General features: G+C 42.5%; 3 protein-coding genes across 7 annotated transcripts; 2 read left to right on the forward strand and 1 right to left on the reverse strand.

Moving 5' to 3' along the window:
• Nucleotides 1-21,120: 21,120 nt before the first annotated feature.
• wdr77 (WD repeat domain 77) lies at nt 21,121-41,143 on the forward strand. The gene is made up of 11 exons (XM_066658865.1): nt 21,121-21,231; nt 21,318-21,562; nt 25,235-25,420; nt 25,545-25,686; nt 25,814-25,863; nt 26,146-26,216; nt 36,028-36,082; nt 36,335-36,406; nt 38,284-38,392; nt 38,542-38,610; nt 40,614-41,143. Exons 2-11 carry the CDS (start codon nt 21,481-21,483, stop codon nt 40,744-40,746), a joined length of 969 nt encoding a protein of 322 aa, XP_066514962.1. The 5' UTR covers nt 21,121-21,231; nt 21,318-21,480; the 3' UTR covers nt 40,747-41,143.
• Nucleotides 41,144-41,530: 387 nt separating this feature from the next.
• On the reverse strand, nt 41,531-50,992 carry LOC136682381 (proline-rich protein 36). 4 transcript variants are annotated; one of them, XM_066658861.1, is made up of 7 exons: nt 50,788-50,992; nt 50,530-50,597; nt 50,380-50,433; nt 47,107-47,198; nt 45,295-45,382; nt 42,477-44,790; nt 41,531-42,351 (listed from the first exon to the last, which is right to left on the reverse strand). In XM_066658861.1, the coding sequence occupies exons 6-7, from the start codon at nt 44,759-44,761 to the stop codon at nt 42,258-42,260; spliced, it is 2,379 nt and encodes a 792-aa protein (XP_066514958.1). In that variant the 5' UTR covers nt 44,762-44,790; nt 45,295-45,382; nt 47,107-47,198; nt 50,380-50,433; nt 50,530-50,597; nt 50,788-50,992; the 3' UTR covers nt 41,531-42,257. The 4 variants fall into 4 exon arrangements, with proteins under 4 accessions (XP_066514958.1, XP_066514956.1, XP_066514955.1 ...); XM_066658859.1 differs by lacking the exons at nt 50,380-50,433; nt 50,530-50,597; nt 50,788-50,992 and adding an exon at nt 49,333-49,510 and having other exon boundaries at nt 41,531-42,348; XM_066658858.1 differs by lacking the exons at nt 50,380-50,433; nt 50,530-50,597; nt 50,788-50,992 and adding an exon at nt 49,333-49,510.
• Nucleotides 50,733-60,258, forward strand: irf6 (interferon regulatory factor 6). Of its 2 annotated transcripts, none has more exons than XM_066658864.1 (8): nt 50,733-51,096; nt 53,239-53,412; nt 54,612-54,807; nt 54,895-54,990; nt 55,851-56,072; nt 56,334-56,726; nt 56,974-57,092; nt 59,493-60,258. In XM_066658864.1, the coding sequence occupies exons 2-8, from the start codon at nt 53,239-53,241 to the stop codon at nt 59,718-59,720; spliced, it is 1,428 nt and encodes a 475-aa protein (XP_066514961.1). In that variant the 5' UTR covers nt 50,733-51,096; the 3' UTR covers nt 59,721-60,258. The 2 variants fall into 2 exon arrangements, with proteins under 2 accessions (XP_066514961.1, XP_066514960.1); XM_066658863.1 differs by lacking the exon at nt 50,733-51,096 and adding an exon at nt 51,582-51,788 and having other exon boundaries at nt 59,493-60,257.
• Nucleotides 60,259-71,233: the final 10,975 nt, after the last annotated feature.

Genomic DNA, 71,233 nt, shown 5'->3' on the forward strand with positions numbered 1-71,233 from the left:
ATTAGCCAGGATGCTACTCAAGCGTTAGTTTCTACACCCTCTCGAATTCGTTGGCTGTTTAGGAAAGTGACTGGTTGATGATGAGTTTCAACAATCACCTTCTGACCACCTAGGTAGTTGGAGAAGTGTTTGACTGCCCACACTGTTGCTAGTAGTGCTTTTTCGCAGTCACTGTATTTGTTTTCGGCAGCCAGCATAGTTTTACTAGGCTTTAACCCCCTGGAGTCTGAGGGGTTTTCAGACACCCTGGTGTAGTCTGACATGCCTTGATTGTTTTACAAATTGTACGCATCTGAAATGATTTTTTCTCAAAGTGTTACACATGCATTTTTCAGAACTATCTCTGCAACAACAGTGTTGAATCAGTAAGAGTGTCATACATCTATATTTTGATTAAATTTACTCTAAACTTAGACTTTCCAAAAACCTATTTTCAGAAGTGCTGATATACTGTGAAAAAACACATTCTAAACATTTCTCGCCGGGACCTTTGAGGTCAAAACTTTGTGAACACGGGTCTTGGCAACACACTGCTGATTCTACTTTTCATAAATTGTATGTAATTTTATACTTAGGACATAACAAATGTGAGGTGACACTCTGTTTTTCTCAGTCACTGGCTCCTACGTTGCATATGTATGAAGATAGGTGCGAAAACCGAGGTGCGAGGTCCCCACCCCACTGCCTAATGAATGGCCCATTAGCTGTCACTGCCACAGCTGTCAAAAGAGAAGAGACCAGAGGCAGAGTTTATCACAGTTTATTTCAAATAAAGAGAACTAAACAAGCAATAAAAACAAAAAAATAAATAACTGGCATGAATTAAAATAAATGGAAAATGTGTTCACATGTAAACATAGTGATAATATACTAAAGATAGTCATACTGTATATCCTTGTGTGTGTATATATGTTTGAGTCAGTTCAACAAAAGATGCCAGTCTCTAAAACAGTTTCTGTCTGGCTGCATGCAAAGGTAGACATCACACTGTTCACATTTCCATGGGGTTTTTGCATACCACACAGCTGTTCAACAAGCTCTTCCATGAATGCCTTGTGGGTCAGGCTGTCCTGTTGCATAAGTTGTTGTGGAGAATGTAGACATTGGTAGCAGCAATGTCCAAGAAGTGAAGAAACAGTTTTCTGTACCACTTCAAAGTTTTGTGCTGAGTTGTGTACTGCAAAATGCTAAACTTGCAGAGCAGATGTGGAAGGACCATGTGTTTACACGTTGGTGGTTGCAGACTTGGTTGACGCCGTCGTCTTTGCTTGGAGGTGGAGTATTTTCCACATTTCTGAAAGAAAAATAATAAGAAATGTGAGCTTCTGAGCAGTTACAAAGATTAGCTATACATGCCAACAGTCACTACAACTAATAATTACTTGTATTTCAAATACATTACTTACATATGACCTATGTATAGCAGTACATAGCATAACAAGCTACATAGGATGACACTATCACATTCACACAGGCCATTTACACATGACATTACCACACTAGGCTAAACATATACAGCCATAAGCCACACTTATGTTACTGGAGCCTCGCATGCTAATGTTAGCACTCTCAGCATGCACACTCAGATTAGCAACAGGCTACACTTGAATGTCCCGTTTACACAACAGCAGTTTTTTTTTACATTCATTTATGCTTTCATATACAAAGTAATACTTATTTAATTTATTCTTTGTTTTAATTTATCCGGAATTCGCGGAGTGTACACAGTAAGCGCGAAGCGTGGGTTTGTTTCATTTGAAAGGAAATATTTCACTTACCTATCACAAAAACCCTCCTTCGGATCAATCCGCATCTCAAAATAAATCTTTCTTCGTCACTGTCCTCCCCGCTTTCGTCAGATTAGCTGAAATCCTCTTCATTTTCCAGAACAAAGCTCTCCTCCGCAGCTCCCGTGAGTGCGATATGACGAAGCTCCACGTAAACAATTCCGCGACATGTGCTCTGTGTTTGGGCGTTTTCATGCAAATTATCAGCCAATGATCCTCCACTAGCAGCTGCCGAATTACCATAGTGTCAACATATGAATGGCAGAAGGCGTCTATGGGCGGAACAAAAAAGCTTGTGCCTCAAAAATGTGCCGGTTGTTATTTACGCTTCTCTCACAAGAATATAAATATATATATATCGTTTCATCCTGTATATAGTTGGAAAGTAGACCCTTCAAGGTTTCCGAGGTATGTTGTATTTTTTTTTTAGGATAAAATCTCGCAGAGTTATATACGTGTTTATGTGGAATTTCAATTTTATCCCGCCGGCGGCATAGCCGACCTCAAATGGTTAATAGGCTATGACACGTTTGTCTCTGTCGTGTAATTGATACAGACCGGAGCTGAGACAGTGGTCCGAGAACCCTACTTCTAGGTAGAATTCTTTGCTACTGTCAGGATAGGCAAGGCATGGAGCCGTGCACAGTTTCGATTTCAGTGCCTGCACGGCGTGTTCCTGGGCTTCGCCCCATGTGAACGGAGTATCCTTTTTCAGGAGGTCATAAAGTGGACGAGCTAGGTCCGCATAGTTTTCTATGAATTGTCGTGAGTAGTTGCATACTCCTAAGAAACTGTGGAGTTCCTTAAGATTGGTGGGTGTTGCGAGGTTTGTTACCCCTTGCACTCGACTCACTTGTGGTTCAACACCATCAGTGCTTACGAGCAGACCGACGTAATTCACTTTTGTTCTGCACCACTGACATTTGGAGAGTGATATTTTCGCACCTGCTGTTGTAAGCTGGTCAAGAACATGATCAATCTCGTCAATGTGTGCCTGTAGGGAGTGGTTACGCATGAGTATGTCGTCCACATATATGAGGGTGCCTCGCTCGCGGGCATCAAGGCATGCTTTGTTTAAGAAAATGTTGAACTCCGCGGGTGAGTTGGCATGTCCAAAAGGGCACCGAGTGAATGTGTACTGTCGGTTTGCGAAAGTGAAAGCGAGCTTGTGTTGGTCTTCTGCTTGCACCGGGATGGTCCAGAAGCCAGAGGCTACATCGATGGTGGAAAAGTATTTAGCGTTTCGGACCGAGGGAAGTTCTTGCTCCAATTGTGTCATCGGCCACCGAGACAAGGGAACCTGTTGATTTAGTTTCCGATAGTCGATGGATAAGCGCCATTTACCATTTGGTTTTATGACGGGCCATAATGGTGCCGAATATGTGCTGTTGCAGGGTCGAATTATGCCCTTTTCCAGCAAGTCATCAATGATTTCTTGTACCGGTTCATAGGATGCCAACGGAATTTTGTATTGGTCGGACGAACGTGGGTGGGGCTCCTGGACGAGTGGGAATGCATACTGAATGAATATCAGTGAGGCCACAGTCCGTTGAATCTTTGGCAAAAGATTTCTGATATTTAAGAAGCACTTCACAGAGTTTCTCACGTTCTTCTTTGCTTTGGAGGGCATCGGCCTCCTTTAGAACTTGTTCGACTTGGATACGGAATTCGGAGTCAGATAGTTCTTTTGAAGTACGTGACTTTGAAGTGTTTGCTCCTGCTTCGGGAGGAGGAGGTGGTTCCTGGGAGGATTCCGGGGATGAATCTAAGGAAAGAACCATGACCGTCATTTGATTGTCTTCAGCGAGATCTATCCTGCAAATGACGTCTTTACTCATGTCCAGAGCTGAGAAGAGAGCAACAGCTCGTGTCGGATGAGTGTAGAACACCTTTGATTCTGGATGATCAAGAAGCAGGGATTCAGGCATTGGTCCTATGATCGGGATTCGCAATTTGAAGTCATGGAATTTCATACTGACTAACCAACCCAGAGGAGATGAGTGAGGGATCGTCAAGGGTTGAGTTGTTTCGTTCCGTACGAACAGATAGGTGGATCTTGCTCGTGTTTCCACTAAAGGTGTGGCTTAGAGGTTGAGGCCTAGTTCGAAGAACTGAGGTGACGGTTGGAAAAGTGCATGCGCGTGGCTTAAGTGTTGGCCAGGTCGCATGACTAAGCGAATGGGTACATTTGCGGTGTTCGCAGGTACCACAAGTGAACCTTGGTTAGTGACCTGACATACCTCGGGAATAGTTTGTCCTGAGCCTAGGTTGCTGAGATCTGAGGACCAGGTTTCTGTTGAAACATCAGTCAAGGACCACAGCACACTATTGAGGGTGTTCACGTGGACGTCGAGGCGCACCAAGAAGTCACTTCCAATGTAAGCGTCGTGCGGCAAGTTAGGGATGACCAAGAAATAGTGGGTGAGTACCCTTTTGTTCCACTGGATAGTTAAAGCGCAAATTCCATCAGTGGGTGACATTACTTTTGATGTCGGTTTAAGAGGAAAGCGACAAGGACTGTTCACCAAAGGAATATTTGGTTGAGTGAGGCGCAGAGTGTTAAAGAGGGTTTGGCTTATGGCAGACTTGTCAGTCCACAGAGCCAGAACTGCATTGTCCACATGATAGTCCTGCACTGTGAGACCATTCACGATGGGAAGGCCAGGAGCGTCTGTTGCGGCCGGTTTAGTGAAAGTGCATAGGAATGTGTTTCGTTGTTCTAACATGGCACTAGGGGGCCAGGAAGAGATTGCTGTCTCTGGCGTGGCCGCCATGGGCTCAGTTTCCTCTTCCTCAAAGTGAGGGATCTGACTTGGTGGATCTCCTATTGACTCAGGCCGGATTTCGAGACGGCAACACTGAGCTTCCCGGTGGTGTGGGGTGCAGATGGGCAAAGGCTCACACACTTGTGCCCAGATCTTTGACCTTTTGAAGTCAATCAGTGGTTCGAAGCGATTAAGGAGATCTTTGCCGATGAGGAAGGGAATTGTTTCGAGAGGAGACACATGAACTGGATGCACTAGAGTCATTGGTCCGATGGCTAGGTGTATTAGTGCCATAGGTTGGATAGTGAGGCCTGCATGTGAATACGGCTGAATTTTAAGAGAACAGTTTTGGAGCTGTATCTTGCGATTTTCACGCCGCGCAATGGCTCGAACCTGGTGGAACAAGGCGGAAGACATGAGCGTGACATCTGATGCAGTGTCCAACAGGGCCTCATGTACTAGCCTTCTTTCCACAATGGTGGACAAATAGAATTTGCGTGCAACCCCTTTCTCAGTTAAGTGTCCCATGAATTGTCGGACGGGTGTGTCGCCTTCAATGACTGAAGGGTCATTTGGTGTTAAACCTTCTTTACCGTCTAACTGAACAACTAAAACAGCACTGGAGGGTGTTTGCAAGTCACCCCCTGTATCACTGGGACTTCAGTGTTTGTTTGGGTCACGAGGAGATTGCACGGTGCGCTAGAAGACGGAGCTTCGCTTGTCACTTCTCCTACATAACTCTCTAACATTTCTGGGGTGTTAGAGGATGGCTTTGGGTGAGACCGCACAGAGGTGATAGAAAGAACGTCAGATTTTTTCTTTTTCTCTTTGCAAATCATTGCAAGCATTCGGCGGATGTCTTCTAACTCCTTAGAGCTGAATTCCTTGCCTTTAAGCTTGTCTTTAGCGTGATTTTCTTTATTTTGATACCAGTATTTCCCTTTCTTTTCTCTATTAGAATCAGAAAGCTGGTTCTGAGCTGTTCGCTCATATCCCTTATGGGGATGTGATGGTTATCCACGGCCCGCACCGCGGTTTTCCGCAGGGTAATAGTCATGACCATACCCAGCCCTGTCCCGAGGGTTCCAGAAATCTTTGTAGTGATTTCTGTCTGGCCTGCGAGGAGGGTAGCGCTTGTATTGGTGTGAGGGCAGATGAGGTTTCGGGCCCTCACTAGTCCACGGAGTGGAGGAAGGGTCCAGGGCAGATCTTGGTGGATCGGTCTGGGTGGCACCTTCCAACTCTAAATGTGGGGAGCTGGAGTCGACATTGAAGACTTGGGGTGTTTTGGACCGTCTGTTGGGAAGTTGTTGGGATTTTAGGAAACCCCTGAGTGCTAAGTCACGCAGCTGTCTGCTAGACAGGGTGCGAGGGCAAGCTGAGACTCCCAACTGATGACTGGTGTGGGGATGGAGGTTTTGGATAAATAGTGATTTGAAATTTAACTCTTCCTCCATTCCGGAGTCATTTCTAGGTCCGAAGTACGCCTGTCTGAGTCGGTTATAATATTGCTGAGGGGATTCCTGGTGTTGCTGTTTTATGTTCAAAGCGGTGGCCAGTCCGGTCTGTGACAGGTGATTGGAGAATTCTTCCTCCAATGCTTGGCACAGCACATCATATCGCGCTTTTACATAGTCTGGCTGACGTTCAATGAAGTTACTGACGTCTCGGTTGGAGGTCAGTTTAATCACGTATAGTCTGTCATCTATGGTGATCCCGGGGAACCTTTGGAGGTAGAAGTCAATATCTTTTAGGTAAGAAAAGATATCGTTAGAACCGTGAGGTTTGGGATCAAAGCGGGTTATATTACGCGTGATTTTATCTAGGTCCTTGTATGAGGGACTGTGAGAGGGTAAAGGTTGAGGGGACTAGACACTGGGTTGCAGTGCTCTGGGTCTAGCAGGGCGTGGTAAGGGGCGGCTGACAGGAGACACAGGGAAAGGTGAAATACCCGTTAATACCAGAGGAGGTGCTGCAGCAACTCTAAAGGTTACGGTCCCTGAGTCTGGTTCCTGATCCTCACTATCTTCCTGCTGGCCTTGTCTTTCTGTAGCGGCACTAGGTGGCACATCAGGTGTGACCTGGGGCAGTGTGTTCCCTTCAGCTATTTCGCTTTGAAGTTGACTTAACTCTGCCTCCACCTTTGCTCGCTGTCGCTGTGATACCTCAAGCTCACGTTCGCTGGCTCTGAGCTGTACTACAGCGAGGAGGGCTATTTGACCTAATGCCTCAGTTCGGGGCTTGCCCTTGAGGATGTCGGTTAAGTGGTTCTCTACCCACTTAGCCACCATGTGGTCACAATGGGCCTGTGAGGCTTTCTGCACAGTCTCTGCGAGTCCAGGCATCACATCATTGGTGATGCTGGTCAGAACAGAGAATGTCTCATCCGACAAACCTTCTACATATACTTCCGAGGGAAAAGTCCCTTCTGCCATGTTAGCTGTGTTTTAACTGCGAGGTGTAACTTACTTCTATTTAGTTAGGATTAATTCCGTTAATCCCTTTCTAACTAAACTGAACTAGGTTCACCTGTGCCGCGTGCTCTAAGAGTAACTGCTAGTATGTATGGTGTTAGAGTTCACTTGCGAATCTCTAAGGGCGGTCTGTTAGTAGTAGAGGGTGGAGTGAAAGTTGCTATACGCAAGTAAGGAAAAGAGGAGAGAAAAATATTCAAAAAAAATTTTTTTTTCAATAATTAAATTATTAAAAATTTTGAATTGAAGAATTGTCGAAAAATTTGGATTAAAGAATTTAGATTAAGTGAGATTTATTACTAGATATAATTTCCAATTAAGGAATTATGAAAGTAAAAGAATTTTCCGAATTAAAGAATTATTAAGAACAGCGAAGTTAAAAGACTCTCTCTTTTAACTGCGTTTGTGATCTGGTATCGAGTTAGAGTGTCAATCTCTAATTACTGCACACTGTCTGCTGTAGCTGTATCAGCTTACTATGCTTCCAAGCCTTTACTTGTAATTATTCAGATGTGCAGAGTTTAGAGACAGCCACTAGAGCTGTAATACCAGGTCTTATCAGTGTGAACTGGTCGACAATTTCAATTGCGATAGCAAGTTTCTCCACTAGAGGGTACTGAAGGTAAGTCTGAATGGCAACAGCAAGCTTCAGTATTTAAGTTGAATTTAAATTGTAATACCAGACTGGGGCACCAGAGGGCGACAAGCAAGCTATAATGCAATAGCAGCAATGGGCACCAGTCGGCGCTGGTGGGAATCCCAATAAACACGACACAAGCATACATAATATAACACAAATGGGAATTTCCACTGTAGCGGGAAGTTTTAACACTAGAGGGCGTTATCAGATTAAAATCTAAAATGGGATAAAGATTTTAAACGCTCAGATACTTTATCAAAAATAAAAATTAAGATTTAAAAGGGGAACAGAGATTTTACACTAAGGTACTTTGAAAGAATTTCATCTGTAATGACAACTTTTAAACACCAGAGGGCTGCTAAACACTTATGTTGTCTCGGCAGACAACCTCCCAACCACTAGAGGGTGTACGGGAATCAAACGTCAAGGGTAGCACCACACTTGACCACAAGGAGGAGCACAGGACGACACGCTTCAATAGACGCTAGTTATGAAGTATTTTTCCCTGCAATTACGCACTTATACCACAAGAGGGAATTAGTCTTCCTCTGTTTTAGGGGCGTTTTGAATTTCCCTCCTTAGTTTCAGCTCCGCCCCTTCAAAGGGGTCGTTCCTTTCATGAAACTGCGTTCAGTTTAACAGGAAGAGCTGATGAGAGCAGACCTTTCATAACACAAGCCGTATCTTCGGCTGATTCTTTTAATAACCTCCCAATCGCCTAGCGCACGATCTCGTTATTAACGCTGGTAGCGACCCAGTTTAAAACGAACGGAGGTGTTCGGTTCGGTGGTCTCACTTCGCCGGAAATTCGCGGCGGGAGGTCGAATCCGACGGCAAAGTCTTAAAGCGGAGATTCGCGCAGTAGACGTGCCCAGGCCTCAATTTAATGCATGCAAAATGGCGCAGAGCCGCACACTTTAAAAGCAACCAAGCTTATTTTCTCAACGGTATATACCACAGAACAGTTTTTCAAAAGTAACAAACACAACACGAAATTGCCCACATCAAGCTTTGAATCTCAATCGTTATTCAGCAACACAAACAGCGGAAAGTATTTCATAAACCCAAGCTGAGATTGTTTCAGTGTTTTACAGTTTGTACATTAAAAAGCCTTTTTCCTGGCCTCGCGTGGGCGCCAAAATTAATAAATGTAATATGTAGCGTATGTTGGTCATACACCGTGAAATATGAATATATTTCTATATTTATATTTATAGTTTGTGTTTATAGCGTTGACCTTATCCAAACTCTTATGATCTCTGATATTGACTTAATGATATTAATTAAAGTTAATAATTAGCTTAAGCAATTAAAACATTAATAATTAGTTTGAGAATGGGTAGTAATCAAGCTAAGTGAGTACTTCAGGATTTTCAGGAAAATTATTGAACAAACTTTATACACTGTGATTTCAAATAATGAAGGTTTTATTAACAAAGAGAAGGATATTTACTTAATATAGCGTGATCTTGAAATCTCACGGCATCAAAGCAGGGGAAGCCGATTCGACTTTAGCGATACGCTAGGCACTCTGGCTTATGACTAAAGTGTTGCTAACTGAGGTTTAATTAATACAAAATTTATCAAGAAGCTTGATTCAATTTTCAGCTCTGGAGATGCGTAAGTTTAGCTTACTTTTCGTCGATTATCTCCACTCGTTGGGTACAAAGGCTCTCTGAGGTCCTGGGAGTGTTGGCGTGTTGTTTGCTTTCGCTCCCGCGGAAGTTTCCAGGCTGGGTCAGCGTGGAGTTCTTTCTTTGTTGGTCGAGTCGCCTCGGGCGTACTTGGAGCGTAATGGCGCTGGCGTCAGGATCCTCTGGCTCAGTGTCCTGAGTAGGAGGGTCCAACCATATGGACGTTTTGGACGAAGGTTTCGCTGGTTACTGCAGATCCAGAACTGAAAATCGATTCAATAAACTTACTTATTCTACGACTTTCTTATATCTCGGCGGTGTTTTCTTACTCTGGCCACGAATAAGTTCACCTGCTTTGATCAGTCGTGAGATTAAACTTAGATTGGGCGATAAAACATAAACACGATTAAAAGAAAATATTCAAATCACTCGACGTATTAGTAAGGCTTCATACTCTAGCTAATTCAAGACGTCTCTTTTGAGCTTTGATGAAATCCTTAAGTTCCTTCTTTGTTTCTTTTGTCAGCGTGAAGGAGAAAGCGTCTCGCTTTGGAGAGGTTTTGGAGCTTGAAGCAATGTTCTCTGCTGATCTCTTTGTTGTTTCGAAGTTAACCCTCTTCACTTCTTTTCAACTCGCTTCTCTTTGTTTTTTCTCTCCGTCTCTTCTCAACTTCTTTAACAGTTTGAACTGTTTTTGTTTCTGTGTGCCGAGCTGAACTGTTTTTTTTTCAAAGCCAGCGCGGTCACGCCCTCATGGGAGGCGTCCTTTTCCGATTGGATGCGAGCTCGGGCTCACGTGACTCTCACGAGAGAGAGAGATAGGAGGGGGGAATCATCGGTTCACAGAAACGGAATATAAATTTCGCGTATTGAAATTCCTTATACATTTTAGTGACATATAACAATGAGCGTACTGGATTATTAATATCAAACATTTACATAAGATTTCATCTTGGGTACGTTGTGTTTACGTCCCAGTTACAATAATGCGTTAGAAGTATTAATTCTGGTGTTTAATTCACTTTTCTAATCAGAAACAGAACTTCTTTTCATGGTTGACAACAGCAATATACATCATTTCATTAGAAGGTGGGCATTCATCTGAGGGCACAGAAAGTGACATTAATACATTTGTTTATACAAATTTAATCAGAATTTGATTTCATTTCCGCTATTGTTTAGGCGACCCCGAGCGAGGCGTAGTTTCGCCAGTGTCCATTTGGGGTCGCTGTTGGTCCATGCCGTTGGTTGTCGTGTAGATGAGTCAACGGGGGTTCAACCGAGGTCACTTTCGTTAACCATTTGTCGATCCTGTAAGCGATAACGATGAGACTCTGAGGCGCCCCTGTCGTAAAAGAAGGCAGTAAAAACTCTCTTCTTTGTTCTGTGTTCCTGTTTCTCACAAGCATCATAAACTGGTTATCTCTTTAGTTCCTGAAGAGAGAAAGGGTGTTGGGGCCATGTGTCACTTGAAAGTGTCCTCGATGTTAGATTAGGTGTGTGCGTGTGTGTGGGGGCTGCAGGGTCTTTGCACCCCTGCGGTTCGTGGAATGTTGACTTCAGGACCAGATGAAGGTCCTGGTCACAGTGAGAAAGATTTAATTCAAAACTTTTCATTTCTTTATTTCTTCATTTTGATTTTTCATCCGTTATTCGGTCCATACTCCACTACACTATTGACACCATCTTCTCAAGAAGAAGTTTGGGCACGGGGGAGCCCTCCTGTCCTGATGGAACGACGCTGGCTGGATATGCCATAGATGGATGGGAGAAGTGGCGCGTGGTATGTCTGGCGCCTCTCTCCATTGAGGACATCGAAGATGTATACCTATTTGGATTTATGATCGTGGGATTTCTGCTGATTGGATTAGGTGGTGCCCTGGTTTATCGGAAAATTAGAAGAGTTGAGTCAGTTGTAAACAGCCCAAAGAAACTGACCAACATTATTGATGGGATAGGCAGAGCCGTTGGCGCACAGACTGGGACTGTGAGTAGAAGCTTGGATTCCATCAAGGAGCAACTAACGGCTTTGAACGCCAAGATTGAACGTCTGGAAGACCAGTGAAAAATTGGAACTTTGAATCAGAGGGACTATAGCAAAAAATTCAGCTCACATCTCTGATTCTAACAAGCTGAACTTTATCTGTTTTGGCTGCCCCTGCTATCAGTGGCCTTGGCTGCTGATAGTCTCAACTCCTCCAGAAGGAATGGTCATCATGGAGATCTGCTGCACCTCCCCTGTCTGAGCTGGGGCTCAAGGACACGTGACCGCTACTACATCTGGACATTTTCACGAACTGAACCTGGTCCCCCCCCCTTTCCCCGTTGAACACGCCTCCTACTGCTTTTTGTCTACATCACTGAAACTATTTTTGTGTACTGCTTTGTGTGCTAAAGGTGTTTTTTTCTTTTTCTTTTTAAAGGTCTTTTTCAAGATCACACACTGTGCTTCTTAGGCACAGTCTGGGACCTTCATTTTTTTACCACCACTTCCCCAATGTTAATCTAGCTGTTTCTTCTAACTATACGATGGCGCGGGTAACCTGCTGCGGTCGCGTCTGTTGCACTCACCTAACCCCTGTTTATGTGAGTGTACAGACGGAAGCTAATTTCGCTGCAATGTTGTACTTGTATAACTTTGTATGTGACAATAAAGATCTATCTATCTATCTACATCTACATGCATGCTTCTTCTCCCTTAGCTGGTCTGTTCTCCGCTGGCTTGGTGTGTGACCCCTGAAAATACCTTTCCCCTTAGGTATATGCTTCACCTGATTGGCTCCCTGATGCCAGAGTCAGTCGTTGCTAGGGTGTTGCTAAGGCTTTCCAATGACCTGGTGACATCTCTGCTGGAAGACCCTGTTTATAGTGTTCAGATAGTTAACACACACCCCCTTCACACACACACACACACCGTTTATCCTTTGTCCTGTTGCGCAGATCATAAAGTTAATACTGTTTCTAAAAAAATAATAATAAAAGTATCAAGCTAGCTGAAAAATATAATGATTACTGAATCATTTTTCCCCACAATCAGCAGATACTTGAACATGAAATATCGCTATCGGTAGGGAAATAGTGTATCAGTGAATCTCTAATAAATATTCATGAAATATGTGAGTTATACTTTAAAATATTATATGTTTTAAACTGTTCAACAATATAATGTACAAACCAGATTCCAAAAAAGTTGGGACACTAAACAAATTGTGAATAAAAACTGAATGCAATGATGTGGAGATGGCAAATATCAATATTTTATTCATAATAGAACATAGATAACAAATCAAAAGTTTATTCTGAGTAAATGTAACATTTTAAAGGAAAAATATGTTGATTCAAAATTTCACAGTGTCAACAAATACCAAAAAAGTTGGAACAAGTAGCAATAAGTGGCCGGAAAAAGGAAATTGAGCATATAACGAACAGCTGGAAGACCAATTAACACTAATTAGGTCAATTGACAACATGACTGGGTATAAAAAGAGCTTCTCAGAGTGTCAGTGTCTCTCCGAAGCCAAGATGGTAAGAGGATCACCGATTCTACCATTGTTGCGCAGAAAGATAGTGCAGCAATACCAGAATGGTGTTACCCAGCGTAAAATAGCAAAGACTTTTAAGTTATCATCATCAACCGTGCATAAAATCATCAAAAGATTCAGAGAATCTGGAACAATTGCTGTGCGTAAGGGTCAAGGCCGTAAAACTCTACTGGATTCTTGTGATCTCTTGGGCCCTTAAACGTCACTGCACCTCAAACAGGAATGCCACTGTCAAGGAAATAACAGAATGGGCTCAGGAATACTTCCAGAAAGCATTGTCAGTGAACACAATCCACCGTGCCATCTGCCGCTGCCAGCTGAAACTCTACAGTGCAAAGAGGAAGCCATTTCTAAGCAAGCTCCACAAGCTCAGACATTTGCACTGGACCAGGGGTCTTTAAAAAAGGAGTGTGGCAAAATGGAAGACTGTTCTGTGGTCAGATGAGTCATGATTTGAAGTTCTTTATGGAACACTGGGACGCCATGTCTTCCGGACCTGAGAGGACAAGGATAACCCAAGTTGTTATCAACGCTCTGTTCAGAAGCCTTCATCACTGATGGTATGGGGTTGCATGATTGCTTGTGGCATGGGCAGCTTGCATGTCTGGAAAAGCACCATTAATCCAGAGAACTGTGTTCAGGTTCTAGAACAACATATGCTCCTATCTAGACGTCATCTCTTTCAGGGAAGACCCTGTATTTTTCAAAAAGATAATGCCGGACCACATTCTGCAGCAATCACAACATCATGACTACGTAGAAGGATCCGAGTACTGAAATGGCCAGCCTGCAGTCCAGATCTTTCACCTATAGAGAGCATTTGGTGCATCATGAAGAGGAAGGTGCAACAAAGAAGGCCCAAGACGATTGAACTGTTAGAGGCCTGTATTAGACATGAATGGGAGAGCATTCCTATTTCTAAACTTGAGAAACTGGTCTCCTCTGTCCCCAGACGTCTGTTGAGTGTTGTAAGAAGAAGGAGGGATGCCACACAGTGGTAAAAAATTGCCTTGTCCCAACTTTTTTGGGATTTGTTGACGCCATGAAATTTTAAAACCACATGTTTTTCCCTTAAAATGTTACATTTTCTTAGTTGAAACTTTTGATCTGTGATTTGTATTCTATTCTGAATAAAATATTAGATGTTGGCACCTCCACATCATTGCATTCAGTTTTTATACACAATTTGTTTAGTGTCCCAACTTCTTTGGAATCCGGTTTGTATTATGTTTATATAAAATCTCCCAAAATACATTGTTCAGAACATTAAACACTGGATTTTTTCATTGTTACATTAAGGCTATGTTTTTTCATTCATTTTTTAAATGTATCTTGTGCCAGTAGAAAAGTTGGAGGTCTAGCTGCTCTGTTCCATGGTTCTTTTCAGTGCAAGCAGTTATCATTTGGTGACTTCACAACATTTGAGTAACTCTGTGCAGTTCTGAAAGGTACACCACAGATATTACTAGTAACTGTCTACAGGCCTCCGAAGTACAGTGCTAATTTTATTATGGTCGTATGGTGACTTGTAAACAGAAAGCATCATGGAGAAATGCTTCTGTTGTTCAAATCCAAAAGAGGGAATGCCTCTTTTGAAGGCAGAACACAGATGGCATAAAACAAGTCTTTATATTCACAATGATAGGCTACGTGAATACAACATGATAATATGCAAAACACGACAATCCTATTTCTCTAGCATCATCAACAATAACATTAACAATGGCAAAATCCTCTTCACCGTGGTCGACAGACTTACAAACTCACCCACACCAATGGCCCCTAAATTAGTAACAACTGAAAGATGTAATGAGTAACACTAAAATCCAGAATCAGACAAGCGATTAGTACATCTATATCCAACAATGAGCCTGGACTATTTACATCACCTCATAAAAACTCCTTAGTTAAAATGTCAGATTTCAGTACTGTTAATAATTAAATTTTACTTGACACAATTAGTCATCTCAAACCATCAACTTGCAGTCTTGTCACGCCCTTGTCCCGTCTGGTCTGTTTTCTCAGCACATGGCTTTGTTTTGTTGTTGTTTTAGTCCCGTCTTTGTACCGCCTCCTTGTTCGTCACCCTCGTTATTTGTCTCAGGTGTTGGACACAGTCTTCCCTCGCTTCGTGTTTGCCCTCGAGTTCGTTTATGTTTGTTTTGTTAATTTCTTGTTAAATAAAGTCTGTGTTATTAGCATGTGCGTCCGCCCCCGTCAGTCCGCCCAGCTCACCGTAACAGAATGAACAACCAAACTAGGATGCAGCTAACACAGACTATCCTTTTGCGAGGTGTGCGATTCGCCGGACTCCATTCCGCACAGGCCCCAAAGATCCTGTGGAGGAGGTTTTAAGAGCGGCTTAGGAATGGAGTCACCGGCTCCAGCTTATGCCCGGCGTGGTTCCGTATCCCCTACCAGATGAGTCGACTCTGAAACAGAGTGATTACTCCAGCGGGAATTGGAGGAACCGGCGTAGGAAGCGTGCTGGAGTCACTCCCTCGATGGTGAATTACCCCCTCAGGTCCGGGGAAATTTTTGGGGGGCGGTTAAGGGTAGGGGCTGTTAGCCTCCAACCTCAGGACTACGGAGGTGAGGCTAACAGTGGCGCACCTCTAGGGGATCTCATGAGTGCGCCCATCAGACCCCCTAAACCCTTAACTGCTCCAGTGCTGGACATCGCTGCAGGGCCCCCTGCCGCCGTGGACGTCACTGCAGGGCCCCCTGCCTCTGTGGACGTCGCTGCAGGGCCCCCTGCCTCCGTGGACGCCGCTGCAGGGCCTCCTGCCTCCGTGGACGTCGCTGCAGCTTCCCCTGCCTCAGTGGACGGGGTCGCTGCAGGGCCTCCTGTTTCCAGGGACGTCGTCGCAAGGCCCCCAGCTCCCAAGCACGTCTCTGACCTCCAGGAAAAGCTTACAAGCCTCATGGCGTGTCTGGAGGTCTCCTTGAAGGCGGCATCCGCTGCTCCTGTCCTCATGAAAGCGGCGCCTCCAGCCGCTCCTGTCCTCGTGAAAGCGGCACCTCCAGCCGCTCCTGTCCTCGTGGAAGCGGCGCCTCCAGCCGCCCGTCCTCGTGAAGGCGGCTCCCCCAGCCGCTCCAGTCCCTGTGAAGGCGGCTCCCCCAGGCACTCCAGTCCCAGAGAAGGCGGATTCCTCAGCCGCACATGCCCGGCCGCTCTTGGTTGTGTCCATGGGATGGCCCCAAGGACTTCGGGGCCGATCCCCAGAACTGTGCCCAGGCTGGTTCCTCAGACTTCCCCTCAGACATTTGCCAGTCCTGGGCACCCCCATGTTATTTTGGTTCCCCTGTCTGTCCCTGTCCTAGTTCCTGTCTCTCTCCTTGTCCCTGTACCCATGTCTGCCTTTGTCTCTGTCCCAGTCCCTGTCACTGTGTTCATTTCTGTCCCCGTAAGCGTTCTGGTCCCTGTTCCACAGCCAAGTCCTGTCCAGTCACATACCCCTGTCCAATCTTCTGTCTCTGGTTCTGTCCTGTCCCCCGTTGTGTCCCCTGTTTCGTCACCAGTCTTTGCTCCTGTCCGGTCCCAGCACCCAGCCCCAGTCCAGTTACCTGTCTTGTCTCAAGTCCTGTCTCCTGTCCAGTCTCATGTCTCTGCTCCTGTGCTGCCTCAGTCTCTGTTTCAACCCTCTGTCCTGCCTCTAGCTCAGTCCCAGTACTCGGCTTTAGTCCCGTCATCTGTCCTGTCTCACGTCTAGTCCCCTGTCCTGTCACCTGCCCACGTCCAGTCCTTGTTCCCATCCAGTGCCTTGTCCAATGTTAAGCACCCCGTCCAGTCTCATTTGTCCACCCCGTCCAGTTTCATGTAACCACTCCCGTTCAGTCTAGTCCTTTCCAGTCCCAGGTCCCGTCCCCTGTTAGTTCAGTCTTCTGTCCTCGCTCAAGTTCTGTCTCCAATCCATTCTCTTCGTTTCAGTGCTTTGCCACCCGTCTATAGTTCTTTCGTGTCTCCGTTTCTAGATTCTTCACCGGTTTCTCCCCTTTGTCAGTCTTCTGTGCTGGCCAGAGTCTAGTCTCTTGTCTCCAGCCCTATTTCCTGTGTCTGTTACTGTCTTGGTTTCCGTGCTCCCTCCTGTCACGCCCTCGTCCCGTCTGGTCTGTTTTCTCAGCACATGGCTTTGTTTTGTTGTTGTTTTAGTCTCGCCTTTGTTCCGCCTCCTTGTTCGTCACCCTCGTTATTTGTCTCAGGTGCGTCTCGTCTGTGTTTTGTATTTAAGTCCCCTTCCCTCACTTCCTGTTGTCGTTCATTTGTTCTTTGTATTATTCTTTGTACTGTTTTGATCCATGTTGTTCTCATGTTGTTTCAAGTGCTCTATTTGTTAATATCCCTAGTCATGTTGTTTCTGGTTCTCATTCCTAATCTTGTTCTTCCCTCGCTTCGTGTTTGCCCTCGAGTTCGTTTATGTTTGTTTTGTTAATTTCTCGTTAAATAAAGTCTGTGTTATTAGCGTGTGCGTCCACCCCCGTCAGTCCGCCCAGCTCACCGTAACACACTACCAACCAAATTTTTAAAGAATGTGTTTCACAATATAGCATCAGACTTACTCCACATTGTAAACACCTCAATCATGTCGGGGGTCATGCCAGCTCACTAAAAACTGCAGTTGTAAAGCCTCTTTTAAAATCAAAAAAATGTTCTAATTTCTAATTTACCATTCATTAGCAAAATTATTGAGAAAATAGTTTTCAGGCAAATCAATACTTTCTTGTCCATGAACAAACAAAAAAGAACTCACCTCCAACGTCCCAGTAAATCTGGATAGTTTGGGACAGTTTACTGTGGCCAGTCAGGCCATATGCGTGTAAAGGCACAGACGTTGCTAAATTCTGCATTCCTTTTCTTCCACCATTAGCTTGGTTCTACCCAGTTCCATGGGTTCTTGATAAGAGGTAGCTGGGGTTGGTTGGTGGGTTGGTTAACTGAATACCCATAATTTCTCAGGCTTAATTTTTTTCCTAACACATTGTCCAAGGCAATGGACGTCTGGATGAATTTATCGAGGGTAAAAGCTTCTCCCCAACACGCCATTTCAGCTTGGAGATCTCCTTTAAGTCCTCTTTTATAAACTGTGAGAAATGCTGGTTCGCTCCATCCACTTGCAGCTGCGGAATTCAAATGCATATTCGGCTGCTGTACGATTACCCTATCTAATCTCACATAACAAAAACCAACATCCTTTCCAGCTTGAGGATGATCAAACACAGACTTAAAAAGTGAGTAGAACTGTGTTTCAGATTTAAAAATGTCACTATTCTGAGACCATAAAGCTGTGGCCCACTGTTTAGTTTGCCGGTAAGTAGTGATATGACAAAATTTATTTTATCAGTATCCAAGAAGAATTGATCAGGATTGTGCTCTCTATATAAGCTACATTGAATCAGAAAGGCCTTAAAAACCTCTGGTGTTTCGTCATATCTCTCAGGCATAGCTATAGAAACCATTGGTCTAGAAACTATAGAAATGGGATTACCAAACATGGAGGATGTCGGTGGAACAGTGTCTTCTTGTTCAGCCTTCCGAGAAGTTAGCAAAACTTCTTGGATCATTTGAAGCAGTTCCTACATTCTTTGTTCCTGCTTCACCATACGTTCTTCCAAACCTGCTGACTCCATGTTTCAGGCGAAGTCTTCTGTCACAAATGATCACTTTCCAAAAAAGGCAGTCAAGTGCAGGTTTAATAATCCAAATACATAGTCAAAATTCAACCAGGTTGATACCAAATAAACAGTTCAAAGGTCCATACAGAATATCCCAAAAACACGATTCCAAAGCTCATAAACCAAAAAACTAAAGCAGAATGTCAAAAACCAGGAAAAGGACATGAGATACAGATGAGGCTTAGAATTATAGGACAGAACCAAAAACAAAACTTCACAGAGAACCTATTGCGCCATGTGCTTTATATATATACATATATATATACACACACACACACAAACACACACTCACAATATGGCCACCAACAGGAACCTCAGTAACCCTAGTATTCTGGAGAGAGTGCTCTCTGCTGGCGCGGAGGGGAACAATCTGCTGCAGACCTGACACTATTCTTGGTCCACTTTTATTTAATTTATATATGCTTCCTCTTGGCCAGATTCGACAGGATTATGGGCTGTCCTATCACAGCTATGCAGATGATGCACAGATTTATATGACCCTGTCCCCAAATGACTCTGGTCCAGTTGACTCATTAAGCAAGTGCCTTGAACACATCACTAACTGGATGGGACACAACTTTCTGCAGCTGAATAAAGATAAAATTGAGATTATACTATTTGGAAAAAGCAATGAGAGACAAAGATAGCTGTGTATCTGGACTAGAGAGCCCTTAAATCTAAAGAACTGGCTCGCAACCTTGGTGTATTAATGGACCCAGATCTCAGATATAGTAGTCATATTAAAGCAGTTACTAGATCAGAATTTTACCATCTTAAGGACATCAGTAAGATTAGGGGTTTTCTGACTAAACCAGACCCGGAGAAACTTATCCATGCTTTTATTTCTAGCAGGATTGATTACTGTAATGGTCTCTTAACTAGTCTTCCAAAAAAGACCATTAAACAGCATCAGCTGATTCAAAATGCAGCTGCCAGAGTTTTCACTCGGAGCAAAAGAAGAGATCACATCACCCCCATCCTGAAATATTTACACTGGATACCAGTCTATTACAGAATATACTTTAAGGTGTTATTACTTGTCTATAAATGTCTTAATGGTGTAGGACCAGCGTATTTATCAGATCTGCTACAGAGATATGAGCCAAGCAGAGATCTCGGATCTTTAGGAACTAGTCAGTTAGTCCTGCCTCAGGTCAAAACTAAACATGGGGAATCAGCGTTTAGCTACTATGCCGCTCATAAATGGAACCAGCTGACTGAGAATATTAGAAGAGCCCCGAATTTAGACACTTTTGAATCAACACTTTAAATATCCCTGTTTGAGCTAGCTTAAAGCTCAGTTTAAAATACTCTTCACTTTTATTCTGCAACAGCACTTTATCCATCCATCCATTATCTGTAACCGCTTATCCAATTTTAGGGTCGCGGGGGGTCCAGAGCCTACCTGGAATCATTGGGCGCAAGGCGGGAATACACCCTGGAGGGGACGCCAGTCCTTCACAGGGCAACACAGACACACACACATTCACTCACACATCCACACCTACGGACACTTTCGAGTCGCCAATCCACCTGCAACGTGTGTTTTTGGACTGTGGGAGGAAACCGGAGCACCCGGAGGAAACCCACGCGGACACGGGGAGAACACACCAAACTCCTCACAGACAGTCACCCGGAGCGGGAGTCGAACCAACAACCTTCAGGTCCCTGGAGCTGTGTGACTTGTTTTAATCACTTTTAATCATTTAATCATTTTACTTTTTATGTAATTGCTTTATTGGACTTTTATGATTTTTATTCTGGCTTTTAATGTAACTATTTTTTTCTGTAAAACACTTTGAATTGCTTTTATATGCTCTATAAATAAACTTGCCTTGCCAATAACTCCATACACCTGTAGGTGTCAGTAAAGCATGAAAAAAAAATACACAAACGGTAACGTGTTAACACGCAAAATATGTAGCTACATGTAATCACGTTCAAAACGCAGTAACACGGTGTGTAGTAACACGATAAATATGTGTAACTCTACAGCGCTGCTGGAGTCTGCGACTAACTTCCGAGAACTACTGAAAGGCACTGCTGTTAAAAAGTAGTCCATTGGAATCAACGGAGTTGACGGCACATGCGCAGAACACCATTCTTGTGTACGCTTTACTGATAGCTCCGATATTTTACTAATTTCTTCTTCGAGTATAATTGTAAAGAGGCACTTCCCTCTTAGTTTGAACGCCATGTGTATCCCATCGTTATTCGTCATGTTTTGTATTCGTCATGTACACACACTGCAGGTTCTCCAGTTGTTTAAAATTGTAAAGAACAGTGATGAAAGGCTAATTCATGTTTGTGTGCTTAATGTTAATCATTCTTTTATATAAAGCTCATCTGTGCTTTGGAAAACAGTTTCTTTGCTGATATAAGCTACATGCATTAATGTCTGCGCGTGCGCCGTCAAAATCTGGCAGGCCGCATAAATCGGTAGTGAGAGGGCCCCCTTGATCTATCCAGTATTCACAGCAGTGTTAGAGCGCCACTCAACGGTAAAATATCTAATGAAACATTTTTCACGAATTTACTTAAAATGTAATATTTTTTACTAATTATATAAATAATAAAATGCAAAAATGCTTTCATTAAATTTGATATATATTTTTCGTCCCTTTTTAAACGACTTCGTGACTTTTATTATGAAACTTAACGCTGAATTGGCCTGTGTTGTGTGCTGATACGCTTCTGTCCCCGTGGTAAACTCCAGGTGAGTTATTTTAAAATTATTTTATTAGTAAAATGGATAGGTATTAGAACAATTATTTTTATTTATTTATTTATTTACATCTGTAGGGGTTTTTCTTTAGCTCGAACCGGAAGCGGAGTTAAAGGAAGCACGTGGTTCATTTATTCTCTCGTGCGCCGGAGCTTCGACATAGACATCAAAAAGCTGATCAGTAAAAACCAAAAAATTTGCAATAGAAATAAACTACAAACAGCCGAGAGAAACCGCAGGATGCTGACGGAGAGCCGTTGGTGTCCCGCGAGCGCGCCCGCGTGTATGGACAAACATCTGGACACTGTCCACTACAGGGCAGGTAACACCTCTCTCTCTCTCTCTCTCTCTCTCTCTCTCTCTCTCTCTCTCTCTTTCTCTCACATATATATATATATATATATATATATATATATATATATATATATATATATAATATTTATGTTTATTTATTTATATGTATTCCTTCTTTTAAACGTGTGAAGTGAAGAAATGTGTTGACGATAATGATTTTAGAGGTGGCTAATAATTTTTATTCAGTCTCTCTCTCTCAGTTTAGTTCAAGGAAGCTTTATTGGCATGACCATGTAAGTTACAGTGTTGCCAGAGTCAAAAAAAAAATAAATAAAAAAATTAATTTAATCATACATATTAATATTATAGTGTGATCATATGTGTAGTCTATATTTACATTGTTTATCTGTGTATTCTGTGTGTCTGTGTTCTGTGGTTCGATCTGTAGAGGAGCTGATGTGTGAGCTCAGAGACCAGCCAGCAAAGCGGTCTCTTCTCAGGGTTCAGTATCAATCCGTATCAATCAGTATCAAAAAACACTTGCATCCTGAATTTTAGTGTTTTTTTATTATTATTTTAATTGCCAATGGGAAACAAACTAAATTCAGCTCTACATGCATTGTTTGTGGTCATGCAGGCTTTCATTTGGATGCATGTCTCAAGTAGTGTAGTCGATTCTGCTGAGTGGACCCCAGATTTCATATCCATATCATATTACTGGTTGAATTATACTATCAAACAACAGACAGGCTTTTCCTGCCACGTTGAAGCTGCCTGATGCAGTGATTGTCAGTCCAAGGTAAGTGTAATCCAGTGAGTCGTCTAGGGCAGTGCAGCCCTAGAATTCTGGGTTTCTTCTGTAATATTACAACATTAGTCTTGGTTAGATTGACCGCCAGGGCCCAGGTCTGGCATTGAGTCTGGAGTAGATAAAATATCTGCTGTAGCCTATGTGGAGTGGGAGAAAACAGGACAAGGTTGCCTGCATACAGTAGGAATGTGAGGCCAGGAGCTGCAGACTGCACATACTTTTCTTTTGTTAGTTTGATGAAAATGTTTGTTTATTAATGTGTGTAGGGTGAAAATATGATCACTAGTTTGATGTTTTAGAGGAAAGCCAATTTGATTTCTACTCAAGACACTGTGTTTGTTAAGTAAGGCCAGTATCCGGGCATTAATAATACAGCAGAAAACCTTCCCCAGGTTACTGCTTACAGTGATGCCTTGGTAGTTGTTAGGGTCTAATTTTTCACCACTCTTATAAATAGGAGTCCCATATTCCAGAATTCAGGAAAACAGCCTGCATTTAGAACTAGATTAAATAACGTCTTGCAGTTCTGAAGACATATTTTTTAGCATCTCTGTCCAGATATTATCAGGACAACTTGAATTACCTCTTTTCAGTTCCTCATAAGGAATTGCTTAATCAGTTTGATTTTTGGTTATTTTTAACTGAGGTTGTGAGGCCAATTTATCCATTATAACATTTTAATTTAAGTTTTTAGGTTTATTTCCTGGTATAAATTTATGAAATTATTTTCTGTGTATTTATCTTGAATACAGGTTTCTTGTGATTTTGCTATGCGCAACTTATCTCACAATTTCCAAACTTTATTTTGAGCTATTGATATTTCAATTTCATTCATTGTATTGGTCACATTATTATACTTTCTATTTTTTAGGGTACTCATATGATTTCAGTGTATTGGAATATTCCAAATGGCAGTGTGTGTCATATGGGTTTATATATAGGTGACATAGATTTTGGCTTATCACTTTACATTAATTATCACATAGTTTCTCAGTTTGACTGATTTGGGTTTTTTTTTTTCAATTTAGATTTAATTTAATGTCAGACAAATTAAAAATGTTGGTAATGTCATTCATTGCTAGATTTAGACCTTTGTTTGGGTAGTATAGTGTGTTCATAAATGTAATGATTTTCTCCATTATTTTTGCTGATTGTAGAATTTCTGAGGATGTATCATCTCTGTATGGGGCCCATCTGTACAGCTGAAGGAGATTATACAGCGTATTGGGCTTTGTTATTGCCATTTTCTGAGGACTGGATTTGAAGAATAATTGAACAGGGCAGTGCTCTGAAGGCAGCGTTTGCTGCATGACAGTAAATGCACTAATTATGTTGTTGTCCATGGCTGTGACTGCATAATCGACTACACTAGAACCCATAACTGCACAGGATGTGTACCTCCCTATAAAGTCCCCTATCATCCTGCCATTACGAATGTACTGACATGAGTCTGGCTTGTTTATCCTCAACTCTCTTGGTGTGAGGAATTTAAACATGTTTGTTGCCATGTGTGTCAATGATGTCAGGTTGCATAGTTCTGGCTTTAAATTCTCCAAAATGAAGCAATTCCCCTGGGCCTGAAAGACATCTGATATCTGTCTGGTGATTTTCAAAGAAGAGCTTGTCATAATAGTGGGATTCTATTGGAGGAGTGCACATAAAAGCAGATATTTATGATTAATTTGCAGGTTTTGGTTTAGTTGATCTAAATGTAAGTTTTACCTTTTTAAATATCTACATGCCCTCTTCTGAGAAAATGGGTTCTTGCACCAATTCAGGGTTTAAATACTAATCACAATCTGGTCCTGATGTGGCAGAGGACTGAGTGTTTCTTCCTGAAATCTAATCCGTAGTATGACTTCAGCAACACATTGCATTCTACAATTACACTGTGCTTGTGTCTGCCCCATTGTACATGCAGCAAATGATGTTCTCCGAATATTCTCAATCTTTTTCCTCAATGCCGTGGACCTAAAACTCCATTGTATCTGACCAATTTGGTTTTCTTGTTTTCTTCCATTTTGTCTGAAAAGTTTGTAAGCTGGTACAAGAGAAGCGATAACAGGTATAGCAGTAAGTGCATGTAAACAACAGTTTTCAAGGAAACAATATAATTTTTCTCCCATTTAAAAATAAAAAAAACCTGTTAGTGCAGTAAAATACCGTGCAACACCATTAAGTAAATCCCTCAGCTAAGTGTCATTTTGTGCAACCAGCCCCTGGAATCTGGAATACATATGTGGAGTACAGGTGTTCTGGGGACCTCCTTCATCCGTCTGGGGATCAAAAGTCTCAGGGTATGTGTTTTCTAGAAAACACTTAATTTTTCTTTGTATTGAATCCTTGGACAGTTACCTATTTGGTGCAGCAGTTCTCTTCTCAGGTCGTTTTAATTTTATTTTTTGCTGGAGCATTTTGATTAATTAGTGGGGTACAAGGATCTTTTTGCAGTCTTCTGTTTTGCTTTGTTTGGTTGTAGTTTCTATGGTAACTACTGTTTCTATAGACCAATTGTCTTTTCTGAATGAATATGAATCCTCCTCTTTGTCTGATTTTAGTAGGGCTTACCTTTTTGTAATGTTTTAACCCTTGTTTGTTTTTCAATGGCCTTAGTCCTGTGCTGGCAGCAGACTTGTCTGGGTGGAGCTGTTCACATTCAGATCATTCATTCTTGCCTTTTTCTTCCTATCAGTGGATGATATTTATTGATCATCATCTTAAAATGATAAGTTTCCCATATACTTTCACCCTTGTCTTGAAAAGGATGAATCACCAAAATTGTAAAAATTACATTTTACATCAAATATTACATCATTTTATTGTGGCTGACTCCACACTAGCTTTAGAACTGTCTCTCTCTCTCTCTCTTTCTTTGTCTCTGTCTCTCAGATGGGTGTGTGGTTCTGGGTGCGTCGGGTCTGACAGGACGGTGCTGGCTTGGTTCTCTCTGGGTTTTTTCTGATGTGAAACTGGCTCCGAATGAAAGTTTCTGTAAAGCTGGAGTTCAGACTGAGGCCGGAGTCACTGAGGCACAGTGGGTCACAACAAGAACCATCCTCCTGGGCTCGGACTTGGGTACACACTCTCTCTCTCTCTCTCTCTCTCTCACTCACTCACATACACACACACACACACACACACACACACACACACACACACACATAGACACAGTCCAACATAAGTGTTTGTGTATGTGTAGGTGCTGTTGAATTATGGGAGTTGGCAGAGGATGAGCGCCTCCTAGTGAACAGATTCAGTCGTCACGAGCATGATCACAGTGTGACAGCAGTGAGTCCCGCGGTCAGTGGTGTGGTGGCAGTCAGCAGCAGCGTGGACTGCAGGTCAGTTTTACATAACGTCCCCGTGCAGCCGAGACGTTCCCCACGTCTCCTCACAGTGTCCTGCTGTTTGAGTGTGGTCTGATCTACACTGCTGTCTGAGCTAAAGAGAGGCTCTCTGTATTCACAGGATTAAAGTGTGGGATATGAACCAAGAGACGGTCATCAGCACATACAGCGGTGAGCCGCACAAACACATTTAAACACAGTCCGAACTCTAGCCTGACCTCAGTGGGACACTGAAAAGGGCTGGGTGTGATTAACTGGAGGATTGTTGTACAGGAGCTACAGTGTGACATGATTCTGTTCCAGTTCCTGGTTTTGAAACGTTCTGCACTTTACCACCAACATAAACAAAGAACAGGGGGTTCTTCAGCAGGAATACCCTATTATGTTATTATATTGTGTTACATTACATTATATTATATTCTTATTTAATTTTATGTTATTGTCTGTCTGTAGTTCATTCGAAGCCAGTGAACAGTGTGCGGTTCAGCCCGACGGACGAGTCTCTGTTCCTCTCTTGCGCGCAGGTGTGTGTCTTCTGCCTACAATCATCTCACACTGAGAACGGTTCACACACCTCAGGGACCTGGCTAATCACTCGCTCACTCACTCACACATATACTCATTTACACATTCACTCACATATTCACTCTCTCACTTATGGTTGTTATGACACAGTCTAGGGTTGAGCCATAACAGAATGAGGTGTCTGTTAGGATTAATGTATACGAAATTAATAACTGTAAAAGAGATGACAATGTGGATGAAAAAGGACACAAACGGAAACACAGATTGGATAATGAATAGAATATATATTGTAGATGTGATATGTACAAAGACACAAACACCAGTGAACTTCAGGATGGCCTTATGCTGACAAAAATAACAAATGCCCCACACACACACACAACTCTAACTTACCTAAGTGAAAACAAAAGACAATGTCTTACCTCACTCCCTTGGTATATACAAAAACACACAAAACCCACTCCCAAAACAAATGGCAGCCAACCCTACTCTGGTGCAAAATATATACACAGTGTTACAAAAACCTTTACTAGAACAGATCTAACGGCAGTAATCAAAAAGGGGCAAAACAAACTCGTAGTCGAAGTAGGAATGTCACAAAGTCAATACTAAGAAACACACAGAATTCAATATACACAATGAAATCACAGAAGCACAGAGCACAAACATGGCTGACTAGCAGCTTACACATAGATGTATTTATGATTTCTGCCGAGATGACGTAGAGGAAACGATGACAGAAAGAACAAATGGACTGGTAAGAAAATGTAGTAGAAAATGTTATCCATTCTAAGCTCATGTGACACATCAAACTTATTGAGAATTTCTCAAGATAAACAATGGTTTTAACGTAACTTTATTCTTGCTGGGTCATATCATCCGGAAACTTGATGATGTGCTTGGTGCTGTAGCTAGATGTACAGTCACGGGTAATCAGGGTGAAGAGCAGCGGGCTGAGCACACATCCTTGTGGGGCCCCTGTGCTCAGCATGATGGTCCTGGAGGTGGTGTTGGCAGCCCGGACGTACTGTGGCCTCCCTGTAAGAAGGTCCAGCACACAGTTACAGAGTGAGGTGTTGAGTCCCAGATGAGTTTTTGTATTTGTTGATGGGGAATAATTGTGTTGAATGCTGAGCTGTAATCTAAGAACAGCATCTGCACGTAGGCGTTCTTTGAGTCCAGTTGAGTGAGGGCTGGGTAGAAACAGCAGGGATAGCATCATCTGTGGATCTTTTTGATCTATAGGCAAACTGAAACAGGTCATGGGAACAAGGGAGGATGAACTTGATGTGTGGCATAACCAGCCACTCAAAGCACTTCATGACAATAGTCAGAGCGACGGGCTGATAGTCATTATAGCCGGATGAGAGGGGCTTCTTTGGCACAGGTATAATGCTTGTGATTTAGAGACGCACAGGATCAAAGTTGTCGGTGAAGACGTCCTTGAGATCCTTGGCACAGTCCTTCAAAACACGCCCAGGTATATTTTCAGGACCAGCGGCCTTGCATGGATTTATCCTGAAGACATACATGTGGCCTGCTTATCCATTGCCCTAAATGAGTCCACTCTCCCTGGCTTCAGCTATTACAGTTGCCCACGAACATCTGGTCGTGGTGGTGGTGTAGCCACAATTTGTGACCCTACCATTGACACAACACAAAAATCTAGTTATGATACTAAATCCTTTGAAGTACTTACTCTTAAAGTCACTGCATCAAAAAGGAAGCACTCTTTTATGCTCATCACAATCTATCGTCTTCCTGGCCCCTATACAGAATTTCTTTGTGAATTTGCTGATTTTCTCTCAAGTGTAGTTATCATTTCAGAAAAGGCCTTAATTGTTGGTGATTTCAATATTCACTTTGAGAAGGATCATGATCCACTTCAAATTGCATTTGAATCAATTTTGGATGCGCTAGTGTTCACTCAGAATGTTTCTGGGCCCACTCATCAATGCAAACACACATTGGACCTAGTGTTAACATGGGGCATTGAGATAAAAAATCTATCCAATCTCTCGCTACATGAGACCATCTCGGATCACCATCTAATCATATATGAAATTGCGTTAAACTTTGATATTTGTCCACACAACAAAACAAAATAAGAAAACAACAAAGACAACCCTAGATTCCTTTTTAGCACTGTATCAAATCTAATTGGCAACAAAAAGGAAATCAACCCCATTGTCCCCTCTGATTCCTGTAGCAATTTTTTATGAGGTTTTTTAATGATAAAATTGATTGCATTCGCCTCAAAATCCAAAATCAGTCCAAAATCACATCAGCTTTTGTTGATGAACCCCCCGCCAGCTCTGAGGTGCACTTAGACTACTTGAATTCTGTCGATGAAAATGACTTGCTTAGTTTAATTAGCTCATCTAAATCAACTTCATGCTTACTGGATCCTGTACCAACACAATTATTTAAACAAATTTTACCTAAAGTCATTAGACCATTGCTCACAATAATAAACTCATCCCTCAACATTGGATATGTACCAAAACCTCTGAAACTAGTGGCAACTGTATATATCAGCCAAACCTAATGATGTTGCTTGTCTACGTAAAATAACAGAATGTCTAACTGAAATTAAAGACTGGATGATGCAAAATTTTCTCATGTTAAATTCTGATAAAACTGAAGTCTTGTTACTAGGTACAGATACTCAGATACATTCACTCAGAATTGCTATTAACCTTGATAATTCAACAGTAAAACACAATACCATCATTAAAAACTTAGGGGTAGCCTTTGATTCGACTCTCACATTTGATACCCACATATCCAATACAGTCAAAACCGCCTTCTTCTACCTACACAATATTGCCAAAATTCGGCATATTTTATCCTTAAAAGATGCAGAGAAACTAGTGCATGCTTTTATAACTTCACGTCTAGACTACTGCAATGCGCTCCTGGCAGGGAGCTCGTGCAAAACGTTACACAAGCTTCAGTTAGTTCAAAATGCAGCAGCCAGGGTACTCACTAGAGCTAGAAAATTCGAACATATCACCCCAGTTCTCTCGTCCCTACACTGGCTACCTGTAAAATTTCGCATTGACTATAAAATACTCCTCTTAGCTTATAAATCTCTAAATGGTTTAGGCCTGCAGTATCTTACTGAACTTCTCATACCTTATCGCCCGTCACGTACACTTCGTTCACAGGATGCCCACCTACTTTGTTCCTCGCTTTAAGAAAAACACTGCAGGAGGAAGAGCCCTTTCTCTCAAAGCTCCTCAACTCTGGAATAGCCTTCCGGTTACTGTTCGGGGCTCAAACACACTCTCAATCTTTAAATCTAGATTAAAAACCTACCTTTTCAAACAAGCTTTTGGTTAATCATTCACTTTCAGGTTACTCCTTCTCTATTGGTGTTCGGGCTGGTTTTCATATTATCACTGTTCTGTATTAACCCTGTCATATCACCATAGCTACAGCATTTTTAGTTAGCTTTCTAGTAACCGCCAACACGCTGTCCGTCGCTGGGTTCTCTTGCCTGACCCGTGGAAGTTTTTTCGCAGGACAAATTTGCCCGTTCTTTACCATGAACCTACTAACCTCTGTATTTTTTTGTTCCCTTTGTCTGGTTTTCTTTCTCCTGTCTCTCTCATGCTTTGAGATGTCCTGCTGCTCTCCAGGTGTTGCACTGATCCAGCCCCTGTGTATCCTGTATAAGATCCTGGCCTTGTCTCGTCTACAATATCATGCTTGGCCATGCTGTTTTATCTCAGATTAACTCTGCACCTAATTTTAACTCACACAGAATCCCTGATCACCTTCTCCATCATCAGAATCATACATCACTAATATACTACATTTATATTACTATAACCCCTTCATCTGTCATCATTTCACTTTTACTTCTGTTCTGTTCTCTGTTGTGTCTCCGGTGTCGACCCGAGGAGGATGGATTCCCCGTATGAGTCTTGGTTCCTTCCAAAGTTTCTTCCTCGTGTGCTGAGGGAGTTTTTCCTTGCCACTGTTGCCCCTGGCTTGCTCATAGGAGGCTTGGACCCGGATCTCTGTAAAGCTGCTTTGTGACGACTTTTTGTTGTGAAAAGCGCTATATAAATAAAATTTGATTGATTGATTGATTGATGTGGTCAGGGAGACCCAGGTGGGGGAGGGGGAAGCTTTGTAAGCTCCTTTTGTGGGTTGTATGTTATCCCCTCTTGGAGGGAAGTCCACATGTTGGTGTAGTTTGGGAAGAAAAACCTTTAGATTTGTGTGATTGAAGTCCCCTGCTGTGATGAGGAATCCATCTGGGTGTGCTGTCTGTTGTTTACTGATGTTGTTTACAGTGAGAGGGATGTAAACAGCAACTAGCAGAATCGATGTAAATTCCCTCTGTAGATAAAACGGGCGGCATTTAATGATGATACATTCCGCCAGCACTGAACAGTGTTTCTGCACAACAGTAGCATTCGGGCACCAAGCGTCGCTAATGTAGACACACACACACCCGCTGCATGTGTTTTCCACCTTCTATAAAGGCCCGGTCGGCACGATAGCATGTTAGCCCCTCTAGCCGGATAGCAGAGTCCAGGATATTATCATTCAGCCAGGATTTCGTAAAAATGTACACACAGCAGTCACGTCATGTAGCATAGATCTCATGAGTTCTATGTGATCTAACTTATTATCCAGTGAGAGCACATTGGCCAGTATGAGGGATGGTATCGCGGGTATATGCGGGCTAGCGACTAGCCTAGCACGGATACCTCTGCGTTTACCTCGCTTCTGTCTCCGCTCACACCGCTTCCTGCGCCTCCTCTCAGGGTGGGAAGCATCAGGCGAATCCGGTGATGTAGTAGTCCGGCGAAGAAGACCCAGGCCTCGCAGTTCCTCAACAACTTCCTTATGTAAGATCGCATGGTTGTACTTATTTGCAATATTCTTGAGGTGATGTTGGCTATATCTTGTTAGCGATGTCGTCGGTACACTATTTGTGGTTCTAGATAGAAGCTGTAGTCCATCTGTTGCTCTGCATACTCCCTGTCTCCTGTCTGCTTCTCGGGTTAGAGTACGCTAATCGGTCTAATTTACGCCCTCTTACCCCTGTTCCCCCTAGTTCCTCGTTTGCCCTCCTTAATGTCCGCTCACTCACTAACAAATCTTATCTGTTGCAAGAATTAATATTGGGCAATTCACTTGATCTCCTTTTCCTAACAGAAACATGGCAACAACCAGGTGGTTACTATTCTCTCAACCAAGCAACCCCACCCATCTTTAATTATGTGCAAAACCACATCCCTCAGGTCGTGGGGGCGGTCTGGCAGTGATCTTTAAAACAATCTCAGAATTACTGAACTTGTTTTCTCATCACAATCATCTTTTGAGTATCTTGCAGTCAAAACACCTGGCTCTATTACTGTACTCCTCATCTATCGCCCCCCCAAATCTAATTCATCCTTTTTCTCTGAACTATCTGAGCTACTCACTCTCGCTAACTCTTCTTCTTCTCGACTGTTGCTACTTGGTGACTTCAATATACATGTTAACACTCCTGACAACAAGTTTGTGATTTTTTTAGCTCTCCTTGACTGCTTTTCCTTCTCATGACAAAGGTCACACACTTGACCTAGTCTGTTCTTCTTCTGTCCTGGTTCACAACCTTCATCCTCTCCTGTTTCCACTCTCTGACCATAAGCTCCTTCTATTCTCTGTCCCTATGAATGTAGCTCACCAATCTGTTAAAAGACTTATCTCTTTCTGTAATATTAAATCTGTTGATCCCTGTTCCTTCGCACAGTCCATCAATATGAGCTTTCCTGTTCTCACTGCTCCATCCTCTCCTGAGGTACACACCACAATGCTTAACTCTGCTCTTTCCGCGTCCCTCAATGCTTCTGCTCCTGCGAAAACCAAATTGGTCTCTTTCACCACTTCTGCTCCCTGGTTCACCACTGAGCTGCGCGCTATGAAACAAGCCGGATGTCAGCTTGAAAGGCTGTACAAAAAAAAAACAAATTAAAGGTGCATGCTGATGCTGATCTGCAACACATGCGCAAATACAGAGATTCCTTACACACCACCAAGTCTAGGTATCTCTCAGGTCTTATTAATAGGCCTAATGCTAACCCCCGTAATCTCTTTACAACAATCTCTAAACTTTTCAAAGCCCCTGGCAGCAACATGACACCCTCCTCTGAACTCTGTAACTCCTTCTTACAATTCTTTGAAGATAAAATTTCCAATATTAATAACTCTCTTACGATTATCTCATCTAAATCCACCTTTCCTTCCTCACTGTCTCCACAGCCCACAGTCTGTTCTATATCCACGCCCTGTTTTTCTAATATCAGCCCGGTTACTCCTTCTCTTATCAGTGATATCATTACCCATTCTAAAAGTACCACCTGCTCTCTTGATCCCCTCCCTACCTCACTAACGAAAGCCTGCATGACTGCTTTGGTCCCTCATCTAACCTCTATTATTAACCATTCACTGTTTTCTGGCCATGTCCCCTCAGTTTACAAATTAGCTGCTGTTACACCTATCCTTAAAAAACCTGGTCTTGACCCAGCAAATCTAAATAATTTCAAATCTTCCATTTTTTTTCTAAAATCCTTGAGCGTGTCGTAGCCACCCAGCTGACAACATATCTAGAATCCAATAACCTCCTCGACTCATTTCAGTCTGGTTTTCACCTTCACCATAGTACCGAAACTGCCTTGGTCAAAGTTATCAATGATCTGCTGGTGGCTGCAGATACGGGAGCTCTAAGTATTCTGGTCCTCCTTGACTTAAGTTTTGCCTTTGACACAGTAAATCATGCCATCCTCCTCTCAAGACTGCGTGAGCTGGGTGTCACTGGTCCTGCCCTTGACTGGTTTAGATCTTACCTAACAGATCGAAAACAATTTGTCACACTTTCTGGACATAGTTAAACCATTTCATCCATCTCACAAGGGGTCCCACAAGGCTCTGCCCTTGGCCCATTACTGTTTATTGTCTATGTACTTCCCCTCGGCCATATTATCCGTCATTTCAATCTTGATTTTCACTGTTACGCTAATGACACACAGATTTACCTCCGGACCAATTCTTTCAACAACACACCACTCTCCAAATTGGAACTATGTCTCTCAAAAATCAGGCACTGGATGAAACAAAATTCACTGATGCTTAATAGTAATAAAACTGACCTAATCCTCATTGGCTCCAAATCTACCCTAAATAAAACTGGCTCCCTCACACTCTCAATTGATGATGTCACCCTGTCCCCCTCTACTGTGGTCCGAAATCTTGGTGTCACCCTTGTCTCTTCACTCACGTTTCATTCCCATGTTAGTTCCGTCATAAAAACCTCATTCTTCCACCTTCGCAACATTGCTAAAATCCGTCCTTCTCTTTCCCAGTCTGCCTCTGAACGCCTCATCCATGCATTCATCTCCAGCCGTCTTGACCATTGTAACTCTCTTCTTTCTGCCATTAGCTCCTCACTACTACATAAACTCCAAATGGTCCAGAACTCTGCTGCCCGTCTCCTCACCCACACCCGGTCCCACCACCACATCACCCCAGTTCTCCACAACCTCCACTGGCTTCCTGTTAAATATCGTATTCAGTTCAAAATCCTCCTTCTCACCTAAAAAGCTCTCAATAACCAAGCTCCCTCTTACTTATCGGACCTTCTTCAACCATACACACCTAATTACATTCTCAGATCTTCCTCAGCTGGTTTACTCACCATTCCCCCTTCTAAGCGGCGTAGTCTTGGAGATTGAGCCTTCTCCAGACATGCCCCTCGCCTCTGGAACTCCCTTCCTCCAGAAATTCAACAGTCAACATCTCTATCACTATTTAAATCCAAACTTAAAACACACCTGTTTGCAGCTGCATTTAATCCCTCTGTTTCTGATTAGCCCTTGTTTGTTTTTACCCTTGAAATGTGATTTTATCATAATCTCTTATTCTTGTATGGCGGGGTTTCTGTGATACACACACCTTTTACTTTCTAATGGAAAGTCAGCTCCTCTGTCCATAACCCACAGACTGTTTCTGCCTTTCTGACAAGGCTACCTCAGCTTTTCTGTTTAACTTTAGATAAAAACAGGTGAAATCCAAACTAAGCAACAGCACCAGAGAGCATGTGGTTTGATCAATATTTTAACGAGACGAATCTCTATTAAATAAAAGCACTTTATGCTGACCGTTATAGAACATTAAACATTTCTACATTAACGTCTTGTTCCTTCATCAAGTATATACTGGGTAATTAAATATAAAGGTGATTGCACTTATTGACACGTCAACATTAAAAATTAATCTTTTCAGCTGCTGCCATGATCATGAGTTCTTTTGTGTAAAGGGATTGAGTGTCGTCAGTTTGGTTTTGAATTGATGGGATTTTATTGAGTGCTCCTTCTAAACAGCTGTGAGGTCTCATTGTGGTACCACCTTTTATTGGTGCACCCAAACAATTGAAGACCTCCAGGTCTTGGTGAAGCCAGTGTGACTACCTACTTCCCAGGGATGTCAGTGGGTGTTCAATCCTCACCCCTCATCTTATATGGGTGGAATATGGAAACGCAGAGTGCTCTGCTTATCTTCACCACTGCTTCGTTTCTTACACAGAAGTATTTCACAATAGGTGACCTTTTCAACCACCAGTGCAAGAGGTTTCAAGTTTAGCTGACACCTAGGATCGATGGCAGAAAGAATACCTCAGCACACTACAAAGCCGTCAAAATTGGCACAGAAACCAGCACAGGTTTGATGAGGTGGGTGACCTCATTCTTACAAGAGACCGTCAAGCAAAACAAACAAACAAACAAACGGCTTATGGGAGTAATTGCAAAGGTATGAGCCATGAAAGATCTTCATCAGACCTATCTCTGAATGCATCCTTCTTTTATCTCAAGAGAATTGGACATCCTTTGATGCTAGAAGGGGAGTGTACAGGATCTGTAATAAACCTTTGGCATCACCCGACAGGCGCTCTCATTGCTTCTAGCAGGAAACAGGATGTAGTGGAGAAAAACACATTGGCTGACTGCATGAAGTTAGTCCTCTGCAGCATTCCATCACTAACCATCCTTTTCCTAAATCTTTGAGTGGCAAAGCCAGAGAGTATAGGAATATATAAAAACACTGAATATGGTTTGGTGTGTATATTTTGTATCTTGTGCAGCAATAAAATGTTTCAGGTATATGTCCATATAAACAATTCTGATAGACTGTGGACATATGCATATAGATTTTGCTTTAGTGCAGAACATGCAGAGAGATGTCAATTTAAAGTCATGTAAAAATGTTGCTGTTGCAGTCTATACAACACATTCTGGCTGTTTGCTTTGGAGGAAAGATACAAGAAAGTTTAGCTGACTGTGAAGGCCTAATACACAACAGAGGGTTAACATTAGGATGGAACAGTACAAACCTTAAGGGCACTGTTTCACTGCAGTGCCACGCTCAGCTCTCATTGGTTAAGGCCACATTGTTTCAGTCCTAATTTGCATAAAGCTATGCTCAAATTTACTGTGTCTCTCTCTTTGCCCACTTCTTTCCATTCCTCCATGTGTGAGTGCATGTCAGCACTGAGAATAAACCAGTCCTGGTCACTCCAGAGTGAATGCAGAGTGAGGCAGCTGCCTTTCTGACGCACAACTATGGGGGCTTGAAAGGGTCAAAACTAGATAATCACACCAAGTTGACTCTGACTCCAACGGATTATTCTTGTTATTGCTGTTCCTGTTATTAATATCAGTACTAGACATGTTAATCAAATTATTATTATTACTCTTAATATTCTTTTGAATACCATGATGTTTCTTCTCTGTGTGTTTGTGTGCGCTACAGGATGGGCGTCTGTTGCTGTGGGATCGCAGGAAGTCCAAGCCCGCCTCTCGCTTCGGTAAGCTCCACCCTCTCGTGCAGCTTTCGTTCTGGACTCTATGGGTTTAGTTGTAGTCTATTGTAGTAGTGAATGAGAGTGAACAGCAGTGGGTGCTGCAGCTCAGTTCTGCTGTAGTGCTGACAGAGCAGGAATATCCAGAATGTTTGGGATGGTATTGTGTGTGTGTGTGTGTTTCACAGACTAAACCAGTTTAACACGGTTTCAGTTTCAGCGCCATGATTCTTCTCCTTAAACCTCTCTGTATTTCAGACCTGGTCTCCCCCAGCTGCTCCCCCACCACCATCACCTGGGACCCCCACCGGCCCACCACCATTGCCTACGGTATCTTACACAACACTTCACTATCCCAACACAACACACAACTCCCTACACAACACTACATTACATTCACACAACACAAAACCTCCTACACAACACAACATTTGTTACACAACACACAACCCCCTACACAACACTACATTACACTCACACAACCACCTACACAACACTACAACCTACATGACACAATCTCCTACCCAACACTACACGACACACAACTTCCTACACTACACCCTACATAACACTTCCTCTCCAGAGTTCTTTAATGTACCTGCGCAGTTCTGCAGCAAATATGAAACTATAGCTTGTATTTATTTAGAACCATGAGTCTCTGTGTGCCTCTCAATGTGCGTCTGTATGGAGCTAATCAATGATATAATATTTGAATATGAATGTTAAATATTTTAATTATATTTGTCTGAATGTCTTGTATTTTCATTATTTTTGTATTTCATTTGATAAACTTGAAATTTTGAGGTGGTGAAATATTCAGATTACAAAAATTCAAGTTAAAAAAAAAATTCAGATTGCAAAAATACAAATCTAGGCCAGGCTTCTCAGGAAAATTCCACAGAGAGATTGAATGCATCATTAACCAATCACAGCGCCCTCTTCTCAAGGTCACCAATCACAGAGCAATCTCACACCATCCCAAATCCTGCCGTGAGCACTTTAATGTCGAAGGGCTCTGAGAGTAGAACTTGCATACATTTCGCCTCGTCGCTTTGCGTACAACACTGTACTTGGCCAAGCTCTGCTCAACTTTAGTGTTTTACTGGACGTTCAGACAGAAATGTGATTTTATCATAATCTCTTATTCTTGTATGGAGGTGTTTCTGTGATACACACACCTTTTACTTTCTAATGGAAAGTCAGCTCCTCTGTGCATAACCCACAGACTGTTTCTGCCTTTCTGACAAGGTTACCTCAGCTTTTCTGTTTAACTTTAGATAAAAACAGGTGAAATCCAAACTAAGCAACAGCACCAGAGAGCATGTGGTTTGATCAATATTTTAACGAGACAAATCTCTATTAAATAAAAGCACTTTATGCTGACCGTTATAGAACATTAAACATTTCTACATTAACGTCTTGTTCCTTCATCAAGTATATACTGGGTAATTAAATGTAAAGGTGATTGCGCTTAATAACACGTCAACATTAAAAATTAATCTTTTCAGCTGCTGCCATGATCATGAGTTCTTTTGTGTAAAGGGATTGAGTGTCGTCAGTTTGGTTTTGAACTGATGGGATTTTATCATCTGATAAGTGCATGATGTTTATATTATATCACTACAGCAAATTAAACAGAGCGTTTCCTCGAACTTTAGCATGTTTTTAAGCAAGAAACTATAATGAAATGACACGCAAAAATTGTCAGATCATGAATACATCTTATTAAAATGGTGATAGGTTTAACGTTACTAAACGCAAATACCTCTATGTATTTATTAACCAGAATAATATGGTACAGGGCATAGCGCGGAACCTGTCATCTATGTAGAAATACATACATTTCTTTAAATGTCTGATTATAAAACAGTGTGTAATGGAGACTCATCTAAAATTGGTGAGACCAAAATAATAATAATAATAATAATAATAATAGTAATAATAAAATAAATATGAAATTTGCCCTGTTTTGGTGTAAAGTTAAACAGACGCTGTATTAATTGGTCAGAGGTTCAGTCAGTATTTATCCAGTCAAACACTGTGATCAATCTCTGTGAAAGTTTTCTTTTTCCTGAGAAGCCCACTGGTTGACCTCAGACCTAGATTCATATTTTGAATTTATGGGTTCGTATTTTCTAAATCTTCAACATTCACATTCAAATACTTATGTCATTGATTTAGCTTCATGTGTATGTGTGTGTGTGTAGGTGATGAGTTGGGGAGGGTGAGCGTGATGGATTTTCAGTCAGGAGGAAATGTGCAGGTGATGAACACACACCGACGCAGAGTAACTGGCCTTACATTCTCTAAACACAGGTATATATATATATATATACACACACACACACACACACACAAAACCCCAGAGAAATAATGAGATGAAATGTCACTTTACTTGTAGCAAATCTGGTGTGTGTGTGTGTTTGTGTATGTGTGTGTGCGCGCGCGTGTGTATGTATGCGTAGTTCTCCTCTGTTGGCCTCAGTGAGTGACGACTGCTCCGTTGCTGTGGTGAATGCACAGTTCAGAGAAATGTGAGTATAGCCATGCCTTGTCTCCTGATAGGCTGAGTGTACTAAAGTCAGAATGTCAGTGACCTGTGTTCTCTGTTAGCTCAGATCTAAACTCAAAGAACAGATCTAGAACCTCCTCCTCTGCAGTAGAACTATAACGGGCACATGTAATGAGCACTGACACTTTCCGTGAAGCTTTAAATTTACTGTGTGTGTTAGGGGTGGGTGATATAATATTGTTCACAATAATATCTGTATGTTTTTAAATTCGATAACATTTTGCCATTGCCGAAGATTTTTGACACAGGCGCATGAAGGTGACTTGAGTTCAAGCTAATATCGCAAATATCCATATATTTGATAGTTATTTTTACATGATTTTGAAAATTACCACATTCATTATATTGAGTATGTTGCGGATATGCAGGTTTCCATTCCCTCGACACATCTATGATGATGACAAAACTAACAGACTTTTAGAATTAAATAATACTTTATACATAAATCACATTTTAAAAATGTATTATACATTATATTATACACAACTGTTTGTGAAGACCATTAGTTAACTTTGTTATATAAAAAAATAAGCAGCAGCTTGGATGCAGGCTGTTTATTTCTTAATGCGAGATATTCAGTGTCAAGCAGAGTCACACTGGGCTGACTTTACTTAAAGAGTGCACTGTGTAACAGTACTATCTAAGAAATCTAAGTATCCAATTGGGGCAGATTCTCGATATTAAAAGACTCAAGTTTTTTTGTATCTATCTAGCTATCTAGCTGTCGAGCTGTATACACAGGGGTTGGACAATGAAACTGAAACAACTGTCATTTTAGTGTGGGAGGTTTCATGGCTAAATTGGACCAGCCTGGTGGCCAATCTTAAGGCACATTGCACCAGTAAGAGCAGAGTGTGAAGGTTCAATTAGCAGGGTAAGAGCACAGTTTTGCTCAAAATATTGCAATGCACACAACATTATTGGTGACATACCAGAGTTCAAAAGAGGACAAATTGTTGGTGCACATCTTGCTGGCACATCTGTGACCAAGACAGCAAGTCTTTGTGATGTATCAAGAACCACGGTATCCAGGGTTATGTCAGCATACCACCAAGAAGGACGAGACACATCCAACAGGATTAACTGTGGACGCAAGAGGAAGCTGTCTGAAAGGGATGTTCAGGTTCTAACCTGGATTGTATCCAAAAAACATAAAACCATGGCTGCCTAAATCACGGCAGAATTAAATGTGCACCTCAACTCTCCTGTTTCCACCAGAACTGTCCGCCGGGAGCTCCACAGGGTCAATATACACGGCCGGGCTGCTATAGCCAAACTTTTGGTCACTCATGCCAATGCCAAACGTCGGTTTCAACGGTGCAAGGAGCGCAAATCTTGGGCTGTGGACAATGTGAAACACGTATTGTTCTCTGATGATTCCACCTTTACTGTTTCCCCCACATCCGGGAGAGTTACGGTGTGGAGAAGCCCCAAAGATGTTTACCACCCAGACTGTTGCATGCCTAGAGTGAAGCATGGGGGGTGGATCAGGGATGGTTTGGGCTGCCATATCATAGCATTCCCTTGGCCCAATACTTGTGCCAAGGACTACCGAACCATTCTGGAGGACCATGTGAGTCCAATGGTTCAAACATTGTATCCTGATACAATGTATTGTATCCAGCATCACATAGTGACCTGGCCACTATCCTGCAAGAAGAATGGCTAAAAATCCCTCTGACCACTGTGCAGGACATGTATATGTCATTCCCAGGACAAACTGACACTATATTGGCCGCAAAAGGAGGCCCTACACCATACTAATAAAATATTGTGGTGTAAAACCAGGTGTTCCAGGTGTTTCATTGTCCAACCCCTGTATATATATATAACATTTTGACATTAAATTTTGCTATGGTTTTCATAATATCATATTGTTTAAATCGGCATTTCTTTTAGGAATATTGAGATATTGAGATTGAAGCTCATACCCTGACCTGTATGTATGTGTGTGTGTGTGTTTAGGTACCGTGATACTCGGCACCAGGATTTTGTGCGAGGTGTGTGTTGGGTTCCGGGAGGATCTAATGTTCTCACAACGGCAGGGTGGGACCATCAGGTTCTTCAGCACAGCATTGACAGCAAACCCACGGCATGAAGTATAAGCACAGCTGCCCCCGCTGCTCGGCTCACGCCACGTTTGGTTTCAGTGACATGAACGTTCTCTGGATTTGGCCATATTTTGCAGATTGAAAACTCCTTAATCCCTGTGTATAATCCAGTCGTTTGCCTGGTTCGGCGCTCTAACCCTTTCATACACATTACTCGAAGTTGAATGCTGTTCTCCACATCGCTGACATGTCACTGATTTTCATTTCAGTCAAACAGTCACATTCACCCAGCGTCACTGTAGTTTTAAGACAAGTCTGTTCTTCACTGGAAACCTAACGCAGCTCCGGAGCTCCAGCATGTTCCTGGCTCTCATGTTTGGGTTCAGCATCTTGTGTTGTATGTTCTGTTATTGTTTTCATGAACAGTTAAATAAAGGTGTATGATTAACTGAAGTTTGTGTGGATTTCTGACTTTGACTCATTTCTACACATGGATTAAACCCAGGTTTAAGCTAAATTACATTCTGATTTCCACAGACCCAACTTAATTTAATTTTGTTTCACAGTGAACATTTTCAGAGTCTCAGTGCAATATGTGATATGTTTATTCTTATTTTGATAATGGCTGTAATTGGAGCGGTGTGCTGTTCTAATGGTGGGAGACATTGAGTCGCGGTGTGGGAAGTTCAGCTGAGGAAATCCTGGAGTAAATTTGAAATGATTGAGCTGCAGTTGAATCTGAGCTTCATTTCAGAGAAATCTAGCACTCTTTACCTCCTCCTGCCTCAGTAAAAACTCCACAAACAGGCCTCACTCTGGCTCGGTGTCCATAACTCAATTTAATTTTCAAATTAACATTCACAAGTGCATAAAGTAAATGAATATGTACAGATATCAAAGTGTCAGATAACCTTTCCCTGTAAAACACTTTGAATAACCTAATGTTTACAGTTAAAACACAAGGCTAGTTTGTTTTACCTTAAACTATGTCTTTGTTTTAATCAGAAACCAAACCCATTTCAGAGTGAGATTCTAGTCTGAGATTTTTAATCCGGACTGCTGAGGGGTTGTCTCGATCTCATCTTTGTAATTATCAGCGAACCAGCCTGTGTTTACACTGGTTTTAGTGGAACCAAAGATACATCACAGAATACATCATCATCAGAGGGCGTTGCACAGCAGCAGTAAACAGAGATGACAAGATGGCAGAGCATATAGACTCCCTGTGAGCATTTTTTTCCCTCCAAAAAGCAAACATGGATTAACTTTTGGCCATAAGATGTAGAAAAATACACAGTCCAGTTTTACTCAGGCTCTATTTGAGACCTGGCTGGCAGTGTGTATTTACACAAAGATAAGGAAGCAGCAAAGTGTGCAAAACCCACAGCACAAATCTGAGAAATTTGAAACAGCCACAGGAGCGGAAAAAAAAAACCTGCTGCTGTTCACCATGAAACAGCAGGGATGTCTATTATTCCTAGGTAAAACTTTTTCCCGTACATTCCCAGGTTATCTAATATATGTACAGTTGCTATGCAAGTAGCAGCTCTGGCCGAGATCAATCCAGCTTTATTACAGGAGTGATGGGCTGCTTGGTCCCAGGTCTGACGGTGAAGGTCATGCCGTACTGCTGCTTCAAGTGAGTGTTGCTGCTAAGGAACAAAAAGAGAAAACATTGAAGTTTGAACATTTCGAAAGCTGCACGTCCTGAGTCTAACCCAGTAGGTCCCAAAGTGAGGTAACACTGGCCCAAGAAAAACTTGAAGAATTTGTTTACCTTGGTGCCTTGGCCAGATCCTGAGCTTTCTTAGCCACTTTGGTCTCTAGTTCTTTCATATCCAGTCCTTGTGTTTGCATGGGCAGGGTGGGACTCTTAGGTTTGGGAGCAGTCTTTGACAGAGGACTGGTAGCTCCATCATCGTCGGACAGAGGAAAGTTCCAGTCATCTCCACTTGGGTCAACCTCTCGTGTCCGAGTGAATTTTGGGTCCATTTCTAGCATCTTCTTCTGCAAAATGCTGAGCAAAGTGGCATGGCTCGCAGAAACAGAAGGAGGTGGTTGACTTGGGACTTGGGTTTCATTTTTGTGTTGGGTTGGTGGAGCTGGAAGTTGGATTTTGGGTTGAGTTGATGGAGATGGAACTTGGGTTTTGGGTTGGATTGGTGGTTCTGGGAGTTGGGTTTTGGGTTTAGTGTTTGGAGGTTGGGAAGGTGGAAGAATAGGAATTTGGGCTGAAGTCTGGGCTTTTGTTTGAGTTGGTGGAGGAGCTGGAGGTTGGGTTGATGGAGGAGCCGGGGGTTTATTTGATGGAGGAGCCGGGGGTTTATTTGATGGAGGAGCCGGAGGTTGGGTTGATGGGGGAGCCGGAGGTTTAGTTGAGGGAGGAGCTGGAATTTGGTAGTTAATTTGGGTTGATGGTGGAGCTGGTGATTTAGATGAAGGAGCAACTGGTACTTGGGTTGATGGAGGAGCTGGAGGTTTAGTTGGTGGAGGAGCTGGAATTAGAATGTCCGCCTGTGGTTTGTGTTGGACCCTTATGAGCTGAGGGTTTGTGCTGGGACCAGCTGGTGGTAGAGGAGCAATGGGTGGTTTGGATTTTGGAAGAGTGGCAGGGCTGCTGGCAGCAGGAATGGAGGAATTGACAAATTGAACCACACTTTTTGCAGGGGGATCAGGTGGAGGAGTGCTGGGAGGAGCTTCATCTTCTGAATCAGAGTTGGCGAACTCAGGTGGAGGTGGGATGAAGGGAAGGTCTGTGTGCTGTGCAGGTGAAGAGGCAGATGTGTTTTCATTCGGATGATTCATAAAACTGGAGGGTTTGGGCTGTGATCTGGAAATGTTTGGGCTTTGGGGTTTGGGTTGGGACTGTGCTGGGACAGACAGTTGGGACTCCGGATTTTCGGAGGAGGCAAGTAAGGGGGTGACGGTGAAGGAGTTTGGTCTGGTTTCACTTGGATGGATGCTAACATTCATCGATTCCACAGAGCTACTGCTCTTGTTGCTGCTCTGCCTGGATAGTAGCATACGCTGTTTCTCTCGTTCTTTAGCAGCCTTAAGAAGGGCAAGTGGAGAGGCAAGACTCTCTTTTCCAGCGGCTCCTTCCTGCCCTCGCAATGTCTTGAGCTTGTGGTTCAGTAACGGGCTGTAGGAGCGAGGTCTGCTTGGAGAGTTTGGCTGATCCTTTACGTACTTCTGCTCTTGCACTGACAGTGTTGGTGAAGCCCTCTCTGTTTTGGGGGACCCTGTTACAGGGATCAACGTCTTGTGAGGAATGTCCTGCGATGCCACTGTTATTGCAGAATCCTCACAGACTGTCTTACTAGGGTTGGTGGGTTCTTTGGGAAGTCTTTCCTGCTGATCCTCCACCTCTTTCTCCAGCTGCACACCTAAACTGTTGCGACGCAGTGGTTTGACTGGAAGCAGCATGTCTTCAGCTGGAATGACCTCTTTTATTGGGGGTTTCCCATTGATGTGAACACCAACTGGGTTCCCAGAGGAGTCCTCCAGGAGCAGGATGTGCTGAGCCCATGAGTCCTGCTCGGTCCTGCTGCTGAGGACTGACCCTTTGGGTACACTGTAGAGCTTGGCTGTGGTTTGTGGCTTGAAGCTGGAAGCTGGGGTTGCTGCAGACACGGGAGCTGGGGTTAAATCGAGACTGTGCATGGAAGACAGTCTAACCGGCTTTGGTGGAGGCATCTTCTGGATCTTAGGTAGTGGAGACTCTGGCTTCTCTGGAGGAGGTGTGAATTTGGGTTCGGAGAGGGATGCAGAGGTGTCATTGGGAGGTTTTGGGGGAGCCATTGGCGGAGACTTGAGGGAAGTTAAGTCCAGTTTCTCTGATACTGCGTAGTCAGGTGTCGATGGCGGTTTGGGTGGAGGCATGGAGGGTGGTTGCAGCTCTGCCAGATCTACAGAAGGATCCAGATCTCCAAGGAATTCTGGTGGAGGTGGGATATAGTGAGGGGATGGAGGGATGAACTGTGGAGGTGGTGGAGGGGGCGCTACAGAAGGAGGGGCAGGAATCATTATCTCTCCTTCCTCTGGGTCTGTAATGCTGATCATCTCTCCATTACAGAGTCCCTCTGTGCTTCCTGTTCAAGGATAAAAAGGACAATTTTAACTTCTTTTAAGAGCATATTGTTAGCTTCACAGGGGCCTGGATCGAGAGTGGAAACATATGGGAGAGGACCGTACAAGTCGACCAGAGAGGATTCGATCTTGTGAGTGGTCAGTTGTGTCAAATATGACATTGTTTTGTTTGGAGGCACACAGACTGTTAAATCCATGCTGACATGGAGACCTGATTATTCATCAAATCCCGGGGGAGGCATGTTCAGGATGAACAGGGATAAGTTGGGATAATACACAGTTAATAATGAGTTTTTTCTTAAAGCCATTCCCTTAGCAAACAGTCACTTGACCTCTTCACTGACCACCTTCAGAGACTGATCTCTGAGCAAAGAAACTCTTAACCATGAGGACAAATGATCTTTGGGACACCGCGATGTTTGGGGACGTTTGTGGAATTTAGAGAATGCTGGGATATTCTGTGAAGTTTGTGATGTTGTGTATTGTTTGAGAAGTTTAGTTCTCACCTGGGTTTTCAATCAGGGTTCCATTCTGAGTCAGAAGAACAGGAACCGTGGGGGTGGGAACCGCAAACCCCAGTGATCCATCTCCAGACTGAAGGGAACAAAATAACATTACTGATGTTTAATATACCTTCCATGCAAGGGTCTCACCCCATGCACCAGTTACAACATCCTTTTGTGTGTTTATGTGTATTAGAGGTTTGGAACGCAGTAATGGGACACACCCCTGCAGTGCATAGGGCTGTTCTCAAACCGGTTCTTTAGGCTCTTCTCAGTTTTATTTATTTTCTGAGATGTCAAAGGCAAAGAAGGCGACTCCCTGTAAAAACAGACTTCGCTCGGCTGTGATTCACTCTCTCAGTCTGTGTGCGAGAGAGAGCGAGATATCCACATACTGGCCCAACATCTAAACCTAAACAAAGCAGCTGTATGCAAAACATTAATCACAGTCTTGTCACTGTCACATACACAAACACATACACTTCTGGTTGTTAAGGTATAATTGAGGAGTTGAGAAGTTGATGAACTAAACTTCAATATCTTCCAATGTTCTCTACATGTCATACCCTAAAGCCTGACCCTAAACCACAACCCTAACCTTAAACCCAATTTTAAACCCCAACCGTTAAACCAAGCCCCGACCATAAAATCCATCCCTAAATGCCAAATCTAAACCCAACAGGGAAGTGTGTGTGTTTGCAAAAGGTTTACCTGCACTGTGTGTGTGTGTGTGTGTGTGTATATATATATATATATATATATATATATATATATATATATATATATATATATATATATATCAGGCAGGTGTGTGTTTCTCAAGCTATGATTGTTCAGAGTGAAATGTGAAGAATGTTACTGCACCCTGTGCCACACCACAGGACCGTCGCTCCTCAACATGTCCTGTACACCAGAGAAAACTGAACACCTTTGAACCTTGAACACCTTAGAAGCCTGTGCACCTGAGGACCCACCGCCATGGTCAGGACAGATCAGTCAGTGGCACCTCCACAAAGGTGCATTCACATCTGAAGGTTTCAGAGGAAAATCTCACTGCAGGAACAGTTGCTTATGGCTCACTGAAACCCCCACCTCTCATGCTAAGAGACATGTTCCATCCTAGACGCCACCTTTTCTCCCCCATGGCCCCTGGGAACTGGACTTGGTCAAATGCGGACACGGGTGGACTTCCGTCACTTTGCCAGTTTCACCTGCTCTCAGAACCTCTGGACAAATGTTCATATCCCATGTTTATTCCCTGAACATTTTTACAGTCCACAGATGCAGTGTGTGTATTTGTGTGACTAGGTGAGTGTGTGGTGCTCTGCCCTGTGTTTGTTCCTGCCTTGCACCCAGTGATTTCACCAGAAACATCTGAAATGGGAAAGAAGTAGAATTGAATCAAACAGTACTTAGGAACTATTAGAACTGCTGGGACCAGGATCTGCTTGGATTGGGATCAGGTGGGATTGGAGTATACAGGGACAGGGATCTGCTGGGATTGGGATCTACAGGGACTAGAACCTGCTGGGATTTGTATCAGGTTGGACTGGGGATGTGCTGCTGGGACTGGGATCTACAGAGTCTGGGAACTGCTGAGATTGGGATCAAGTGGGACTGGAATTTACAGAGACCGGGATCTGCTGGTAATGGGATGTTTTGGGAATGTAAACAGGATGGATTAATCCTTTGCCCCTGAGCTGAGCTTCTGCTCAGATGTGGTTTTGGTTCTGATTTCTTGGTCAGACACAGTGGTGTTTCAGCCCTAAACTGTTCTGATAAGCTTTTGAACATTGCTGTGTTTGAGGGACTCACTGCACTGAAGTGTTTGACAGTGGGTCTGGACCGGACTTTGGCGGTGCCTGATTCTGGGATGACAGCTGAGTCCAACGTATATTCCACATTATCTGAAAAACACACAAAGAGAGCTGTGAGCACATGACAGAGCCGACAGGTGTGAACAGGTCCCCGAGCCAAAATGACGATAAGGGGAAGTGGGGTATTGGTGACATGGTGCAGTAGTGACAGACTGAACTGGTGACACTGGGGATGTGAAAGCCTTTTATTTAGGACAGAAATGATGATGGGATCTAGTGCTGGGAAATATGAGCGCAAATCAATATCACGATTAATTGTACATTTTACAATGATTAAAATTAATGAACGAGTTTATTTATTTATTTATTTTTAGACCCTCAGACTTGGGCTGTAAATATGTTCCAGTATTAAAGCTGGGATATTTTTTCTAATGTCGCTTGTTCCTCTCATGTTTTCTTAGCACTGTTTATATTTGGTGTGTGATTGTTTTGTTCGTTTTTTTTCTCAGCGTTTACAGTGTCGCCTTAATTATATTCATTTGTGTAGGTTGCTTCTATGTGGCAGGTAGGGGCAGACTCGTGACTACACTGTGGTAGTGTGGCTTTAAAGGGACAGTACATGAACACACAGTGGGAACATAACAGAATAAAAACAATCAATATTATGGCTATAGACAAGATTATGTCTGAATGATTATTTTGATTAATTTTCTATTAATTGCCTAGCCTGAATGGCGCTGCAGAGAGTTCTACTTCATTAACTCTGGTGCATATTAAACACTTACATCTAAAGTCAACAATATTCACTCTCCATGCACTGTTCCAGAAAGTTCTAGAGTGATGCTCTCTGTAAATCAGAACCGTGATTGGTTGATATTATGATATAATCTCCTTCAGGAACAATGTGTGGAACGCTGAAGGGTTCTGCTCTGCGGAAAACCAAACCTTTCACATTCCAGTAAAGAAATTCCTCTCAGGTGAATGCTCTTGCCCGAAACTTCTGAGAATTTGTTACTGCACCGAATTTGGAGCCGGTTCCTGACGGCTGTGGCGTGTTTATGGCTCAGGGATGGATTTATGGCAGAGGAGGTGTTTACCTGGAGCTGTTTCTTCCCCTGTTCGGGAAAAAACACAGGGACACACTCCGTGGCCTCAGCACACCACCCACCCACTTACTCTCTCTCTCTCTCTCTCTCTCTCTCTCTCTCTCTCTCTCTCTCTTCATCTCTGTCAGGGAAGGGGTTAATCAGGAGCATGCTCCTCTCACTGCAGGAACACTCTCTACATTCAGGAACATTGCTCTGAGAATCTGATGGTGTTGAGCCATCATCACCAGTGAAGTTTAACTGAATCCCATCAGATTCTCATAGCAATGTCCCCAAGATTCCTCCTGATTAACCCCCACAGTTCAAGAGGAACACTGTATCTCCACATACATTCCTTCATGTTTCTTTATAAAAATTAAAGCCGTGAATAACTGACTGTCTTCATCCACGTGATAAATACACTCAGCATCTACAGTCCACACACACTTCCTCAGTTCAGTGTGTGAGAGAGAGACCTTTGGACTGGACTTGTGTGTGTTTTGGCGTGAAAGCTCAGTGGGGTGTGTTCAGATTTACACACACACGGCTACACAACTCACCCTCAAATACAGCCCTGACATTGAGAGCAGCCACCATTACACTACACATGGCAACACTAAACACACACGTCGCACTACACATACCATCACATTACACACAGCAACACCAAACACACATCATCGCACTGCACACAGCGACACCACTAGTCACACTACACACACACCATCACTTTATACACACTTACCATTATGCTACACACACCAACACACTACACACAATGACACCACATACACCATTACAATACACACAGTCAGACTACACGCAGCAACAACATCACACTGCACACACTGTCACATAATGTCACACTACACAGATCAACACCACACACTCCATAACACTACACACAGCAACTCCCCATCACACTGCACACAGTACACACACACAATCCCACTACACACAGCAACACCACACTGCACTCAGCAACATCACACAGACGAGTTGGTTACTTAGAAAAGATTATCTCACAGCTGGTATTTCGTGTTCACAGTTGGAGTTTAAGAACATTGAATCTTTCAGGACTTTTGACACTGTACAGTGACAGTGTACAGACTTTAAAGAGGTAAAGTGTTTGATCTTACCGTAGTGTTTGATCTGGACACTAGTGTCGAAAAGGTTCGGACTCTTTGGTTTTAGAAAGTTCAGGGAGCTCCTCTTCATCTCTGCGGATACACACTGTGTGTGTGTGTGTGTTTTGTGTGTTACAACCTCATTTCTGCTCCTCTTCTGGTGGTGTGTGAGTGAGAGAAAGTGTGTGTATGAGATAGAGAACAGGTAAAATGTAGAATATAGGAGCTCCACCCCCCACACTCTTATTCCAGGTGAGGTCATATAGACCCACCCAATACAGATGAGGTCCGTCCAACTCACACACTACTAGGTGTTCTGGCTCTGCCCACTGCACATGTCCAGTTGACGCTCTGTCCTACAGGGGGCATTCTAAAAAGGGGGGGGGGGGGGGGTCTGATTTAACAGTGAGTTATCCACACAAGCTGAGATTGGAGTGAACAGTGTGTGTGTGTGTGTGTGTGAAATGCACTGGAGGCCTGAGGGACATTCTAGTCATTACACAGACGCTGGTTTCCATGGTAATCCCTTACTTAAACCAGCCAAACTGGTCAGACCGGCCCAGTCTCTCTTTCCCAGTGGAAACCAGATTCAGTGACTTAATAATCATTTTCTTAATATTACAGAGGGTGGGGGGGCTTTAAAAGACACTTACTGTTAGCGTAAGAGTATCATTACAGCAGGAACCACCAGAAAAAATAATCTCTCTCAGTGTAAATCTCGCTCTGCTTAGCGTAACAGCTTAATAGCTGTGATAGCTAGAAGCTAACTAACTATAAGGTGACGTAATGTTACGTTTGTTACGATTCAGTAAAGGATAACTACCTGTAAGCTATGTTAACACTATTAGCTAGCTCTAGTTAGGATAAGGGCTAGCTACTAGCTGTTTTAGTTGTTTACTTTGGAAAGGCAGCACTTTCCACTGTGTTGTTCAGGAATTGTGCTGAAGTCTCAGTTATGGTGCTGGATGCTCTGACAAAACCCAGGCTTAATATTTAACTGTGTTAAAATGTGTGTGTGTGTGTGTGTGTGTGTGGAGTGCTGGACAGGTATGACTCTACCTGCTTCTATCTCTGAGCTCCACCCTCTGATCTCATGGCCACACCCACCTGTGTCTGTGAGAGAAGTAAACTTTGGATTAAACACACACGCCATGGCAACCACACAGATCTGAACCATCATAAACACAACACTGATTTCACTGTTCTCACCTGGATGTGTTTAAACAGATTCAGAAAGGGATGGGCTCTTCTGGGAAAATCATCTTCTGGAGGAAATGCTGCGGCGTAAAGGGTTAAAACAGACGAAGGTTTAAAAGCACTTAAACACTATTCCCTGCGGTTCCCACACGGCGGCGCTTTACACTCTCAACACTCTAGTGACTTTACATGTAATTGTTGTGTAAATATCTGAGGGTGATTTCCAACCAAGGAATAAGACCGAGACACGACAGCAGCCATGTCTTTTACCTTATCTGTAACTGAGTTTAAATGCGGACACTGCTGAAATGGCCGCTGGCGTAGAAATCCCTCCGCACGCTACAATTCTGATCCCAATTTCACGCCGTAAAATTTAGTTCAGTTCAGTTGTTCACATTCCTGAATCTACACAACTCCACCGCCACCTGCTTGTCTTAACACACACACAGGTGATATTCCGCTGCTGGGTTCTGTTCGGTGGGGAGTATCATGTTCTGAGCTGAACTCTTTAATAGTCCACCGCAGGACAGAACCCACGCGCCAGTTCTGTGGCCCGTAGGTGCTGTCCTATGGAGAGAGGTTTGTCTCAAATTACTTTACAAATTCGTAAGTCATAAATATGTTTTATGTAATACATCCTAAACTGTGTCTCACGGTCTGCAGTTTGCAGTTACGTTTTTGATTTTCATAGATATGTCATAATTTTATGCGAAAGTAAATACATGTTTAAATTTACAATGCATATAAAGTCTCGAATTTAAAATGGATTTGTAAAATGTAAAATCTGCCTTTGTGGATCAAGTGCATGTATTTACGAAGGTAACTTTATTTGTACAAACTGCAGACCGTGAGACTGGGATGTATTCATCTGTGAATAGTGAAACATATTTTGAGACTAATTTCTGTTAAAGTCTAACACTACACAAAGTCAGATGAGGTTGTCTTTTACATGTTCATCCCATTGTAAACAGTTTCATTGGCTTTAAAAAGCCATAAAACTAATAATAATAACAAGAGTGCGAGAGAGGGAGAGGGAGGGAGCACGCACGTGACCTCACGAGCGATCAAAGGTGTGCCACACAGAAATGCGTGTGACGTCAACGCATACCTGAGTTTCGGGGAAAGGGAAAAACAGAAACACAGCGACGCGGAGAAAGCACCTTAAACAACTTTAAATCACCTTAAACCCGGGGGAGCCCGTTGTGTGTGGAGCTCGGAGCGCGCGGTTTATTCAGCTTTAATCTTGCTGAGGAGTTCCGACTCGCGCTCAGGTGAATCTAAACCTAGTTTTAGCTTTAGCCTTTAGCCTTGCACACACAATGTATACACTTTACCTATACACACATTCCGCGACCCTGAAATGGATAAACGGAAAAGTTAATGATGATGATGATGACATACACACCCTGACACAGTACAAACAGATCACACAAACAATACACACAATATAGACATACACGCACTGACAATGTACAGGCAACACACTGACAGTAAACACAAAGGCACAATAATACACACACATAGAGAACACAGTGTATACACACAAACAATTCACACTCGGACAAGACAAAGACAGTTAAACAAAAAATACACAACATAAACACAGTCAATACACACTGACATGATATACACACAAACAATACACACGCTGACACAATATACACCAAACAATACACACACACTGACACAATACACACACACAGACACAATATACATCAAACAATACACACACACACACTGACACAATATACACCAAAAAAATACAAACAGACTGACACAATATACACACATACTGATACAATATACACCAAACAACACACACACACATACTGACACACACACACTGTCACAATATACACGAAACAACACACACACTGACACAGTATACACCAAACAATACACACCGCACAATACACACACCCTGACACAGTACAAACAGATCACACAAACAATACACACAATATAGACATACACGCACTGACAATGTACAGGCAACACACTGACAGTAAACACAAAGGCACAATAATACACACACATAGAGAACACAGTGTATACACACAAACAATTCACACTCGGACAAGACAAAGACAGTTAAACAAAAAATACACAACATAAACACAGTCAATACACACTGACATGATATACACACAAACAATACACACGCTGACACAATATACACACGCTGACACAATATACACCAAACAATACACACACACTGACACAATACACACTGCACAATATACACCGCACAATACACACACACAGACACAATATACATCAAACAATACACACACACACACACTGACACAATATACACCAAAAAAATACAAACAGACTGACACAATATACACACATACTGATACAATATACACCAAACAACACACACACACATACTGACACACACACACTCTCACAATATACACGAAACAACACACACACTGACACAGTATACACCAAACAATATACACCAAACAATACACTGACACAATATACACCAAACAACACACACAGTCACAATATACACTAAACAACACACACACTGACACAATATACACCAAACAATACACAGACACAGTATACACCAAAAGACACACACACATCCAAACACAGCAATATTCACAGAATGCACAGACACAAAGAACACTCCTCCATCTCTTCTCTCTGTGTTGTTGTGTGATGTTTTGTGTTTATTGTTGTGTGCTTTTATGTGGTGTTGTGTAGATGTCGGCCCACCCTCGACGTGTGCGGCTGAAGCCGTGGCTGGTAGCGCAGGTGGATAACGGAGCGTTCCCAGGGCTGGTGTGGCTTGACCGCGATGCCAAACGCTTCCAGATTCCCTGGAAACACGCCACAAGGCACTCGGCGCAACAGGAGGAAGAGAACACAATCTTCAAGGTCAGATTAAACATGGCAGCCTATGGGGAGGGAGTGGGGTGGGGTTCCACAGACTTAAATATGGTCTTTAATGTTTTATTGAATTTGCTACTTTCTCCCCTTCATAAACCCTGGGGTCACCCCAGCTATCCCACTTTGGAAATTGACTGTCAGGCCATCTGTGCTTCAAATCCAAATGCACATATAGGCATGACATTGATTTTTTTTTTTTATTACGGAAAACCCAACATCCACTTTAGAGCAGATGGAGAATCAGAAACCTACGTTTGAACACTGATGTCTCTGTTACTACATCACTAAATGTACCCAATACTAAAATGGACTGAAATGAATTATGATTATTTTTCATTTCAAAGGATTGTAATGAGGCACAATTTACAAATATATTGTACCATTTTTGCATATAGACAGATATATGCATTTCTTACCAGCATAATTTAATTTATTAACACTTAATTGGCTTTGAATGGCAAGATTGATGTACATGTAGAAATACAGGTGAAATTTTACTGTACCAAATATCAGTAAGTTTGATGCCAAAACCATTCCATTGTCATTAAACCCTTGGCTATCATGAGTATCAGTTTGGCAAAATTATATGGATTTCTCAAAGAATTCTCTCCCTATCAGTAGATATTCAGTACGGCACAATGAGAGAATTATACAGTGAAATTTTGCCAAACATTATACAGTTTTGATCCTGGAACCAGGTTCTTTTTTCAGTCCCTGATTGTTCATGGTCCCTTGTAGAGCGCTGATTGTCCAGAAGAGAGGGCTATCACTCTATGCCATGCAATGCAGATGTCCAGCACAAACTCTCCATCTGTAAAATCTCCATCTACAGCAGAGATCACATTTGTTTTTATCCGACTAACGACGGCAGCTCGCAAAATTACGCCATGGTCTTTTGAAGAGTTTCAAATACTCCTGGTTGGCTGTGGGAGTGAAAATAAACCAGGGACAAGGGACCAAACAGAGAGTAGAATCCAAAAGAGTCTGTTAGAGATCGGTAGAATCTGGACTGTGCACTGGAGGAGTGCCGATACACACACACACTGCCTTTTAAACGTCGGGGTTCCAGAGTGGATGAGTGGTGTCTGTGTGGACTCATTCACCATGGGATGATGGGATCAATGCTCAGTGATACTACACCATCTCTCTCTTTCTCTGTTTCCCTCCCTCCCTCTCTCTCTGGTCAGGCATGGGCTGTGGAGACAGGGAAGTTCCAGGAGGGGGTGGATGAGCCGGACCCGGCGAAGTGGAAGGCCCAGCTACGCTGCGCTCTCAATAAAAGCAGAGAGTTCAACCTGATCTACGATGGAACTAAAGAAGTTCCCATGAACCCGCTGAAGATCTACGACGTGTGTGACATCCCTCAGCCTCTCAGTAACCCGGGTAACACACACACACACACACACACACACATACACACAAACGCACTTCTGTATTATATTTATAATGTGTGTGTGTGTGTGTGTTCAGGTTCAACAGGATCTGTTCCTGAGTATGACTCAGATGGTGAAGATGATGATGTTGCAGATACACCTGAACCCCCACCACCTCCATACCATCCTCCAGGTGAGACACACACTCAAACGCATATACAAACATGCACACACACACCACCCACATTAAAACTGTGGTGCAAAACCATGTTACAGTGTCAGCTTGTACAAAACAACAGTGTCCGAGTCGATACATGTTTTTTTTGAAGATTAGAGGCTTTACGAAGAATTTACCAAGATTTTACAAAGAGTTTACAATGGCTTCACTCTGCCAGGCGCATCGCATTAGCCCGATTAATTTGCATAAAGTTGATCTGATCTCTGGACATTTTGCTGCTTCGTTTCCACCAGACTTGACACGCCGGCGTGTCTGACAGAGCTAATGCTTCCCATTTGGAAATGAGTGGGATACGCAGCAGAGCAGTGTAATCAGTGTTACTTTTCTGATCCCGGGAAAATCTCCACCAGTGAAACATGGCAAAGAATCGGCAAAACACATGTTAGTGTTCCAGGTTACAGTGCTAGGATGAAATAAACAGTGTCTCTGAAAAAAAGAATTATTCAGAATTACAAACTCGCTGTGCAGTTTCATTTTAAATTGTGCTGTAGTTATATTCTTGTCTATTAGTTCTTTAAAGTTTTGAGCCACTTTCCACTTAAACGAACTTTAAAATTCTACCTTAAATGGTGATCTGTTTGAAATAAACCTCTCTTTAAAAGGACCTCAGTTTAGTTTTTAATGAATATTTTCCACAAAAACAAAAAAAATAAAACTGACAACAGTACACATACACCCACAACAGTACACACAATGCACACTACACACCAACACACACAACAGTTCACACAGTAGAAACAACAGTACACACAATACACGATTTTTTTATTGTGTGTGTGCATGTGTGTCTGTCTGTGTGTTTGTCTGTGTTTCAGTGAGCAGTTCTCCCCTAGCTCCACCAGTGTGGACCCCCCCTGGATCAGTGTCCCCTCTGCAGCCTCCCAGCTGCCCCCCCGCCCCCCTGGAGGTTTGGCCTAAAAAAGAACCAATGGACATTGAGATGGACATTCATCCAACAGTCCTTGAGGCTCCGACCCTTCCTGCCATTCCGGACACACTGTTAACAACTCCAGAAACATGGATCAGCTCGCTGCCCAGTGAGCACGCACATACACACACACACACCAGAAACACTATTAACCACAATAGCGCTTTCCCACCAATGAGGAACAGGTTCTGTTGACTGGAGAGCACCAAGGTTTTTTTGGTGGAAAGCGCTGTAAGATCTGTATCAGTTTCATGAGCTAATTGTGTTTATGTGAAAAGTCTTCTGTGTTTGTAACATGTACACAATCTTATACAACACTTTTCATCCAAGCATGCAGACATGACCTGTGTTTGTGTGTGTGTGTTTTCAGTGACAGATCTGGAGGTGCAGTTTTATTACCGTGGGAAGGAGATGTGCCCGGCCATGACGGTCAGTAATCCTCAGGGCTGCCGGCTGTTTTATGGGGACCTGGGTCCGATGGTGAACCAGGAGGAACTGTTCGGACCCGTGTCTCTGGAGCAACTTCGCTTTCCGTCCACAGAGCAGATCACTAACGACAAGCAGCGGCTCTTCACCAACCGTCTGCTGGACGTGATGGACCGTGGCCTTATCCTGGAAGTCAGCGGACACAACATCTACGCGGTGCGGCTGTGTCAGTGTAAAGTGTACTGGTCCGGTCCCTGCGCCCCGAACCCAAACACCCCCAACCTCATTGAGCGCCAGCGCAAGGTCAAACTCTTCTGCCTGGAGACCTTTCTCAGTGGTCAGTACCTTCAAGCCTCCGAGTTTAAACACACTCAACAGAAAATCAAGGCCCACCTGCTTTTCTTTGATCTTTACTGGTTTTTGTTCCTTGTTTGGTTCTTTGTACTTTAGTGTTTTATTTACTTTTTTTTTTATTTTTAATTAGAGCTGGAATCTCATTATCATAACACACACTCTCAAGGGCCCTGCCTGCACCCCAGTAACTGAAGAGTTTTGTGTTTGTGTGTGTGTGTGCGTGAATGTAGGTGTGATTGCGCACCAGCGCGGTCAGTCCTCTGCTCTTCCTCCGTTTGATATCCACTTGTGTTTTGGGGAGGAGTGGCCGGATGGTCGGCCGAGAGAGAGGAAGCTCATCATGGTGCAGGTGAGAGTCACAGATGCTCCAGGTCCATAAACCTTAACCAGCGCAAACTGTAAACTGATGTGTACCTCTCCAGAAATGTAACTATGCGTCTCATCGATGCAAACTGCAACGACTGTGATTGGTTAGTAGTTCGACAGACATTGTTTATGTTTAAACCGAAGAAGTACAGGAACATATACTTCTTCTTTCCACACTAATAGAGACCACAAATAACAGCAAACTCATAGCAAGAAATTTCCTCAGACCTGGTGTGGGCATCAGGGATAAATAAAAACGTTGAACAGAGGAAAAATACAGACGTCTTCGGGGAAAAAAGTAACTCAACAAGAAGCGGGGTAATGCAGGAAAAATGTGCCAGCTTTGTATTTGTTCTTTTACTGGCACTTTATGTAAACTATGTTCTGTCCCATAATAATAATAATAAAAAAAAACATCAGTTTTATATAGCGCTTTTCATACAAATGAAAGACGCTTTACAGAAAATGAAACATATAAAACAAGACAAACAATAACAGAAAGGAGGGATGTTATTGGAAGCTTAAAGAGATAGTTTTTTAAATGTTTGTAGTGAGTCTAAAGCATGGATGTGTGAAGGGAGAGAATTCCAGGGGGTGGGAGCAGCTATGGCAAAGGCCCTGTCCCCCCAATTATGGTGCTTTGCTTTGGTGATGGGAGTGAGGAGATTGGAGTCCGATAATTGAAGGCGATGAGATGGACAGTGATGCTGCAGGAGGTGAAAAATATATAGGGGGGCCCAGGTTGTTGGTGGACTTTTGTTATACAACCTCCTCCCTAAATAGTGCACTTTTAAGATGTATTTAGTAATTTTACTGTACTACTGCATGCTTTACTACATAATGTAGAGAAATGGTTCTCCTTGCTGTAAAACTCACAGTTCAACAAAGGAAGGACCAAGCAGTATACTGTCGTTACCACAACGTATTAATTTTATATCTAGTCTAACTATAATACTTGAAAGAATAAGTTCTAATAAAAGTTTCTAGTTCTTAAAAAAATACTTGAAAGATGAAGACGACTTCTTGGAAGATCAGCAGGCTCTTTATTTTCTTAAGGCACTGGAGAGCAATCACAGAAGGCCTCCTGCAGAATCACTCACAATGAGATACTGAAAACCACAGTTTACATAAACTTTTTGGGGTGAGGTCATCTCGCCCCTCCTATTAGGTTGCATTCCATAGGACCCCAATTAAAATGATACCCTCATCTTCTAGGTATGCAGTATATCATAGGAGCCCAATTAAAAAGGTATCCTTATCTTCTAAGGATGTCGTATATCATACCGTACCAGACAGTCTCATGCTACACCATTCTCCTTTTTTCCTAGAGTTCAGGCCTGAGTTATAAACTCAAGTACCCCTTTAATCATTCTAATATCCTCTGCCACAAAACTCATTTGTTTAAAATAATTCTCATGTCTTTATATTATTTGATTATTACAGTCACATGTTTTCTATATTATTTGTTTATTGCAGTCACATGTCTGTATATTTTTGCCTCTGGGGAAATGTCCCATGCCTGATCTATGAATAAGTGGATTCATATATTTTTCATATGTTCACTTTTTTCCTAATTCTCCATCAATACACAAGATGGTGTTTTGGATACACCAGATTAACTCATATGTATCTAGTAATGGGAGAAGCAGCCTTATATTGTGCAACATACCAAACTCAGCTTATGATAAATCATTTAATGTTGGACTGTATAGATTTTGGCCACGAGAGGCAACAGATCCCAACTGCAAAGCCCATAACAGAATTATTCAACAATACAAAAGCATCAGCGCTCCTAAAATTCCTGTCAATAATGAAACTTAAGCAACACATATAACAAACTTAAATAGATGGCAGCCTCAACATCCCTAAAATAAAACAGAATTTGTAAATGAATAATATCTTACTACCTTTCTTGCCATAAATGTGGCCCTATAGGCAGAAATGGCATTACTTACAAACTAACAAACAACTCAGGAAGGGGTTGGTAATTAGTTCATGAGTTGCCTTCTTTGGGTTTGAAGCAAGGGATTCTCCAAAATATGCAGGGGAGTGGTACTATAGTATCAGGATTGAGAACCACTGGCGTAGAGGAAGATATTTGATATTCTGCCCTAATGGTGTGGTACAGAGCGACATAGACACCAATGCAGATGTATAAATGCTCACAATGGCATAGGACTCTTATGTAGTCTACGGTGTAGGCTCTGCATCAGGTCAATGCAGAAATATAAATTTGCCTTAACCCAAACATTAAACCTTAACATCTAATGCCATGCTAAACACATTCATACTCTAGGACTTACATGGGAGACATTCTGACACAAATTTTCACAGTACTGTGTGCTGTGCTGTAATAACAATATTGTGTGTGTGTGTGTTGTAGGTGGTTCCAGTGGTTGCGAGAATTATCTGTGAGATGTTTTCCGGAGAAAGCACTCGCTCGTTTGACAGTGGAAGTGTCCGGCTGCAGATCTCTGTTCCAGACATAAAAGACAACATCGTCACTCAGCTCAAACAGCTCTACCACCTCTTGCACACACACCAGGGCCACGACACTTGGACAGTGTCCACCCCCAGCGTCCCCCTGCACACTGCTCTGCACTCTCAGTAACACACACACCAGGGAAACCTGTGCACACGCACGTGTGTGCGCTGACGTGTACAGTATAAGAGTAGATTCTGGAGCTCTTCATAATAAGTTCCCCAGTTTGTCAGATTGAAACCAATCATCTGCAGCAGGATTTGGACGAGGGGGTCAGGGTTTGGACAAAGGGGACAGGGTTGTGTTACTGAATCACTCTGTTTTATTCACTGTATTACTTGCTTATCTTATTGGCGTAGTTTGCCCTGTGTCAAGACAGCGTAATTTGGGTGTAGTGATGTCACAAAAACGTGCACAGCATCTTCTGCATTTTACTGTAGTTTTCTGTTTGAACTTTAACCTCTGCTCTCTCTAAGCCTCTCAGTCATTTAATGTAAACAATCATAAACAAATGATAAACAAACAAACTTTGTGATTTATTCTCTGCTTTTTTAAAATAGTGTGTGTGTGGTCACTAGTGGGGTGGAAATCTGATGTGCGTGTGTTTTTGGGGGGGGTCTGGTGTGTGTGGGATGTCACTAATGAGAGGGAATCTGGTGTTGGGCAGAGCATGTGTGTGGGGTTCATAGATGGTGATTAAAGTAAGGCTGAATTCCTTTTAGTCCCTTAACTTCAATAAACTCTACATAACCCTGACCCTTGAATTAAGCCTGAGATGCCTCCTGCTGGAATCAATCACACATACACATTACACACAGGAGCTTTTCTGACACTCATTCTAAATCCACAGTAATTAATATTGAATTGATTCATGTTCCTAACTTGTCTGGGCAGGATTTCTCCCTAAGTCTTTAGAGTGTGTCAAGAAATTTTCAACTATTCATCCAGAAGAGCTGAGGTTAGATACAGATGTTGAAAGTGCTGCAGAGAGGGTCATTTTTGTCATACCTATACACATGTATGTCGTAGCCCCCCACCCCCCAATTATTTCATTTTCAACAATGGTTCTCTTTCTCCAGATAGCTGTTGTTTATCAGTTTGTATTGCTTTCATGACAGAATATGCACACATAGTGTTGCAATACAGAATTGTCCCGTGTTTGGACACTAAAATATGCGTTCCTTTTTGATCCGATACAGGATATTGTTAAGTATTTTTGAGATCACACTTATGTTTGAGACAGAAACATACAGCTGTCTCTCAGACGTAGCGAGGGGCAGATTCTCCACGTCGCCTAAACAGAGAACACGCTTTTCATTGGTCATCTTTATTTAGCCAATCAGCAGCCAGAGTTATTTGTACATCATTCCGTGTGCAGGTGATGGAGCCACAGTCCCTCCTACAGCAGTTTGTTTTCTGGTAGCACTGAGTGCAGCAGGTGAAAGCTGAAACAGTTTGCTTAATCTGTACCTCATCAAGAAAGTTGCTGGGGGGCGGTAGTGAGAACTTTGTGGAGTAGACGTCTTTTTGTGAGCTCCCTTTCAACGCTTGACATTTTGGTCAAAATATCGAGTTTTTCTTGTGGTTTGTTATCCATACTCCTTCATGGTTATACTTTAGTCATTGTACACACAATGATCAAACTAAAGGTATTCAAAAAATGGAGAAAGCTGCCAACAAGGTGGAAGAAACAGTTCCATGTGAGCTACCGTGGAGGGCTGAGCTTTGCGAAGCTAGCCTGCCAACTTTAGAGTCTAATCCTGTAATATCAGACATTCTCTCATCCATACACAAAATGAGCAGTAAAAAGAATGACAGATTAAAAAGTCTGGAGTCTACTTTGCAATCTATTCAGGTGACTCTCATTGACAATGTCAGTCAGACTGCTGAAATAGAATTAGCCAGTTCCAGCCATGACAACCGGCAAAGTTGGAGCAGGCCTGGCAGCAACTGGATGCAGAGAATAAGGAGCTCTGCTCTAAGGTGGTTGATCTATATGATCACAATATTAAAATCATAGGTTTGCAGGAAAATATTGACAAGGGACGACCACTGGAGTTTCTTGTTGGATTTATCTCCGATTTGCTGGGGGCAAAGAACTTTTACAAGCCTCTGGAAATAGACCATGCTCATCGACTAGATGGGCAACCATCAATGAGCTCAGCTCATCTGCATGTAATGATTGCTAGGATACATCACTGCCAAATGAGAGAAAAGATCCTGCAGCTTGGCAAAAACATCCTCTATCATTCAAGGGGAAAAGAGTCTCCTTCTTCCCAGATCTTTCATCAGAAGTAGTGAGGCAACGCCAACTTTTTAATGTTGTTCAAAAGAGACTGAAAGATGCTGGTGTGGCATCTGTGCGTTTTCGTGTCACACACATTAATACCACGAAGTTGTTCACCTCCTCGCAAGAGGCTGAAGTGTTCCTCAGTTGCTTACTTGCGAAGAAAGGGAGATCCTTGAATTGTCATACTGTAACTGTAACATAATGGCCTTTTATAAGTAGGGAATCACTATTTGTCCCCCCTCTATTTTTTCTTTTTTTGATGACTCTAAATATAATCTTTGTGGTTCCCTAACCCCTTGATATTACTCCACTGCAGATTATTTAGATATTAGCAGCAGGTAGTGTTGCAGTCACACAGCTCCAGGGACCTGTGGGTTTGAGTCCCGCTCTAGGTGTCTATGAGGAGTTTGGTGTGTTCTCCCAGTGTCTGCGTGGGTTTCCTCCGGGTGCTCCGATTTCCTCCCACGGTCCAAAAACACGCATTGGTAGGTGGATTGGCAACTCAAAACGTGTCTATAGGTGTGAGTGACTGTGTGTTGCCCTGTGTGTTGCCACTCGGTCTAACACTTGGCATTGTAAGGAAAGATGTAAGGTTGAGAGCAGCTACATGGAAACCTGTGACATGAATCACCCATTTTTGTGCTGATGCCAGAGGAGGTTTGGAATTCTGCAGTTATGTTCACTGTTCACTCAGCACTCATTTATACACACAGAACAATAAACATAATGACTTGTTAATTTTAGTTAAATGTATTATTGCATGCATTTAGTGATGTAGTAACAAAGGTATTGGTTCTCAAATATGGGTTTAATCCTCTATTTGTTCTTAAGCAGATGTTGTGTTCTCTGTACTAAAAAACATATACGTGCATTTGGATTTAAAGAGCGGACGGCTTGACTGCCAATTTCCAAAGCTTGACCACAGTGAATCGCCTCTGGGAAAACCCTTTCTCCATAACAACACAAAATAGCCGCAGAGATGGCTGTAGAAGATCGTCCCCTCTTGTAATGTGTACAGTTGCTTCAGAGTGTGGTTCTAAAGCCAACCTGTTTACCAACAGCTCTGAAAACAGTTACCTTACAAGAGTATAGAGTCAAAAAAGGGTCAAAAAGATTTTGAGCTTGTAAAACAATACTCAAAAATTTAACAGAATTTTTAAAATGCAGAACTGCATTTGAGCAACTGCAAACACGTAAAAAGGAATTTGTAACTGCGTTTGAACAACTACATACATGTAAAATTAAAATCCACAAATGTATTGGAATGCACAAATTTAAAACAACCACTATAATAATAAATTAAATTCACATATGTTTATAAAAGATTGGCATTTGTGTGAATCACTACCTCTCAAATGGCTTAAAATGTGCAAGAGCACACATTTTTAAAGTTGCAAATGTGACAGTGGGAGTTTTTGAATGAGGTGGGAAAAAATCATACATTCACCTTCTCTGTAGCTTGTGTGAATCTTTTTTGCAGTTGTAGATTCATGAGCCTGTTTTGTAAGCCAATTGATGGACCAATCAGATCGCAAGGTTTGTTTAACCAATCAGAACACTGATTTGTTGCTGCCAACCATAGAACTTTCCCACCAAACTCTGGTTCTTGAATCAGTTACATTCCTGATTCTTGGAAACTTGGTTCTTTCCAGTGAACTGCCACGTTTCTGCACAGTGGAGAAATGTAATCGAGAACCGCGACTCTGACCTATGGCATGCATTTGGTGCCAAAATTGTCTTCACTCTATCAAATGCAGTTGGGCTCTCTAAACATGTGAACACATGCACGTTTAACACGTTATTAAAATTTTGCACATTAACATGTAAAATTGAATCGTGATGATGTGACCAAAAATAACACGTTTACACATTGTAGCTAACAACGAAACATAAATTCTCTGTGAACGTCGCCCCTTTCTTTCATCTGAATAATTCATAACATAGTGAGCTAATCGCTAGCCTGTGGCTATGTTGACCCTATGTGAGCAATGTGAAGACAGCAGCACTAGCGAACTGATCCCCATGGCAAGTGGAAGTTTATTTTTCACAATAAAAGTCCCTAGTGTTTAACACCTTATGATTTGTAAACATGCACATTATTATATAACTTCATAAAATGCTCTAAAGCTTTTCAAAATTATATATCAAATGCATCAGTAATTGATGCAGTGTGTGTGTGTGTGTGTGTGTGTGTGTGTGTGTGTGAGCGAGAGAGGCTTTATGCTTTAAAATGTTCAACAATATAATGTATTTATGTTTATACAAAATCTCCTAAAAGACATTGTTCGGAAAATTAAACACTGGAATTTTTTTCATTATTTAATAAGTTAAGACTTTATGTTATTTCAGCAATAATGCCAAAAAACCAGTAGGTGGCAGTAAAGCATCATGATTCATGAACATTTTGATTTCCTCACAGCAAAGAAATCCAAAGACACAAACTTAACGGTTAACATGGAAAAATATTGTGTTATCAAGTTAACATGTAAATATCTTAGCGTGTTAACATGAAATTATATGCTAAGTGAGAATTCAACACGTTTAGAGCCCAACAGCATTCCATATTCCACATCATTCATCATGCTTTATTACGTTTGCACAGATAAAAAATAACCCTCTGTAGATGTAAAAAAAAAAAAAAAAAAGGGTCAAAAAACGACATCAACACACACATATATTACGTCTGGAAATGTAATATTTTTACGTGTCCAGGCATTACAATTAAGACGAATTTTGCCCTAAATGCATGCCATAGTTCAGTGGAAAGTACCAAGATTCCAAAATTGGTTAAACAAACCTCGTGATCTGATTGGTCCCGCTAAAGCTTTAGGTCCATCAATTGGCTTACAAAACAGGGTCATACATTCCATATATTCACACAAGCTGCAGAGAAGGTGAATGTATGGTTTTTTTTCCACCTCATTCAAAAACTCCCAGTCACATTTGGAACCTTAAAAATGTTTGCTCTTGCACATTTTAAGCCATTCGAGAGGTACGTTTTTATGTAGTTGCTCTAACGCAAATACAAATTTCGTTATATTTGTGAATAAATATTCGTTATATATTTTTTAATTAAAATATTTTTTGTTCTTACATTATACCGATTTGGAATGAAAATCAAATAACCATCCATTTTTCATTGTTTAATATCTGTTTTCAAAATAAAGAAAAGAATGTACACGGACTGTGGAGTTGCCATCTGTTACAGTCAGGGCTTCTGAACATGTTTCACAGAGGTGTGTCAAGTTTCAGTGACTGGGATTAGCACCTGTGTCGGCTTCAGGTGTTAGGAGTGTAGGTGAGTCCTTTTACCTGAGGAGTTACAGCAGAGTAAACAGAGTGCACACACACTGTAGTGGTAAAAACAGTTCAAGTTCATCCTATAACCCCTTGTTTCCACTTTTAATTGTCTTTACCACGCAGGAGAGGACAGATTCAGTGTCAGACTCGCAGTTGGGTTCCAATGACTTCAAGGAGAGAGTTTGTTGCAGAATGTTGATGGTCATTTTATTACAAATAAATAGAAATACAAAATAAAGATGCAATGGGAGCATAAAATGGCATTAATAGCTGTTGGGCATGGCGGGTGGGCCCCAATGGCTGCAGGCCTTGTCACAAGCTAAAACAGTCTGCCACCTGTATCCCAACTGAGGTCAATGGCGGTATTGCTGGTCTGCCCTCCTCCCATCATGCACCTTATTCTCTAATTTATAGGGTAGCACCCATCACCTATAGAGGGTGCACACTCACAAAAAACACAAATATGAACAAAATATCAAAACTTATTAGTGGCTCCTACACACCGGCCCCTTAATTGATCTTAAATCAATTAATATTAACATTTACAAGAGGAGCCGTAAATAATAATTAAATTAGTAGACACTTAAGGGCTAGAATGAAATGAATAATAATAATAATAATGAGAATGTGTATACATTACATTCCTTTCTAATGTGATCAGAAGACACTGGTCACTCATCCGCCTCAAGAATTCAGCACAGCTTGGTAATGGGTCTCTCAAGGACAGACGTCTTTGTCTGGAGCTTTACTGACCGGACTAATCCCTTGCTATCAGGCCTGGTCTCCAGCACTCTTCCCATTGGCCAGGACCTTCGAGGAGCAGTGGGGTCCACCACTAGGACAATGTCTCCAGCATGTAGTTTCTTCTTTACAACTGTCCATTTTTGCCTTTCTTGCAGTAAAAGGAGGTATTCTTTGGTCCATCTACGCCAGAAGAGGTCTGCTATATACTGGACCTGTTTCCAGCGGCGTCTGGCATAGAGATCGGACTTCAGAAAGGTTCCAGGAGGCAAAATGGGCATAGATTTGAGCAGGAGGATGTGGTTGGGGGTTAGCGGTTCCAAATCATGTGGGTCTGAGGACACTGTGGAGAGGGGGCGGCTATTAAGGATAGCCTCTGCCTCACAAAATATGGTCTGAAGACCTTCATCATCAATACATTGCTGATGGAGTGTGGAGTTCAGCACTTGCCGGATGGAGCGTATGAGCCTTTCCCAGACTCCGCCGTGATGTGATGCGGCTGGTGGGTTAAAGCTCCATTCAATTCCTTTAGGAAGCAGGGCATTTCGAATCTTTCCCTCATGCAGTGACATCAGGGCCTTTCTTAGCTCCGCATGAGCCCCCACCAGGTTCGTCCCATTGTCTGACCTGATGTGCTTCACCTGACCTCTCCTGCACACAAATCTCCTCAAAGCATGAATGCATGAATCAGTGTCCAATGAGTAAGCAACTTCCAAATGTATTGCTCTACTAGACATACAAGTGAAAAGAACTCCGTACCTTTTGACGGTGCTTCTTCCTCGCCTTACTTCAATTGGGCTGAAGTAGTCTAATCCCACATTTGTGAAGGGAGGAAGGTCAGGCAGGACCTTTCCAGCGGCAAATCCGCCATTATTTGTTCACCAGCTTTACCCTTCAGACGTCGACACATGGTGCATCTTGAGAGCACCTTTTTTGCGACTGAGTTGCCTTTTACAATCCAATACCTTTTCCGGAGCTCTGAGAGCATGTGGTTTCTTCCACTGTGACCACTGAACTCATGGATGTGTTTTAACAGAAGAACTGAAATGTGTGACTCTTTGGGCAAAATGTAAGGGTGTTTGGTGTCCACAGGCATTGCAGATTTGTGCAGTCGACCACCTACTCTCATGATGCCTTCATCCATCACAGGATCAAGCCAGCAGAGATTGCTACTCCTATGCAGCCTAGGCGAATTGACTCCAGTGATGCAACTTCTGCAGGGAATGCCTGGCGTTGGACATAGGCGATGACTGCCTTTTCTGCTTCTGTAAGGTCGTTCACTGTGAGTTGTCTTCCAATGAATGTCCTGAAAGTCTCAGACGTGACGTTCATCTTTCTCCTATTTGAATGAGTGACTTGAGGTGAGAGAAGTTCCTTATCTCCTTTCATCTTTAGCATCAAAGCACTTTTCAGTCTGAGGTACCATGCCACTGCCTTTAGTAATCTCATCCAATCAGAGAAGTACATAATAAGTTGATCTGTGGGTGTTTCAGTTTTCACCACTGCAGCAAACACAGCAGTACTTTTCCTCACCTCTGGATCATCCTGAAACACAGAGCCCAATGCTTCTATCACTGGCCAACTTTCCTCTGACATCCAAAGGAATTCAGGGGCATGAATCCATCTTGTCTGTTCAATGAACTTTCTTAAACTTAATCCTCTTGAACAGTCATCAGCAGGATTGTCTTTGCTGCTCACATATCTCCATTGAGACGAATGGGTGTTGTCTCGGATCAGTGAGACCCTGTTTGCAACATAGGTCTTAAATCTTGCTGAATCATTTGCAATGTATTTCAATACTGTTTGGCTGTCTGTCCAGAAAACTGAAGGTTTTAAGTCGAGGTGCAATTCATTCCTCAGCATTTTGTCCACCTTCACCAGCAGCGCTGCAGCAGCCAGCTCTAGTCTCGGAACTGTGATGGCTTTTAGTGGAAGGACTCTGGACTTTCCAAGGACGAAAGTGATGTGTACCACATCCTGGTAATTCATCTGTCTTATGTAGCTGACAGAGCCATAGCCACTCTCACTGGCATCAGCAAAGTGATGCAGTTCGGCACATCTTGGCACACCAATAGCCCTGGCGTCTCAGACAACGAGGCACACTGAAGCTCTTGATCTTCTCCAGGTTGCTGGTCCATTCTATCCACTAGTCAGACACAGGTGGTGGCAAAGGCTCATCCCAACCAAAGCCCCTATAGCAGAGCTTCTGTAGCAACTGTTTGGCTGGAAGAATGAGAGGAGCAAGAAAGCCAAGAGGATCAAAAATAGACAATATGCCTCTGCGGGTAAGCGGCTTTTGAACTAAATGAATGTTAAACTGGAAATTATCAGAGTCCACGCACCATTGCAGTGACTTAATTCCCTTTGCCCTGTGTTCCACAGGAATGGATGCAAGAACAGCTCTATTATTACTGACCCACTGAGTAAGCTGAAACCCACCTTTACTGCACAATGCAGTAAGATCCTTTACCAGCTGGATGGCATCAGATTTTTTGGCTACAGACTTTGCACAGTCATCCACATAAAAGTTATGCCGGATGGTCTCAGTCACCTGAGGGGGGAAAAAGCTTTCATTGTCAGCAGCAGTTTTTTTCAGAGCAAAACTTGCAATACTTGGGGAAGACACAGCACCAAAAATGTGTACAAGCATACAATGTTCTTTTGGGCTCTGACTGGTATTACCTTGTGGCCACCACAGGAATCGCAAATAGTTCACATCAGACTTTGCCACTCTAACCTGATGGAACATTGACTTGACGTCAGCCATGATTCCAATTGGCTATTTGCGAAATCTCAGGATGACTCCAATGAGTGAGTTGGTCAGATCAGGACCCTGGAGTAGTGCTGTGTTGAGGGAAACACCTTGAAAAGAAGCAGCACAATCAAACACAACTCTGAGCTTTTTCTTCTTAGGGTGATAAACACCATGGTGCGGCAAGTACCATACTTTTCCTGGTGGCTGTATTAATTCCTCCTGTGGGATTTCCTCAGCATATTTATTGTCCAAGATGTCATTGAAAAATGCAACGTATTCCTTTTGGTATTGCTCATCCCTTTTCATTTTTCTTTTCAGGCCTTGCAAACGCTGTTCTACAACTTGCCGATTATTCGGCATAAACACATCGGGTTCTCTAAAAGGCAAGTTCACACTGTAATGTCCATCATTCAAGAATGCTCTATTAGCCATGATTAAAAACTGTTTATCCTCAATAGACATTTCAGTCTTTTCCTGTGAAGTAACTTCATTGAAGTCCTGGTTGTATTGTGAAATCAGCAGCTTTTCCAGATTCGCCACTGAAATCCTATTTACAGTAACACAGTCATCACTTTCAGCAGCATTTCTTAAGGGTCCATTTACAATCCAATAGGGTTCTAACTGCTTAGGGACCCCCATTTTGACTGTTAATAATCTCCCATGGTTCCAATAGTTTAGAAGCATTTGTGCCAATCAGAAGCTCTACCTTAGAACTGATGGCAGGGAGTGTTACCTTGCTTAAATACGTCCAATTCGTCAAGTTGTTTTGCCTGAGAATGTTGTTTGTGGTGACTGGCATTACCTTTTGAGTGAATGTATTTGGAAGAGAAAGGAAGTTATCACCATCCAGAGCTGAAACTTCCAATCCTGAAATAATTTGAGTGGGAAGACATTTCCTGATTCATGGTTCGAAGAAGAATTCGTGTCCTTTTACCTTTCATATGCAGACATGACATCAATTCCTCTGAGCAGAAGGTGGCAGAAGACCCAGGATCCAGGAGTGCATAGACCTGCAAGACATGGCTGCCCTTTGCTGCCTTGACCTTAACGGGAACAATAGGAAGAACACTCTCATGGTCTCCAGCCCCTATATGGCCACATAACTCTGCTGATGCACTGCCTATAACATCCTGAAGCAGGTTTTCCTGCTTCACGGGTTGTGTTCCTCTCAATATGGAGGGCGCTCGGATGAGCCTGTTCACATATGTTACATGTGAAACGTTGTTTGCAATCCTTACTAATATGGTTTGTTGCCTGAAGACATCCAAAGCATATGCCATTTGCCTTTAGAAGGCTGAGCTTATCTTTGTGAGCTTTCTTTGCAAAATCTTTGCATTTGTCTAAGGTGTGCTTTGAGCTACAAAGTGTGCAATAGGGTTGAAACGTTGTGTCTTTTGAGGTAAGAGCTACACTTGTAACATAGCTACTGCCAGATGACTTTGAAGAGTGTAACTTCACAATAGGCTTATGCTTTCCCCTAATGGCTGTCTGATCTTGAATATCACCAAATACTGGATCAGCTGATATGCAAGCTTGGTTTTCTATAAAAGAGACAAGATCTAAAATTCTTACCCTTCGGTTATGGTGCTCTTGTAGCTCATACGCCTTGTTGCGCCATTTTTCCCTGAGCTTATACGGCAGCTTGAGGACAATGCTTCTCATATTGAAAACTGTGTCCAGCTCTTCCATGTACTCCATATGCTCCATAGCATTGCAGCAGCTCCTAAGGAACATGGCATAATCCTGCAACACTTTGGAATCCTCAGACTTTATTTGAGGCCAAGAAAGAGCTTTATCCAAATAACCACAAGAAATCTTATATTCATTTCCAAAGTTTTCCTTCAGCAATTTCTTTGCCTTTTCATAGCCTCTATCTGGTGCCATATATTCACAGCTCTTCACTAGCCTTTGTGCTTGTCCCTTAGTGTACTGAATCAAAAATTGCAAGCGGTCTCTATTGTTATCAGTTTTACGTTCAATCACATTTTCAAAAGAGTGAATGAATGACTGATATTCAAGAACTTGTCATCAAAGATAGGAACGCTACCTTGTGGTAATGTAGACAGATGTTGCTGTTTCATGAGCATCCTTGTTAACTCACTTTGATTCTCTAGAATCTTGTTCATATAACTTTCAGGTGATGCACTAGGTTGATTTTGCTGCTGAGGCACAGCAGACTGAATGGCTCTAACTGAGCTTGCAAATGGACAGGGAGTGAAAGTATGGGTAGTTAATGAAGGATGGGTGGAAGGAATGGTGGTAGGAATGGTAGAGGTAAAGCTATGAGACAGTGTGTGTTGCGGTGGAGACTGTGCATTATTAGTGGCTCTAGAATAAAATGACCCGGTGTGATATGTATCTGGGCCTAAATCGAGCAGGGGAAATTGCACATGAGTGCCTGTTTTGGGCCTGACTGCTGGGGTATTCATTTCTTGAAAATTAGGTGAACTGCCCAGCATTTCATCCAATGAAGCATGGGTGGTGGTTTAAGCTTCAGCTGTGTCTCCAGGGGCTTCAGCACCTAATAAAGGTAATGAAACTAAAAGAGGATCAAAG

The sequence above is a fragment of the Hoplias malabaricus genome, unplaced genomic scaffold (assembly GCF_029633855.1).
Source record: "Hoplias malabaricus isolate fHopMal1 unplaced genomic scaffold, fHopMal1.hap1 scaffold_32, whole genome shotgun sequence".
Lineage (NCBI taxonomy): Eukaryota > Metazoa > Chordata > Actinopteri > Characiformes > Erythrinidae > Hoplias > Hoplias malabaricus.

What these genes read in the sequence shown, in the direction of transcription:
- wdr77 (XM_066658865.1), top strand. Translation starts at nt 21,481, where the DNA reads ATGCTGACGGAGAGCCGTTGGTGTCCCGCGAGCGCGCCCGCGTGTATG. An exon ending in CCTCCTGGGCTCGGACTTGG is followed by an intron (nt 25,421 to 25,544) that starts GTACACACTCTC and finishes GTGTATGTGTAG; the next exon opens with GTGCTGTTGAATTATGGGAG. An exon ending in AGCAGCAGCGTGGACTGCAG is followed by an intron (nt 25,687 to 25,813) that starts GTCAGTTTTACA and finishes CTGTATTCACAG; the next exon opens with GATTAAAGTGTGGGATATGA.
- LOC136682381 (XM_066658858.1), bottom strand. Translation starts at nt 49,411, where the DNA reads ATGAAGAGGAGCTCCCTGAACTTTCTAAAACCAAAGAGTCCGAACCTT. An exon ending in TGTCCAGATCAAACACTACG is followed by an intron (nt 47,199 to 49,332) that starts GTAAGATCAAAC and finishes TGTGTTTTTCAG; the next exon opens with ATAATGTGGAATATACGTTG. An exon ending in AACCCTGATTGAAAACCCAG is followed by an intron (nt 44,791 to 45,294) that starts GTGAGAACTAAA and finishes ATCCTTGAACAG; the next exon opens with GAAGCACAGAGGGACTCTGT.
- irf6 (XM_066658864.1), top strand. Translation starts at nt 53,239, where the DNA reads ATGTCGGCCCACCCTCGACGTGTGCGGCTGAAGCCGTGGCTGGTAGCG. An exon ending in ACCTCCATACCATCCTCCAG is followed by an intron (nt 54,991 to 55,850) that starts GTGAGACACACA and finishes TCTGTGTTTCAG; the next exon opens with TGAGCAGTTCTCCCCTAGCT. An exon ending in CCTGGAGACCTTTCTCAGTG is followed by an intron (nt 56,727 to 56,973) that starts GTCAGTACCTTC and finishes GCGTGAATGTAG; the next exon opens with GTGTGATTGCGCACCAGCGC.